This window comes from Dipodomys merriami, unplaced genomic scaffold, assembly GCF_024711535.1.
Source record: "Dipodomys merriami isolate MVZ:Mamm:240054 unplaced genomic scaffold, mDipMer1.0.p SCAF_558, whole genome shotgun sequence".
Taxonomy (NCBI): domain Eukaryota; kingdom Metazoa; phylum Chordata; class Mammalia; order Rodentia; family Heteromyidae; genus Dipodomys; species Dipodomys merriami.
This window is the reverse complement of record NW_027206133.1, coordinates 582,788-654,876: the sequence shown is the minus strand read 5'-3', so window position 1 is coordinate 654,876 and position 72,089 is coordinate 582,788. Positions and strand designations below refer to the sequence as shown.

At 38.8% G+C, this 72,089-nt stretch overlaps 2 long non-coding RNA genes across 2 annotated transcripts; one reads left to right on the top strand and one right to left on the bottom strand.

Annotated features, from left to right (window-relative positions):
- Nucleotides 1-20,444: 20,444 nt before the first annotated feature.
- On the bottom strand, nt 20,445-46,083 carry LOC138812022 (uncharacterized). Its single transcript, XR_011367542.1, has 3 exons — nt 45,820-46,083; nt 33,031-33,081; nt 20,445-20,515 (listed from the first exon to the last, which is right to left on the bottom strand). It is a non-coding gene; the product is annotated as an uncharacterized lncRNA (long non-coding RNA).
- A 2,120-nt stretch (nt 46,084-48,203) lies between these two features.
- Nucleotides 48,204-49,211, top strand: LOC138812021 (uncharacterized). The gene is made up of 3 exons (XR_011367541.1): nt 48,204-48,371; nt 48,555-48,758; nt 48,954-49,211. It is a non-coding gene; the product is annotated as an uncharacterized lncRNA (long non-coding RNA).
- The last annotated feature ends 22,878 nt before the right edge of the window (nt 49,212-72,089 follow it).

Genomic DNA, 72,089 nt, shown 5'->3' with positions numbered 1-72,089 from the left:
CAGCAGCAGCAGGGTCTCTCAGTGACTCCAAGGGACTGTTAACTCATGCTGGGCTGCAAATTCCTACACAGACTGGTTAAGGATGCAAGTAATACATAGGCTTGGCAGGCTGTGGACCCTTTGGTTTTTAAGAACTTTAGACAATAGCCCAGGACAATTTACCAAAATAACAACTTTTTTACTAACCAGATATTTTTGTAAATAGACACAGAAGGCTGACTCTTGTAATCATCTCTGACAGATGCAGTCTCCACACTTGCACACCTACAACTGTTAACACTAAAAAGGGGGTAGAAGGGCGAAGGTCTATCTTCTGTAACTTCTTCAAGCTGACTTCAGGGGCGTTGATCCTACCTAGCCAGGAACCTATAACCTTAGCCTATTTTGCAAAGTGGCTATCAGGGTTAGATGTCATTAAGAACAATATTTAAATTCTGACAACTGCACAGACCTTTTCTCCAGCTACATCAGTGTAGCTTGTTTAGCACTCCGGTTTGCAAAAGCATCTATCTAGATGGCTTAGGAATGTGATCTCTAGAGACCCTAACAATGCCTAAATTACCTTTCCAGCCCTTTAGACAGATGTTAATAGAAACACACTCTCAGGTTTACAAACTTTTTCCTGAGCAGATGAATTTCATGTAGCTGGTGTCAGCTGAATAGTTACTGCCAATTAGAGCTTTTGGCACATAAAGGGGTTAAGATTTAAACTATTCCCCACATTTTATAACATTAGGTTTTCACTATCACAGAAGACTGGCAAGTTCTTGTCCCTTACAAGGTAGTCATGAATATTAGGCATGCTTACAAACTATTCCCATGACCTCCCGGCTCTGACCAGTTTTGAAGGGCCACACAAATGATTTTAGGAACTGACATTTCTGCCATCCAAGCAGTGGCTTACTTCCTCTGGATGCTCCTCCATTGCTTTTGTCCCAGGAGTGCCTTCGCCACACTGGGATAAATGCCTCATTGGCATGTCCCTTAGCTGGTCGCTGGGCTTGAACTCTGGCCTGAGTGCTGTCCTTCAGCTCTCCAGCTCAAGGCTAGCACTCTGCCACTTTCTATTTTCCAAGTTAAAGAATCCTTAGTAAGTCATGTAAAAAAATATGAAGATTCTTTAAAAATTTTTTTGATGTCCAAACCTCATAACTTTTTGAATTTTAAATTTAAACTCACCCAATTGTTGCAGCATGCTGACAATTCTTATCTTTGAACACGTTCACAAACACACACAAAACAGTCACAGAGATCTTAAAGCGTGCAAAAATCAAAATCACTTGTACGTACACCTTCTAAAGTTTTCAACAAAAATTTAAGACAGTACTTCTTTTAAACTAGGTACCTTTGTTGGGCTTCATTTTCCCAGAGCTTGCTTGTTTAGCAAGGCAATTCACAAATCAGTCTTTTAAATCCCTTCTGTTGGAAGAGGGCTGGGGAGGGGGTCACCTAAAACTAAACTGGCCAGATTTTTTTATCCAATTTTAGACAAGAGCAATTTACAAATTGTAACATTGTCAGGATTAGCTGAAAAAGTCCAAACCAGGCATACAGCCTTCTACACTCTCCCTGCTGGCAGCCTCCACAAGGAGAAAATGCAGCCTGAGGCTTGAAAGGAACCAAACTAGCCCAGTAACCTTCCATGCCTCACAGGGAGGGTGGGAATAGCAGGTCTGTGACCGAGCCCAGCTGGAACTTTTATTCCCCCAGAGATGTTCAAATAAATAAATAAATAACAAAACACTGATAAACACAAAAACCAAGGATCCACATTCTAAAACAGAACTAGACAAGAACCAAAGGCTGAGTTGGGGACTAATGGGACCCAGTTTATCCCTACCGGAACTCTGTGCTGCTCCCACTCAGCAAGCTGAATCCAGAGTCTGTTGAATGAGCCTGCCATGCTCACCCAAAACTTCCCTACCTCTGGAAACAGAACAGAAAACACACCGAAGTAAAAAAGACAGACAAGTGGCCACAAAGACAATATCAGGTCTCTGTGAATGGGGCGACATCTCACCACCATTCACTTACCAAGGGACTCAACCCCCATACTCACCTCCTGCAAACGTTGACTCAGGGGCCTTCCAAGGTGGAGGAGAATTCCCAGTCATCTTGGGACAAGGGAAAAAAGTTCCTAGCGGCCATCCCCTCAGACTGACTGGTTCTCCCCCATGCTCAGACCCCCTGAGCCAAGGCCTGAGATTGAGATCTAATTGGGGTCACTTGCAGGTGGCCAGTGGCAGTTTCATAATTTACAAACAATCAAGTTACAAAACCAGAATCAGCAGTTTTTGTTTTTGTTTTTAAACGAACTAGGACAAGGTCTAGGGGTGTCCCGGGAATGGACTCACTTTGCCCCACATTTTTCCTGTAAGGTAAATCCAATTACAAACAAGACAAGCAAAAGCAAAAGCACAATGAGACACAGACAGACACGATTAAACCCAGAACTAGGAGGGATCCCAAAACCAAAAGTTACTTTTTTTCTCAACATATTTTCTCCACAAGCATGCCCCGCATCCAACAAGGAGCTGGGAGAGGGAAGGGATAGTGGGACAACAACAAGGAAGGAAGGGGTAATAATGATCAACAAGTAATATACTCATTGCCTTACTCATGTAACTGTAACCCCTCTGTACATCTTAACCATAAAATAAAATAAAGTAAAACCAATAAAGGACATGTTTGGCAAATAAAGTAAAATGATAACTTACAGAGAAATGAAAATAATAATATACATATATGTCTGTATATATATATATATATATATACACACACATATGTATATTCATAAATGTATACATATATAGGCATTTGTATGTATACACATATAAGCATGAATATATGCTCATGTATGCATAGTGTGTATACATATGCATTTACTTAAAACACTTGAATCAGAAATATATTAAGAGCATATTAATACCAATGAAAAGATTTAACCATCATGAATAAATTATCAAAAAATGGAAATACATTATCTCTATATTAATATAACAACCACCAAGGAACATATGGAAGTGTCATAACATACCTAGATACTGCATACATATAGAGGTTAGTGGAAATAGAAACAACAATGAGATTGCACTGCACAACCAGGATGTAGAAATTGGAATTCTTATACATTGGTGCTTGTCACTTAAAATGATATAGTCAGTTTGTTAAACATACTTCCAATCTTTAAGATATTGCACATAGAGTTGCCTCTATGATCCAGAGTAGTTTTTGTTTTCTTTTTGGTCCATCGTGGGGCTTGAACTCTGGGCTTGGGCACTGTCCCTGCACTCTTCAGCTCAAGGCGAGCACTCTCTGCCTTATTAGAGATAAGAGTCTCACGGACTTTGCTGCCTGGGCTGGCTTTGAACCGTAATCTTCAGATCTCAGCTTCCTGAGTAGCTAGGATTACAGGTATGAGCCATCGACACCCAGTTTGATCCAGCATTTTGAATCATAATTTTATATACAAAATATATTTCAACATATATCCAATGAGACACATGTACAGGAATATACAGAGCAAAACCTTATACAATAACATATAATAAAATATTGAAATGTCCATTGAGGATATGATATACTTATTCACATGCATACAAAACAATATACTCCATCCATGAGAAAAATTTACATGGTCTTAATTTGGAAACAGTAATATTACATGGGAGAAATGGATAGACTACATTTTATAATAATTTGAGCTTTTTAAAATTGGCACATCTGTAGAGGTAGAATATGAAATAATAGCTGCTCAAGAGGAGGTAGGTTGAAATGATGACAGGAAGTGACTACTAATAAATATTGGAGTATTTTGAGAGGGTAGTGATGATAAAATGTTCTAGAACTGAAGCTGATGTTCTTACTCCAACTATGTAACACTTTAAGAATCATTGTACTTTATTGAAGAATTACAGAGTGCATTTGCATTAACCTTAAGAAAAAATTTTATAATAGTAGTGTGTGAATCTGAATAGTAGTGTGTGATAATTTAGAATTTAAAATCCCAGAATTCTGCAATGCATAACTTTAGTATGTTGATGAATATAACTATCAATAAAGTATAATCAGTGATATATTCTCTGAGTGACTATATATGACATTGCAAGTCACTGAATATTCTACAAAATTATGTAAATTAAGGGATAAGATAGGATTGAGAAGGATGAGGGATAATGATCGTAAAGATGCTTTGTATTGGCCATGGAATGTGGCTTAGTGGTAGACTGCTTGCCTTGCATGTGTGAAGCCTTGGGTTTGATTCCTCAATACTACATAATTTTTTAAAAAACTGGAATTAACACTATGATACAAGTTGTAGATTGCTAGAGTGAGGAAAAGAAGCTCTTGGACATTGCCAAAGCCCTGAGTTCAAGCCCCAGGACTACCAAAAAAAAAAAAAACTTCATTGTATAAGCCAGGCACTAGCTGCTCACGCCTGTAATCCTCAATAATCAGGAGGCTGAGGATTGAGGTTTGAAGCCATCCCAGGCAAGGAAGTCTGTGAGATTCATATCTCTGCCACACCTACTCCAGTGGAGTCTGCTTAGCATGGGAAACCATCTATCAGACCTAAGATAGGGGCTTCAGAGACCTATCTCTGAGTTTTGGGACTTCACCGAAGTCTACCTCAGAGAATGGGGCTTTACAGAAACCTATCTCCAAGTTTTGGGACATCACCGAAGTCTACCTCGGAAAATAGGGCTTCTAAGAGGCCTACTCCTGGAAAAAGGCTGGCAAACCCCTGGGAAAGACGTGTTTCTGTCTTTCTTCTCCTCATAAGAGTGCCTATTAATCTTTTACTGTTTCTGCTGCTCATTGTGCTTACTCATTGTCAACGTTCCCTTATTCAAAGCTCTTTCTTAAGAGTGTTGACGACTCCAATATCTGATGAGTGTCTCAAAAATATGACTAACTCACCAGAGTAAAGTGCTACCCTGAAACCCCTTTTATGAAGGCTAGTAGACAAGTTATAAGTAAATATAAAAGTATTGGGGGTTTCACAAAGTCACTCCAGCAGAAGGAATTGTAAGAGATTTACAAGAAGCTGTAGGCACAGCTAGAACAGAAAGAATGTATGGCAATTGTGGAGATAACTACTTAGGAGAAAGAACTTCCTGGTACTCTCATTTACTAAGAGACTTGCTAGATCTAGGCCTCTGTGACCTTACTATTAAAAAAGGAACAGGAAAGATCTTATGGGACAATTAAGGCCTCTATAGAAATAAGGTAATGGTTAGTTGGTGACAAACGTCGAAACCCATTATATTTCTTAGAGATAAGCCGGAAACAAGTGCCTATCAGGCGACCAGCTGGACTGCCCAAGAATGAAGCTCTGCAGCAAGATTGTGTAAACTTTTGCCCTTTCAGGGGACCAGCTGGTGACCATCCAAGAATGAAGCCCTGTAGCAAGATTGTGTAACATTTGCCCCTTTCTTATGAAGACTTCTGTTATAAAAGTTTGTTATCCTCTGCATTAAATCGCACTCAGCACTCAGCACTCAGCATCCACTACTAATGTGTGTGAGTTGTCTGTTTGCCATCTCCCATCCTATTCCAGGTTCCTCCCCTAGGTATCCTCCATCGTCCCGACAGAACCCGGCATATCTCCAATTAAATCTCAGAAAAATATGAAAGTGCTGCTATGCCTCAAGTGATAGAGTTCTAATGATAGAGTTCTAATGTTCATGCAAAGGAGCTCAGGGATAGCGACCAGACCCAGAGTTCAAACCTCAGAAGACAAAAACGAAAAAAAAAACTCACTAAACACTATTCATAAACTGCTTTGTCAAACTCCCATACAATACTTAAAGTTAATTAAAAATATGATTAGAATAAAATACAAATCATTTTGGGAACCAGACATAGAGAGAATACAGGGGACAGAGTAAATTTTATATCACACAGATTGAGTTGAAATGTGTTCTTCAGTCTTCTTACATCATTTATGAAATTGACAATGCTTCCAAATATAGGTCAATTTCCTTGAGGAATAGATTGAATTCTATTGTCTTTTCATAGTAAACCATAGAGGTGATTTTTTGCCTCTTATTGAAGTATATCTGACACATTAAAGTAGATTTTTCCTATATAATATTAATTTAATCAATCATTTCATTAAGGTGATATTGGTCAGATTTTTTTCCAGTAAATCTTATCCCTTATAATAAGTGAGAGCATGCTGTGTCAGTCTCCTATCAATATGACAAAATACTTTATAAAATTAACTTAAATTGGGGAAAGATTAATCTTGGCTTCTGATTTTATACATTTCAGTTTATGTTTCTTATCTTCCTTGCTTTTGGTTGGTGGTGGCACAGTACCCCATGTCAGGAACATGTGATGGAATGTATGTATTCATGGAAGCCAGGCAGTAAAGAAGAGAAGGAATAGGAGTGGGAGAGGGAAAAAGAGCAGGAGGGGAAGAGAGGGAGCGAGATGGAAAAGGAGAAGGGGAAGGAGAAGGAAACAGAGTAGAAAAAGAAGGAAGAGGAGGAAAGGACTTTGATCTTAACATCCTCTTTGATCACAAGTTCTCAGTGACCAAATCTCTACAACTATGCCCACTTAAAAGGGTTCACTTCTTCAAGGCAACATAATGAAAGCTAATTATTAATCCCAATCCTTTATGACTTCAGATTTAATTTCTAGAGTGGTGGGTAGATATTTCTACACATTTCGATAACTTCTGTTCCTAATTATTGACTTGAATTAATCAGAAAAGCTATTTGGCATGGAGGTAGTTTGGTTATACCATTGCTGGAGAGATGAATGAAATATTGTTAGTGTCAATACATTTTATTTAACAGATAAGAATGTTTCAAGAGATTTCATTTTGTGACCTTCAAAAATCACTATTTCATCTAACTCATAATGACTTGTATTTTTCATAAACTTTTTGGCATCTCCATTCAAGTTTTTTGTCATCTAAACTGAGGTTCTTTCTTTCTACTTGAAGGAAAAATTAATATTATCATTTCTTAAATATAGTATAGAGACTAGATGTAATATTCATTTCTTACCATTCAAAAATAAGTTATATTCAAGTCTAAAGTGTAATGCCAAGGTCGCAGGACTCCCCACAAGACTACCGAGAGCCAGACTCTACAGCTGTTTTATTTAAACGGGCTGTAGCTTGGGCCTCATCCTACACTCCAACACAGAGGGGCCCAGGAGGAGAACACACAATCAACCATGTGTTTTGATTACCACCACGTGTTGCTTTGCTAAGCAAAGCAACACGTGGTGGTTACTGCCTCAAACTTTAACCTTTCCTCCCCCCCCCCCTTGACTTATGGTCCTGAGCCACAATCTTCTGGCTCTGGACCAAAACAAAACTCCAACAGCTCTTGATCTTGAACAAGTATACCAATAACAATCAGTCCATTTTTCTTTTCTTCCAGCGTATGTAGGGTGGTTGGGTAGGATGCTTGGAGACTTCCCATGTTTCCCCACGGTGGTCCAGGACAAACAGGTCAGCTGGTCTGGTGTGGGAACAGTGAATCCAAGCAGCAATGCCATCCACCTTAAGGGCACTAGGTGTAGCCAGTAGCACCATGTAAGGTCCCTTCTACCATGGTTCCAGAGATCGCAAGTAGTGCCATGAAACAAACACCCAGTCCCCAGGTTTAAACAAATGGGGGGTAGGAATAGAAGCAGAATCATATTATGCTCTATGCTGGGGCCACATACTGTTACGCAACAGCTGTAAATAGTCAAGCTTACACAGAAATTCAGTATCATCCAAATCAGCAAGCAATTCAGTCTGAAGGCTAGTGATAATGGGTGGAGGGTGTCCACACACTATTTCAGAAGGAGTAAAGCCAAGCTGATAGGGTGAATTTCTTATGCTAAACAAGGCACAAAGAAGGAGCGATACCCATTCTGCGCCACTCTCTAAGGCCAATTTAGTTAAGGTCTCTTTTAGAATTCGATTCATTCTTTCTACCTGCCCTGAACTCTAGGGTCTATAAGCACAGTGCAATTTCCAATCTGTCCCCAGTACTGTGGCTATTCCCTGACTTACTTTTGAGATAAAGGCCGGTCCATTAGCCGACCCGGAAGCCATACCTGGGTAGGATTTCTTCCAGGATCTTCTTAGTCATGACGTTCACGGTCTCATGCTTTGTTAGGTAGGCTTCAACCCATCCTGAAAAAGTGTCTACAAAAAGTAGCAAATATTTATATCCAAATTTTCCAGTTTTAATTTCTGTGAAGTCTACTTCCCAGTGCACACTTGGCCTATCTCCACGGAAGTGAGCTCTTTTGTAACTGGTTGATTGGTGGCATTGGTGAGCTGACAGGCTTTAAAATTTTTAACAATGTCCTCAATGAGTTGATTTCCTTGCCTAATTTTTACTTCTGAGTGTCAGAGCAAGTCATGCATTCTTCAGGTTCCCTCCCCAGTTTTCCACCTGTCTTTGTTTCCTTCTCTGCCTGGGAGTTTATAGGCCATGGGAATTTTCTTTATCCACTCCAAGTCTTCTTGGGAGTACTGAGGCTCAGGAGGCAACTCGTGGTGGTCACTGCCTCAAACTTTAACCTTTCAATAGGAATAATTGGATAAGTGCTGGAATATCTTGCTTTAGTTCAGATTTAAAGTTAAATTATCAAAGTGCCTTATAGTTCAATTTTGGCAATCAAAATGAAAAACAGGCATGTTTTATCCTCAAGAATGTCATTATTTTATGTGTGAAAAAAATAAAATAAACGTAATATTAATTCAGTGGAAATAAGAAATCAAATCCTTATGCAATGCATAGATTCCATAGATTATGAAATGTATTGGTAAAATTAATAAAACTTGTATTAAGTATGTTACTTAAGACATGACGCAAGTGATAATTTTGTTTTCTAGGTGACATTGATATAAAAATCAAAGCCCAAAGATTCCAGAGCTCTGTGTGATTGATATGTGTCAATTTACATATATGCTTGGCTCATTTCAATGTTATTTCAGCACAGCTGAGAACAGAACTAAATAAAAATATCACTCAAATGTTTAGCTTTATTTTGTTACTAAATATGTCATTTTATATCTTTTTTTTTTTTTTTGGGTCTGGTTGTGGGGCCTGAACTCTGGGCCTGCGCGCTGTCCTTCAGCTCTTCAGCTCAAGGCTAGCGCTCTACTACTTGAGCCACAGCACCACTTCCAGCTTTTTTCTTTTTGCTTATGTGGTGCTGAGGAATTGAACCCAGGGCCTCAGGCATGCAAGGCAAGTGCTCTACCACTGAGCCACTTTCCCAGCCCTATCTCTTTATTTTATTTGAAAATTCTGGTAAATTTATTTAAGTAATATCAACAATAATGAGAAATAAACCGGATCTAGCTCCTTAAAAGACAATGAATAAGAAAAAAAAAATGACTCTTGTTTTCTTCCAAGGCTGAATTAAGCCAGGCCCAAAGAAACATAGGTCCCATGCTTTCCCTTATTTGCAATAACTAGTATTTGTCTGAGACAAGCAGAAACGGTTAGATAAGTTTATGTTAAGCAAAATGGACCCCCAAATAAGGATTCAAATGCTTTTTCTTTCTTGCGATTGTTTCTAACATATTTATAAGATGATTTCTTTGTTCATTTGTATGTCTCTTCCCCACGGTATAACCCCTGTTTTCACTCTATTTGATGTTGGTATATTTTGTGGAGGGGGAGGAAAAAAAACTTATTGTTTAAATAGTGATAAAGGTGGACCCATTGGAATAAAGAGATGTACAAGACATTTTGTTGAAAAACGAACTTTACATCTTTGGCGGAGTGGGGCTGGGGTGGGCATGGGAAGGGATGCGAAGGGGAAACAAAGGAGGAGGCAACAATGCTGGTTAAGAAATCTACTCATTACCTTGCCCATGTAATGGAAACCCCTCTGTATGGTATTTTCACAATTAAAAAATTAAGGAAAAAAACAGAAAGAAAAAAGTGAAACAACAAAGAAAAAAATTGAACCTAATTTTGCATTTTGTCATTTTATATTGTGGTCCTTTGCAATTGTGTATTATGTGACTATCCCATAAATCTGGGCTCAAATCACTAGGGATACTGGAAGAAAATTTCAAAATCTAAAGCAGCTAACAAAGCTGTGCAGTTGTTTGTGGTTTTCACTACAGTAGCAGCATGGCTTTGTTATACCTGGACTGGAGACCCTCCAAATATCACCAGAGACAAAGATCAATGTAAGTGAAAAAAGAGTTGTTTATTTGCAAGTTCAAGCTTGGTCCTCCACTCACTCGGTAACCCGTGACACTAAGAAGCCCCGAGCATAGAATCAGTACAGTTTTTATGGTATTGAATAAACAACCTTAAGGGAGTGTTGCATGAGATGTTACATGATTGGCTAATATTTTAAGCAAATTAAGCTACACATACATGATTGGTTATTATTAATACTGACTTGTTATTGACGGATACCACCTGGGCACTGGGTCACCATGTCTCGTATAGCCACCCAGTGTTTGGTTGATGTATCCAGAGAAAATTCCTGTGGCTTGCCCAAGGATTATTTATGTTTCAGTTGTCTGGCAATTGTTTTATTTTCTGTGTCATTTCTGGGTCAAATTCGTGGTTCTTTTTATAATCCGTACCTCACAAGATGGTTGCTAGTTTGTAATGGAGTTACTTAGTTCTTTATTGTGCCTCTTTAGGTCTTAGATTCTTCATTCCCCCCTTTCTATTATGCACCTGAAAGGCTAATCATGGTCCTTACGAGCCTGCATTATGTCTTTCATCAGGGATTAATTGATATGGCGTTCTCAATACCATCAGTTGTACGGTATTGACTCGTTTCTTAACGCACATAACTAGTCAATTTACAACACAAGGCCCTATAGTGAACACAAGCACTAGAATGATAACGGGACCCAACAGAGTGGATATTAATGTAGTAATCCAAGGGGAATAGTTAAACCATGATTCAAACCATCCTTCTTGCTGTTTCCTTATTCTTTTACAACTCCAGAGTGGTTTGCATAGAAGCAACATTCTTCCCTAGGGCAACACATAGACCTCCTTGTTGTAAGAAAATTAAGTCCAGCCCTTGCTTATTTTGTAACTCCACCTCAGGTAAGGAATCATGAGCTTTTTGAAGGTAGGCTGTAGAACTTTCCAGGTTTTTGATATCCTCATTTATAGCAGCACAAAGGCTAGAGTAGGGTGTTCTCTGAGTAACTGGGATGCTACTCGAGTCCCTACTCCAGCTAAGCCCACCAGGGCTCTGATAGTCACGGCCGTTATTATTTCTATTTTAGTTCTTTGGGACCAGTAGCTTGCTGTGGACATTTTTATCATCTTGTCTTCCAGAAAATTGTAAACTAGTCGTGGGATGAGTTGCACCATGACACAAAAGCTGTGGGTCCTATTTAAAACTTCCAGTGCACAAAAGGGTTTAGGCCAGTTGAACATGTCTACCAAACATCTTGGGGAGGTAATCGATAACCTTCCTCTGGAGTCCATTCTTGGGTCTGATTACATAAGTGAGTAAAATTAGTTAGTACTCGTCCTACACATAACTCTTGTCCTATAACTGCCTGTAGGGTAAGTTTTGCCTCTTTTTATTCCCATCTGCGTGATTCACTTTTTTTAGTTACATTCTGTACCACTGCAATACCCTCATAAATTGGGGGTCTCATATCATAACACATCCAACATATACTGGTAATATAAGTGCGGGTCTGATTGATTACATTATAAGTTTGAACCAACAGCTGCCATAGAGAATTCTCCAGCAAGAGGATGTTCTCCCTGAGGGGTCTCCTCTTTTCGGAGGAGATGGGGTCACTACAGCCTGGGGCTTTTTCTTTTCACTTGTTTTGGCTTTGGTGGCAGAAGCCAGGCTTAAAACAGTGTTTAGTCCCATTACTGAAGGGAAATAGCTAGCTGTGGCAATTGCCTGTAGAGTTATAAATATGCCATTGTGAGTCTCTCCACATCGGTAAAATCTTAGTCCCCAAGTCTTTCCTAATTCCCATTCTAGGACTTAATTCCCATTCTAGGACTTGTTTGCCCTTGTCTGTGAACCGAACATCCACTCAGGCATCAGAATCCTGGGGAACCCTAATTTGTTGGTGCACAGGCATACCATTAAACTGGATGCCCGCTGGCCCTAATTTAGTAAAAATAACAAGGTCTCCTCCTTTTCCTTTCCATTTTCCTGAGGTACTTGTTTGCAGCCCCAGCTCTTACAGTAAAAGTCCTCTGGTACTCCACAATTACTAGTCCTTCCTTCCCCTGGGCAAACATACCAGTGTCTTCATCTACACTCAACAAGCCTAGTTCCTTCCCATACTCCCTCAGCGAGCTGGCACAAATTAAATGCAAGCCTGCCTCGAAACCATAGGGAGGGTCCCTCTTTTACAGCCAGAGGGAAACGTTTGTCCATTACCTGATTACTAATAATCCAAGTCCAATTATATGGATGATTAGGATTACAGGCACCTACTATTATGTCAATACAATTTCTAAGTAAGGTATATGTCAACAATCATTTCATGACTTAGTCTTTTTATGGCTCAATTTGAGCTTTAAGGATTGTCTTTGGAAAGTGAGACTTATCACTCTGGGTTCTCTCCGAAATCGGTTATGGGATCTGCAGGCTTCGTATCAAATGGTGGATCCAGGTAGCAATGTCGTCATCTATGAGGACAGTTGGATTCATCAAGATGACCACAAAGGTCCTTTCCACCGAGGTTCCAGGTTTTCCTGTCGGTGTCTTTTCACCAGGACCCAGTCCCGGAATGGAAGTGATGTGGGATTGGTGGAGGGCCTGACACATACAGCACATTCAGTCTAGGCCAGACATAAAGGCGGGTCCTCTACAGGACCCTGAGAGAGAACAAAAGTTCAGAGTCATCATCTTTCCTAAGAAACTGCTCTGAAAATTAGGAATTATGAGAGGGCCCATTTCGAATACAATTTCATAGGGGGAAAGACCAATTTTCAAAGGGGAGTTTCGTACTCTGTATAAGGCAAAGGGAAGGAGGTTACCAAGTCACCACCAGTTTCCATGGTCAATTTGGTCAGGGTCTCGTTTACAGTTCTATTTATCCTTTCTACCTATCCTGAGCTTTGGGGGTCTATAAGGGCAGTTCTGTCGGCCAGGTTATTGCCTTTACTCACAGCATCTTTAAGTTTTTGATGTGAAGGGAAATGAACAATGACCAACTTCTTAAGCAACCAAAGAGCAGCGATTAAGGCCAAAATTTCATCTTTATTTTTGATGGACTTTCCCTCTGATGTCAGTAATCCTCTTTCTTTGTAGATAGCTCTGTGTATATGAGTCATTGCAAATGAATACTGACTATCACTGTACAGAATTAGTCTTTTATTATTTCCTAGCGTTAGTGCTTGGGGTCAGGGCTATTAATTCGGCTCTCTAGGCTGACATGCCTATAGACAGAGGTTCGGCCCAAACCACATCAGTCTCAGTCACTACTGCTGCTCCTGCATACCTATGTCCTTGATGAACAAAGTTGCTCCCGTCTGTAAACCACTCGAATTCAGCATCTAGTAACGCTGATCTCTTAAGTCCTCTTGGATATTACAGACTTGCGCCAGGATCTCTGAGCAATCATGTAGTGGCATGTCTAGGTCTGGATCTGGTAGAAAAATAGCTGGGTTGACAGCCGAGGGAAATTGGAAATTAATACTGAGAGGACTGAGTAGCAGTCCTTGGTAATGGATTAGTTGGGCATTGCTGAGCCATCGATCTGGTGGCTGCTTTAACACACTCTCAATAACATGGGGGGTGGTCACATACAGTTCCTGCCCCATAGTTAATTTGCATCTTTTCCCATTAGAGGAGTAGCCACTATCATTCTCAGGCATGGTGGCCATCCTGCTGCCACCGGTCTAATTTCTTTGATAAGTAGGCTACTGGTTTCCAAGGGCCTAGATATTGTTTTAGGACTCCTTTCATAATCCCATTATGTTCATCCACATACAAATAAAAGTGTTCAGTTGCATCAGGGAGTCCTAATGTTGAGGCTAACAATAAGGCAGTTTTTATCTGTTCAAACGTTTGTTCAACCTACTCCATCCAAAAAAACAGCTGCTTTTCTTTGGTAGCCTCATAAAGAGGTTTAACCAACTCTACAAACCCAGGAATCCACAGACAGCAAAAGCCTGCTGAGACCCAAAGCTCCCTTATGTGGTGCTGAGACTGGGGTGTTGGAATTTTAATGACAGTTTCTTTTCTTCCTTTTGTAAGCCACTGCTGTCCCCTTTCAATAAATAGTCCAGATAAGTTTCCTCTGATTTTCAGATTTGAGCTTTCTTGGCCAACATTCAAGAAACTAAGGCTTCCCAAAGTCTGGAGTAAATCCTCCATTCCTCGGATGCATTCTCTTTCAGTTTTAGAAGCAATTAATAAGTCATCCACATATTGCAACAAAGTCAAGCCAGGGTGGCTTCCCTTAGGCTCACCTAAGTCCTCATGCAGGGTTACGTCAAAGAGTGTTGGTGAGGTTTTAAATCCTTGAGAAAGTCTTTTCCAGTTCAGCTCTCCATTAATATCTCTTTCTACATCTGTCCATTCAAAGGAGAAAAGATCTTAGCTTTTAGCTGCCGAGGGTAGGCTGAAAAAGGCATCTTTTAAATCTAATACTGTGTACCACTGCCTATCAGGAGGCAGGGTGCTCAGGAGTGTGTAGGGGTTGGGTACAGTCGGGTGAATTCCATTACCCATTTGTTGACCTCCCTTAAGTCCTCCACTGGCTTATATTCATTGGAGTGGGGCTTACAGACTGATAGCAGGGGAGTGTTCCATGCTGACTGACAGGGCCACAGTATACCCAGTTCTAGCAGTCACCTAATGTGGGGCGTTATTCCCACCCGTGCCTCCATGGATATAGGGTACTGCCAGGCTCTGACTGGGTTAGCTCCTGGCTTTACCTCGATGAAGAGAGCTGGTCTGTACTTCGCTAGTCCCACTCCTCCAGTCTCTGCCCATGCTTCTGGATACCTTTCCAGCCAGTAGGTGATTTCTTGGTGAGGAGCCTGGGTAATTGGTGCAACCGGTAATTGTCTTCCCGGCTCAGAGACAGACTTTGTATTTGTCTCCCTTGGGTATCTGTCACCTGGGAATCTTCTGGATAGAAGTGAATCTGTGCCCCGACCTTAGTCAACAAGTCTTTTCCTAATAAGGGATAAAGGCTCTCTGGGATAACTAAGAATGAGTGAGACACTCGTCCCATCACCAGATCCACTGTTCTTTGGGTGGTCCATGAGTATCGTTTAACTGCTTTGACCCCTTGCACCCAGGAAGTTTTGTTGGAAAGTTTTCCATGGGGCTTTATTACTCCTTGGGACATTTTGAGTTGTGGTCATATCCAAATTGCTGAAAGCACCTGCTATTCCATTTAGTGACAATTGTAATTACTTTTCTCCTTTACTCTGGTCTTATGTGTGGATTGATATACATTGAAATGGGTCAGAACCAGAATGCACCTCGCACCCCCCTTACCTTCCTAACAACTAATTTAAAGGATGTTAAGGACAGAGCTAACAATGTCCCAAGGTGTAAAGTGTGGACTAGCTGGTCTGTCTAAGATCCCAAAGGGGTAGACAGAGACACTTTGCGATATTCTAGCAGTGGCATCCGATAGATTACCTGACTCCAGCTTTGCTTCAAGCGGGCCAATCTTTCTGGGCCAGATTTCACCCTTCAAGGTGGAAAAATAAGGGGGTCTGAAAGAGAAAGTAGTTATTACTGGATGAAGAAACAGAGCGAAGACTAACAGCCTCAAACGGAGACAAACAGGGTCTCTGGGCATTCACCTCTGGATGAACCTGAGTGAGGAAATGTTTCATAATACTCACATTACAAACACACAGACATTTGGACAAGACACACATTTAACAGCATGCCCATGGTAGACTGTCAGAAAGAAAGTGAAGGATTACAGACAGGATAAATCCCAAATGTCCTCAATAGTGGACAGTCTACCTTGTAAAGTATCCGACAGAAAGTTTCTGACAACAAACAGGCCCAAGTGTCCACACTAGTGGATAGTTTACCTTCCCGGGGAACCGGGGGACCTCTCCCACTCGTCCAGTTGACTGCCTTATAGCACCATCTGCCAAGACTTCTTGCCAACACGAATACCAATCCTGCAGGACACACAGACCCCAGACAGTTACAAAGTGGCAATGCCTTAACTTACCGGCCATTCTTTGCTACTCTCTGATCAGGTGTCTAGGCGGGTTTATGAGTTTATCCCGGACGAAGCCCCACCTTTTATACCTCCTCCAAAGACCACCAGAAACCAAGATCAGCATAAGTGACAAGTGTGGTTTATTTGCAAATTCGAGCTTGGTCCTCCGTGCACTCGGTAACTGGTGACACTAAGAGGCCCCAAATATAGAATCAGTACAGTTTATATAGTATTGAATAAACAACCTTAAGGGTGTGTTACAGGAGAAATTACATGATTGGCTAATATTTTAAGCAAACTGAGCTACACATATATGATTGGTTATTATTAATACTGACTTGTTATTGACGGGTACCACCTGGGCACTGGGTCACTGTGTCTCGTATGGCCTCCCAGTGTTTGGTTGATGTATCCAGAGAAAATTCCTGTGGCTTGCCCAAGGATTATTTATGTTTCAGTTGCCTAGCAATTGTTTTCTTTTCTGTGTTATTTCTGGGCCAAATTCATGGTTCTTTTTATTATCCGTACCTCACAAGATGGTTGCTAGTCTGCAATGGAGTTACTGAGTTCTTTATTGTGCCTCTTTAAGTCATAGACTTTTCAGCACAAACTCTACAAAGGAAATAATTCTAGTTCTTTGCAGGCAAGAATGTGATGAAAAGCATACTTTTACCGTCCTACATGAAATAAGAAGACACACTTTAAAAGCTTACTATGTGATCAGTCCTTAAATAACAGTGCCAGTTTTAAGGCATTCTAGATAATTCAAGTCCTTTACCTCCCCACAACCCTAACTGCCATTCACAAATCATTGCTAAGGTGAATTTCCAGTTCTTTTTGATATTTCGAATGGCTTAGGAGTAACATAAACAATAATTCAACTGGTTGAGAAAATTTAATTTAGAATAAGCAAAAAATCAGAGTCAACTCCATAGCATAACCTTTAGGGAGAATGAATTAAGGAATATGGTATGTCCTTTGTAACTTACTATTAGACATTAGGGCAAAATGCCAGAAACAGGCTCTGAAAGAAGGACATAGAACTCTTTAAGATATATTAAAGATTACCTAGGGACAAGTAATTTTACCTACATTTTCTATTATATGATAGCACATTTGTGTCTGCTGATCAGAGAGATTCAAAAAGTTTTTAAATGTGATATGAAAAATGCATTGTCATGAATGAATGAAATCAGGGATTAGATGGCTCAGGAGCTGGGTGGTTCTGTTAAATAATCTCATTATTTTGAATGATCTAGTTTTTTTGTATGTGTGGAATTATGAATGTATTTTATGACTAAGCAAGGAAGTTTGATTATTAGATAGATCATTTTCTCATACCCAATGTCAGTAATCTAACCTAAGTTAGAGTGGTAATTATGTGAGTATGAGTGTGTGTGTGTGTGTGTGTGTGTGTGTGTGTGTGTGTGTGTGTGTGCCTGCAAGCATGTATTTAGAAGGAAGAATTTTCTTTCTCTCAGGGTATATTCTTAATTGTATTAGTTATAATACATTAATGACAGCAGATAAAGGTAATTTATATTTTGTGCCATATGTTTATGTTCCTAAGAATGCATGAACAAACTAAAAATTATGTATGGGATATGAGTTTTTTGGAAGGTCAGCTGAAATTATAAACATTTGGAATCTTGAGAAGGATATCAATGGCGATGATTTTAATGTAGATCAATTTTAGACAACACTTGCAAGGATATGTAATCCTATATGAAAATGCAATATTTATTGATTTTTCCATAGCTATACTATTCTATAAATTTGTGGGGAAACAAGTTAAATTATGGAAACATAAAATAATGTCATTATTTATTGCATACAGTTTTACACTTTAGTTTCTTCAAGTAGACATACCATTTGTTTCTACTATATAAGAAGTAAAACCCTAAATATTACATTGTGTGCCATATTTCACATTGGGAAGCTTTGTCTATATCAATTTATATATATATATATATATATCAATTATTTTTTTTTGTTTCTGCTTTCCTATTCATAACTCTATTTTTCATAGTATTCTTCTAAGAATTTTTTCATTCTCCCAGTTTGGGGCTTGAACATATCTCATGCTCTCAGTTTGTTTGCTAATAGTAGTCAATCTACAATAAGAACCATGTAGTTATTTGGAGATAGAACCTCATGAACTTTCCTACCAGCCTGAAAACCATTATCCCTCAAGTCTCATCCTTCTTAAACACTAGAATAATAGAGATGAGTCATGGACCCCAAGCATCAATGACTTTTCATGTCTTATAGATTCCTCATGTTTGCTAGTAATTGTAATAATAAACTACCACAGATTGGGTAGTGTTAATACTATAAATACTTTGCCTCTGAGTTGGTGGAACTAGAACTCAAAGATCAGAATTGGCTTCTTTTGAGTCCTCTTTCTTTTGTATATTCAACTCCTTCTACTTCTCTTGGAGGAGAATTCAACTTAAACGATACCTTTGAGATACTGATTCCACATGCAGTCAACGAGTTTTTGATTTTAATATGACTTCAGTGGGACAGTATCCATCACATAACATATTCCTTAATGGATAAAAGAAAATCTCTAATAGGAAATTATTTGGTTTGGCCATGGAAAATATGATTATACTTTAAAAATTAACAAAAGAGGTAAAGTTTTATTAGAGCTTGTAAAACCAGTATGAAGTCTTGTCCTTAGACATGCCGTTCTTACCCTTAAATTCCTAGTGGTACAGGAGGATTGAACCCCCAAACCCTGTACTTGTGAAACAACACCTCTACTACTGTCATTACAGCAGATTGTAATTGGATTACTTATTTAAGGTAGTATCACTATGCCTGGGCCTTATTGGACTGTGGTCCTCCTAGCACAGGCAAGAATACATTGCACCAAGCAAATGGTTAGAGTTTCTGTAACTTCTATTTTGTCTGGGCTTGCTTGGAACTGGAATTCTCTAATCTTTGTTTCCCAAGTAGATAAGATTATAGGTTTGAGCCACTTTATCTAGTAAAGGTATACAATTTCAAAATGTCTTGATATTGCCTGTATGTTTGCTTAACATATATACCTAACCTTAATTTTCTCCCTCTTATTTTTAGTACTCTGAGTTGAAAACATTGGCTTTCTTGATATACATGGCTTTGTTTGGAATGGAATCCCATAACCATCAAAAAAAGTCTCCTAAAAGTTTATGTCAAAAACCATGGAAAAGAAGGCTTCAAGCTGGAAAAAAACAGTAATCCTTAATTTATAAATGAAATATATTTATAGTGTTAGTCAGTACTTTCTTAAGTATGAGAAGAAAAGGAAGGCAGAAATGTGAAAAATGTCAGATATAATTTTGATAACTTTCTAGGTCTCCGTAGAAATTTTTTAGTTATCACTTCATGTTATCTTACTATCTTAAAGCTTGCTTTATTAAAACCCTCTGGGTAGATATTTTTTGGACTGACTGGTAACCTTCTTCAAGATATGAACCTGATTTTAGAATGCTTATGGTATAGTAAATAAAGGAATGTTGAGAAAGAGGACAGGTATTGTCAGAGAACCGCCCAACAGCAAAAACAAAGCAAAGTTTCAATTCTGATGATTCACTAGGGAAGATATTTGGATATCTATATATACATATGCATATGCATGCATGCATGCATGAAATCGTAATTCTCCAGTAGAATGTTGAGAAACTTGGCCTAACAATTATAAAACTATATCAAACTTGTTGCAAGAAATGTACAGTAAAATATTAGTATTTTAGCATAGATTTTGCATATATTTTGTGAAGAATGAAAATTCTTCCTTCATTTTATACTTTACAAATATCCTTAGTAGATTCTGTTTTTTTCATATTGTAGTAGGAGAATCTATACAATGCTGAGAATTGGAATTACACAAAATATGCAACATGGCTGGGCACTGGAATTTGAAGTATGTAATCTTAGCTAGTTAAGAGATTGAGATCTGAACATTACAGTGTGAAGCTAACCTAAGTGGGAAAGTTCATTAGATTCTTATCTCCAATTAACCACCAGGAGAAATGAAGTTCCAGTTCAACTTATATGTAGAGCACTGGCCTTGAACACAAAAGAACCATATAGGCCCTGAGTTTGAGCCCTAGGATCAACAGAAACAAAAACACAAAATATAACATGGAATTAGATATTTTATAATGGAGGATATTTTAATACAGTCTACATTGTTACAAAGACTAGACTTCTGTGTTAGCTTTATAACCTACCATAATAAGTGATATTATCCATTTATTAAGCAGAAAGGCTTACTCAGATTTACAAGTCTGAAGGTTTCAGTGTATGGTTTTATTGCTTTGGATGGCTGTGACAAGACATGTCAAGGTGGGAAGTACGTCAAAGAGAAATGTTTTTTACCTAGAATGATTTAAAGATAAAAGAAGAAAGTATGTGAGAGGCTATGTTTTCATTGGTTTCACTCTAAAGAACTTAATCTCCAGAAGAACTATTCAGGTATTCTCCACAATCTGGGAGGAAGTGGAAAGTAATTTTTCTTTAACACATAGGTCTTTCTGCGGCATTCTAAATTCAAATGGCAACATTTTCACCAATGATAATGATTTGTCCAGGGGTGGAAGCAATTAGATATTTCAAAAATTCTAAGCATATCTCAGCAGACTAAATATTTTATGGAATTCCTATTAAAATATTTTCTTGCAGACTGACTGGGTCTTCATAGTACACATGTGTATATCTGTGTGTTTGTATGTGTGTATGTGTTTGAATAAATTAATACAACAATGTAGCTGATAAAAATATTCCTATGGCCTTTTGTTTTTCTTCTCATACTATGAAAGCCTGTAAAAATTACCAAGCAAATAGCATCCAAGATTAAAACTTTAGTGCTGTCCAAAAGATTTGCATGCAAACCCAAGAACATCCACCTCATTTCAGACTGCCATGTTTTAGGAACATATTAAGTCTATCAATTATGTTGTCACCAAGGAAACAACATACAATATTTCTTTTAAAAATACCTAGATTGCAGAACACTTCAGACAGAAAATTGAAGGAATATAATTCATGGGATTTAATATAAATATTTAGTCACTTAAATTGATATTCTATTATTATTATTATCATTGTGAAAATATCTTACAGAGGGTTTACAATTACATGCGCAAATAGTGAGTACATTTTTTATCAAGCATTGTTTCCTCCTCCTTTATTTCCCCATACCATCCCTTCCCCTCTCCCCCTCATCCACACATCCCTCTACCACCACCCTCCCTACCACCCTCACCATACACCCCACCAAAGTTGTAAAGTTCGTTTATCGACATAACGTATTATACATCTCATTGTTGTAAAATGGGTCCACTTGTAAACCTATTTAAACAGTTTGTTTTTCCCATTCCCTCCAAAAATTATACCAACATCAAATACAGTGAAAGCACCGCTTATAGCCTGGGGGAAGTACATACAAAGCAACAAACAAATCATCTTATAAATATGTTGAAAACAATAACAAGAAAGAAAAGAAAACATTTGAATCCATATCTTGGTATTCATTTCTCCAAACAACGACCTGTCTGACAGTTTCTGTTTGTCTCAGTCATATATTAGTTATTGCAAATAAGGGAAGCCATAGGATCTATGTTTCTTTGGGCCTGGTTTACTTCACTTAATATAATTTTTTCCAATCTTTCCATTTCCTAACAAATGGGGCAATATCCATTGTGTATTTATACCACATATTTTTGATCCAATAAAGAATATGTCTAGATTGGTTCCATATCTTAGCTATGGTAAATAATGCTGCAATGAACATAGAGATGCTGGTAGCTTTAGTATGGTCTTGTTTGTGATCATTTGAGTAAATGCCCAAAAGTGGGATTGCTGGGTCATAGGGGAGCTCTATGTAGAGTCTTCTGTGGAACTGCCATAACAAATTCCAAAATGGTTGAACAAATTTCTACTCCCACCAACAATGCAGTAAGGTTCACTTCTGCTCACATCACATTCAGCATTTGTTGTTATTAGAGTTCTTGATTATTTTAACTGCGGTGAGGTGGTATCATAATGTGGTTTTCATTTGCATTTCTTTTCTGGCTAAGGAGCATTTCTTCATGTGTCTATTGTCCATCCTTCTTTCCTATTCAGAGAAGTTTCTCTTTAAGTCTTTAGTCCACTTATTTATTGGCCAGTTGTTACTTTGAGGATTTGTTGTTGGAGGATTTAATTTTTTGTGATCCAGGTATATTTTAGATATGAGACCCTTGTCCGATGTATGGCTAGTGAAATTTTCTCCCAATCAGTGGGCTTTCTATTGATTTTGCTAGCTATATCCATTGCCAAGTAGAAGGTCTGCAATTTCATGCAATCCCATTTGTTCCACCTTTCTTTGATTTGTTGTATTCCTGGGTCTCAATTAAGAAAATCCTGGTCTGTACAAAGGAGACCTAGGGTTTCTCTTACTCCATTCTGTAATGTTTTCACAGGGTCTGCTTTAACTCTGAGTTCTTTGATCCATTTGGAGTTGATTCTGGTGCAGGGTGATATATAAGGATCTAGCTTTAGTTTTCTACAAGTTATTAACCAATTTTGCCAGCACCATTTACTGAAGAGGCTGTCTTTCTTATATTCTAGATTTAGCACCCTTATTGAAGATTACACGGCTATAGGTCTGTAGGTTCATTTCTGGGTTTTCAATTCTATTCCATCTATCCTGAGGTCTTTTTCTTGTGTCAGAACCAAGCTGTTTTGATTACTATAGCTTTGTAGTAGAGTTCATAGTAGGTTATTAATATTCCTCCAGCACTGTTCGTTCTGTTAAGAATCATTTTGCTATTTGGGGTCTTTATTATTCTATATGAATTTTAGAATTGCCTCTTCTATTTCCTTGAAGAATGAGGTTGGAATATTGATAGGTATGGCATTGAATCTGTAGATAGCTTAGGGAAGTATTGCCATTTTCATGATATTGATAATTCCAATCCAGGAGCATGGGAGGTTTTGCCACATTCTAGTTTCTCTTTTGATTCCTTTTTCAAGTTTTTAAAGTTTTCATCATTGAGGTCCTTCAATTCTTTGGTTAAGTTAATTCCTAGGTATTTTATTTTTTGTGGGGCTATTACAAATAATCTCTTCTCGTTAATTTTAAATTGAAGTCTATTTCATCTGATATTTGGATTGAAACTCCTACATGTTTATAGGAGCCATTTGCTGGGTAGATTTTGTTTGAGCCTTTCACTTTCAAAAGTTGTTTGTTTGTATGAGCAAGGTGTTACTCCTGAAGGCAGTAGATAAAGGAATTTTGCTTGTTAATCCAACTAGACAGTCTATGTTGCTTAATCGGAGAGTTAAGTCCATTAATGTTGAGATTTAGGACTAAGCGGTATTTGGGGGTAGCAGGATACAACCCTAACATCATTATGGAGGTTGACACTGGCATGGAATTCATTTCCTTTTTTATCTGACAAATGAATACACAAAATAACATAACTTTAACTAAATATCAAGACCTAACTAAACATATTACCAGAAAAGTCATCATGCAAGCCATATTGCAACTAGGGTAAAAGAAAAATCCGTCATATTCATTCTGTATTTATTTTACATGTTGATTTTTTTCTTAAATTATGTACTTTAGCTCGCATTTTAAAAACATTGTGTTAAATGATGTATATTTTGGTAATTAATTTTGGATGCCTCCTTAAATTTTGTTTTGAGTATAATGTCTCAATTCAGTTACTAACTCATGAAATGATGCTGATTACAAAACAAATGCTAATAACCACTGCTTATAATACACAAAATCTCATAAGCAAGATTTCATGAAGCATTGGTTAACATTTTGATTTCATGGTCTCATGATGGTGAGGCCTATCTGCAGGATTACAGTTGTACCTAGATTCCTCAGCCTAAATTTAGCCACTGTTAAAAAATGTTTATATCTTTATCTATCATCCATCAGAGATTAAACTTGGGTATAAAACCTTAGAAAATGATAAGGCAAGAATTTGGCTTTTCTGGACATAAAGTAAACAATATGCCGCATAGAGTAACTCAATAGTTTAAAGTCAAGCTATTTCTGCAAAACATTCTAAACATTTCCTTACAGTGTATATTATTCTCAAGAAGGAAATGAGGCATGTGAGAAGAAGACTAACCAAGTATTGTCTTCAAATATACATAATTTGGATTTACCTCTTGTTTTTCATTATAAGCATTTTTGATAAAACTCTTTGAATAATTGTTTTCCTGGTCTGGTAAAAAATGTCTTAGTTGCATATACCAAACTACATTCAGAAAATGGTATATAGGAATTAAGTTAAGAAAACATATTCAATAAATTGTAAAAAGTATATACCTATAGGGATAATATTTTGAAGAGTACATTGGAAATATTCTAATATAATTATTAATTTGATTGAACAATTTCACATTGACAGTAATGAACTAGATTAATGTTAATTGGACAAGATTGTCTTTCTAAATGAGCAAAACCAATATCTCCTTCTACTTTATCAAGGAAACAACTGAGCAAAAAATGGAAATTAACATATGAATCTATGTCAACTTGAATGAATTTTTGTTTATTAACAAACACTAATTTCACAAAGTATTTTATTGTGTTATATTAATCTGTCCATATAATGTAGCTTGGTAAATTATATTCCTTTTTATTAATTTCATTATCCTATTTTTATACACATGTTTTATTCTGTCATCATACTAACATAAAATATTTGAATCTATTTACTCCACAATATTTCTCTTCATCTCCTCTCTTACTTTTTTCCAAATATGATCCTTTCCAACTTTTACACCTGAGTCATTCATTTTATTTTCTGAGTCTAGGGTATGCATATGAGAATCTAGTATTTGTTTTTTTTTTTAATTTTTATTTTTTGTGAAAACATTGTACAGAGGGGTTACAATTACATGGGCAGGTTAATGCGTACATTTCTTATCAAGCATTGCAGCCTCCTCCTTTGTTTAACCTTCACGGCATATTGCTTTAATATGAAGGTTTCCAGTTCTAACTATTTTCTTGAAGATGATATTATTTCATTATTATGTGCGGCTAAATAATATATCATTGTACATATATGCATACATATATTATAATTTCTTTAGTTAATGAGTGAATAAGGAACATGTAGGTTGATTCTGTAGTTATTTATGTTTTTTATATGGGAGAAGGAAGGATGGAAATACTGATGTTTGGACTGAGAAACATGCTCTTTAGGCAGACACTCAAGTATTTGAAACATCCTCTCAGCTGCTCTTTCATTAGTATTTCAATAATCCATAATATTCTAAAAGTAAAATTTAATTACATTTGCAAATGAGTTCTTTTTCAGTATCTATATTATTTTTATTACAGTTTTACATTTAGTATGTCATGTGAGTATGGGGGTGTATGTGAGCATGAACATGCATGCATGTTTGTACATGTAGCTGACTCTAAGGAAACAGATTTTGTGAGATACAGGATTCAAATAAAAGTTTGAGACCTGTAAGTTGCTAAATTAATGCATAAGTCCAGTTTGTGGAGTGTGATTTCAAGATCATATTTTTTTAGGTTTCATACCAACAAAGTAGATGTTTTTAATCTAAAATTATAAGGAATAAAAAGCTACTCTGTTTCATAATCATTGTCTTAGTAATCCAGACATGTTTTTATTAGTAGAAAATATGATTGAAAGTATGATGGGTCAGTAGTAAGCCTTTAGAAACTGTACATTTTACCCAAAATCTTCAGATGTACTATTTGGAAAAAATTACAAATGTATTTATAAACATACAAATAAATATGATTTTATATTTCTAAATATATGTATATAATATAAAAGTATCATATATTTAGTTATGATTTAAATGTGTATCTTAAATATTTATTTAATTTTAAACATATTTCATCATATATACAGATATATATATATATATATATATATATATATGTCCACATATTTTTTTGGTAAGTCATGTGGCTTGAACTCTGGGCTTAGGTGCTATCCCTGTGCTCTTCAGCTCAAAGTGAGACCTCTACTGCTTGAGACGTAGGTCTACTTCCAGTTTACTGGTGGTTTATTGGAGATAAGAATCTCAAGATAAAGAATCAAATGTTTCTTCCCCCCTTGGTATTATTTCTAACATATTTATAAGATGATATTTTTGTTGCTTTATATGTCTCTCCCCCATGGCATAACCCCTGTTTCATTATAGTTTATGTTGGTATAATTTGTGCAGGAGAAGGGAAAAAACAAATTGTTTAAATAGGGATACAGGTGGAATCATTGCAACAATGAGATATACAAGGTGTTATATCGAAAAATGAACTTTACAACTTTGGCCGGGAGGTGAGGGTAGTTGGGAAGGGATGGGAAGGTGAAACAAAGGAGCAAGCAACAACGCTTGATAAGAAATGCACTCATTACCTTGCCCATGTAACTGTAACCCCTCTGTATGGTATTTTCACTATTTAAAAACAAAACAAAACAAAAATAAATCCTGAGAGAGTCCAGGACAAAGACGCCAGAAGCAGCAGGAGAGCAGATTCTGCTCAACCCCAGCAAGAACGGACAAGGAGCAGATGTCTTAAAAATCCTGCAGATCACTGAACAGAGACGGCCCAGGAAACAAGACTGTGGTGTGAGTAGAACCCTGACATCTTTACACCTAGCAAGCAAAGGAGGGAAGGCCACCCTTCCCCCACCACCAGTGATCTCCACCTTTGATCCTGACAAAGCACCACTGAGCAACTACCTCCAACTCAGGCCTTGTTTGAAAACAAAAGAGTCATTTAACTGCTCATAGCAACCTGACCTGACCTGCCCGGCTCAACTCCACGCAGGGCAAAGTCACACATCCCAGGCAGAGATTGTGACTTTCTACATTGGGTAAACAGGGTCAGTGGCTACCACTCCCTACAGCAGCCTAGACAATCAATTGAAATTTAATAAACAAAAAACCTAAAAATGTCTCTAGGCTGAGTTCTGTGAGTGTCTCAGGAGCTAACCCCTCAGGGAAAACTACTGTTTCCTGAAAGGCCTCAACCCTACCCAGAACCTAGCCTCATCACAGCATATACAAACTAGAGGAAACAGCATCTCCCTCTTTTGAGATACTCAAAGCAGATTTCCCTCACACTGAACTAGCCTGGGAGGCAGATCACAAAATCCTGGGGAAGGAAGAGCATTTTTCTGCCTGTTCAAACAAACTGACTTAAGAAACCAATCATAAATTTTTAGGTGTGTGTGTGTGTGTGTGTGTATGCTTTTTTATTTTTAGACCTTTTAGTCATTTTTTGGTCTTTTCATTTTTTTTTCTATTTCTTCCTTTTTTACATGACTTAATTGCTATTCCGCTCATCCCCAGGTATATACCTGCCATTGATTATTTCACCTTATGCCCCATTGTGTACATACTTAATCCAGAAGTTTATGACTCAATTGACAACTCAGGCTTAACTTCTTTAATATCAGTATTATATCTTTATACCTATATAATTTTCAAGTAACTAATTTTAGGAAATTTTATTTTTTAGTTTTTCATACCTCTTTCTATCTCTCCCCTCTTCTCATTCTATCGTTTTCTTCTCTCAATATCACTTCTTTAAACTTATATAATTTTTACGTATTTCATTTTTAAATTTAAATTTTTGTTTTTCCATTTTTTTGTTTGTTTTAATCACTCCACTATCATTCTGCCCAATCCATTTCCCTCTTGGCGATTAGGATTTCGTTAAATTCACTCTATTTTCACCTCTCCACATCCCTCTAATCCTATTTTTCAACACATTTCTCCTTAAACCTAAAAATTTCTGATTTGCCAAATTTATCTTTGCTGTTTTTAGCCCATTAATCCATAGTTGTTTGATGTTGAATAGATTGTATCTGATGAACTAGTTTGTATCTGCAGCCATTTTGATTGGGCAACTACAGTACTTTGGTTGATGCTTGCCTTAAAATAGTGTTCCTGCACAATATTGGTGTTACTTTCATACAAAATGGGCAGAACAAGCCAGAAAAACACAAGAAAAATGGCAAGTCCGGGTATCTCAAGTCCCACTCATGACATCTGGTAACAGAACAATTCATGAATAATCCAGAGGAGAGTTCTTAAAATGATCTACAAATACTACTGATGAACATGGTGAATGAAAAGATTGAAAATCTGCAAAGGACTCAGTGTGAGCATGATAAGGAGAGAGAGGAGGCAAAGCAAAGGTTAATACAGGAATCTCGTGAACATGAGGAAACTACTCAAAGATTGATACAGGACTTGAGTGAACAGGTTTAGAACAGTCAAAGAGAAATTAAGGAATTGTGTAAACAGGCCGAGAACAGTCAAAGAGAAAGACAGGAATTGCATGAGGAGGCTGAGAACAGTTAAAGAGAACTACAGGAATTGTGTGAAGATGAGGAAGCTAATCAAAGCGTAATAGAGGATTAAAAGAGTGGGATGAGACTAGACAAAGATCAATAGAAGCATTCATGGAATCCATTAACAGCTGAAGGAATTCACGGACATCACAAATGGAATGCTGAATGGAGCCCAACAGAAGGAATGGGAATCCAGGGAAACCATAGCCAATCAACTAAGTGATTTAAGAATAAACTCTGAACACCAAATTAAGGAAGTAAAAAAGTTTATACAAGATCTAAAACAAAGCTCCAACAATGAATTTGAAGCCATCAAAAATGACCAATTAGAAGGAAAAGATATAAAAACCAAATTAGAAAGCCTTGACAGTAGATTTTATCATGCAGAAGATAGAATCACGGGGATTGAAGACAGCCTAGTTATTATAGTGAAAGAACATACAATTATCCAAGACAAATCCAATAATATAACAGATCTATTCAACATTTGGAAGATACCATCAAAAGGCCTAATCTGAGGATAATGGGTGTAGAGGAGCACACATGGACAGAAGTTAATGGTTTAGGAAATTCATTTAACAGGATCTTAGCAGAGAACTTCCCAACCATGCAAAAAGTTAGGCCTATTCAGATACAAGAAGATTTTAGAACCCCAAATAGACCAGACCATAACAGGACATGCCACCATGACATTAAAATCTGCAGAGGATCAATTCAGACCAAGGAAAAGATCCTTAAAGCTGTCAAGGAGAAAAGATCAACCACTTATAAAAGGAAACCAATTAGAATAATCTCTGATTTGTCAGCAGAGTCAATTAAAGCAAGAAGAGCCTAAAATGATGTATGCCATGCCCTAAAAACAAACAACTATCAAGATACTGTACCCAGCTATACTCTCCTTCATAACCGAAGGTCAAATAATAATTTTCCATAGCAAAGAAAAGCTGAAATAATATATCTCCACCAAGCCAGCCCTACAAAAAATACTTAAAGATTTCCTCACATAGAAAACCAACAAAACCACAATAAGAGCAAAAAAACCACACAAAAAGTGAGAATCCAAGAACCATAAGAAGAACCCAGTTGCCCCAGCGCCCAAGAAGTTGGATAACATGGCAGGAACTCCCAAAAACCTCAGTCATATCTTTCAACATTAATGGGCTTAACTCTCCAATTAAGCAACATAGATTATCTAGTTGGATTACAAAGCAAGATTATTCTATCTGCTACCTTCAGGAGTCACACCATGCCCATATAAACAAACATATTTTGAAAGTGAAAGACTAGAACAAAATGTACCAAGCATTCTCATTGTGGTGAGGTGGTATCACAATGTTGTTTTGATTTGCATTTCTTTTATGGCTAAGGAGGTTGAGCATTCCTTCAAGTGTCTACTGGTCCTCCTTCTTTCCTCTTCAGAGAAGTTTCTCTTTAAGTCTTTCACCCACTTATTTATTGGGCAGCTGTTTCTTTGAGGATTTGTTGGGGATTTAATTTTTTGAGTTCCAGGTATATTTTAGATATGAGACCCTTGTTCATTGTATGGATAGTAAATATCTTCTCTCAATCCGTGGGCTTTCTATTGATCTTGCTAGCTATATCCATTGCAGAGAAGAAGCTCTGCAATTTCCTGCAATCCAGTTTGTCCAACCTTTCATTGGTTTGTTGTGTTTCTGGGTCTCTATTAAGAAAATTTCGGCCTGTGCCAAGGAGACCTAGGGTTTCTCCTATTCCATCCTGTAATGTTTTCAGAGTATCTGCTTGACTCCGAGGTCTTTGATCCATTTGAAGTTGATTCTGGTTATGGTGATATATTAGATACCATATCAGGAACAGTGACGATATTCTTTGCAAAATTATTTCAATAGATTATTTTCCTCTTGGTCTTGTATTTGCTCAACAGGGTGTATGGAGAAGAATAGAGTTAAATCACCCATTCCTTGGATGACATTGTCTGTTACAAAGGACAATACTTCTATGTCCTCCTCTTAGCTCTTGCATGATTTCCAATTAATCACAGCTTCTTGGCTTCAAATCTAGTGAAGCTGAAGGACTAGCAGGCGTCCCCCACTACTACGTCTTCAAGGTTTCTCTTTGAAAACTCTTTTATTTGGAGTAGAATTAATTTTCATGTCTTCATTCAATTTGTTCTTCATTATACTGAGCCAAATAGGCTCTGTAAAATCACTTTAGGTAGCAAAAACATTAAAACAATCTATAGCAAAACGTTTTGGCCCCCTACACTGCTGAAACCAATATGCTTAGCTAGGGCTTCTAATAACGTGTTTTCTTACCTTTTCAATTTGGTCAATTCTTTTCTGATCCCCAACCTTTTTGGCTTATGTAATAACAGAAGTCTTCACTATCTCATGTTAATAAGGATATTATATTTTTGAGCTATTTAGAAATGAGAAATCATTGGTTTGAAGTATCCAATCAGGTTTTTTTTTTTTTTCTGTGTTTCAGTGCTTCACGTGCAAAGACATCGTGGAAAGTATTAAAACAGAAAAGTGTAAACACAACACGTTCTTTCATTGTGAAGGGCACTTTCTCCCTAAATATTTTGGCCCAAATTATGTTTTTAAGAGAATTACTGTTCAGTAATTAAAGGTCAATTCACAAATTTGATGTCTAATTTTAAAAAAAAAATTTCAATTTAAAATCCACTACAAACTTGTTTCACACAGTAAAAGTATATTTCCTGAGTAATGACAATTCTCATGGGAACCTACAGGATTTACAACAAGGTTTGTGAGGTTTGTTTGTTTACTGTGAAAATGAGCCATCTTACCCACATTGTTCCCTCTTGGCTAAGTCTCCATGGACTTCTTTGCATGAAAGCTTATTTTCCCAGGAAATTTTAAATTTTCTTAATAGGCTAAGTTAAAAAGTGTGAACAACCTTTCATAATTTTAAAACTCTTATGAAATTCCTTTATCAGAATAGCGAATTTACCAATCCTAATTCCACCTTTACCATCAAAAACTGCTTAAAATAAAATTTCACTGTATTGGTATAGTAAATATTGTTCTTTATGTAGTAACATTTTTAAAAATCAGTACTATTTGGCATCTAATTTGAATGAATTACCCCTTCTTTAGCAGAGGGCCATCAACTTGAATGTTATCCAACTAGACAATTTTTTCACAATATACTTGCCAATATTTTCAAAAAATAATTAACTAGTACTTTCTCAGACTGAAACCAAAAACCGTTTAATTCTATGGAAACCCATAACTTTTAAAAGTAAATAAGTTATGAAGACGACAGAATATGTGTGTTCTTCACAATTCCTATGACTAATAACTACTCACTTCAAATTCTGAACGTTCCATACCTGAGAGACTCAAAATAGTACCTGTTGGCATGTTATGTAATTCTGCAATAGATGCATTTTCCAATAGGGTGTTACAGATTAAGAAGTGAACAGAAAAATAGCCACATTCTAGTATAGGATAAAACTGTAAAGCATCGGTTATAATTAATTCTTCAAGAGTAAGCAATTGTTTATCAGATAAAGCTATTATTTCTATGAACATCAATCCAAAACTTTATGCCATAAAGTCCTCCTAGACCAACAGTTTCCAACTTGTAGGGTGCACCTCAAAATTCTCTTAATTCGCATCACAAAAAGCTTATCTCTATTGGGAAAAAATACTACACCTCTGCTAAGGTGATGCCCTCTGTGTTCTGGAAAGAACACCACAATAAACTGGGTTGCATCATTTTTCCTCCACTGGTATTCTTGCAAGTATTTATACTTATACTTTTTTTTAACTATCATAGATATTCAGTATGCTAAGATCAGAAGATTACAGTTCAAAGCCCACCCAGGTAGGAAAGTTCCCTAGATTCTTATCTCCAATAAACTTCTCAGCAAAAGCCAGACACAAGTGGTACTGAAGTTGAAGTGGTAAGGCACAAGCCTTGAGCTTAAGAGGCTCAGAGACAGTGTCCAGGTCCAGAGTTCAAGCCCTATAACAAAGCAATAAAACAAAACAAAAATAAAAACAAACCCCAAACCTAGCATTTTTCTCATTGTACTCAGAGGCACGTAATTAAAGATATTGCTTCCTGTGTTACACACAGGTAGAAGAAAGAAGATGGCACACAATTATTCTCTTCATACCATGTTATATTAATGCCTCAAAAAATTGCTTTTTCTAAATTTATAAATTAATATCATCAATTTGTTGTCAACTCAGTCTACATTATTCACATTATCATTTTCTACATGAACAGTTAGAATTATCTATTAACTGAGTTCTAATTATAACTCTCTTGAAACAATATGCTAGGCAAATAGAATGCAAGAAACATTTGTAAATATGTCAATTAAACCCTCTACTTAAAATAATTTTGTAGTATCCTATGGAATATGAAATTACAAACAAAACAAAAATATTTATTTGAAGTCTAAACTCTAATTTAGCAAGATCTATAAAGACCTACATTAGATGAACTTTGCTATTCCTCCAGGCTTATGCTTTTGTAATCCTTCATCTTTCCTTGGAATCTAACAGAATGATGATTACTTACTTTTTCAAATTTTGGATGGGAATCATGAACCATTTTGCATCTAGGAATATTCTGTAATGAAGAGAGCATTTAAAACAAAACTGAGGATTATATACCAGTTGCATTTCAACAGAAAACTTGGCTTCTCAAAACATAATGAAGAAATTAGCCCAAATTTCCAACTGTGTATTCCTTTCTTTTTTGGTCTGTTTTATTAAGAGAAAATTGTACTACCTGGTCTAGGGAAGGTATCAGTAGTAATTCCAGTCCCTAATCTCCTGTCAATCTGAGTGCTAGAATTCAAGGCTTGTATCACATTGCCCAACCATAGTTTCTTGGTTTATTTATTTGTTTATTTATTTATTTATTTATTTATTTATTTATTTATTTATTTATTTATTTATTTATTTTGGGGTCCGGTAATGGGGCCTGAACTCTGGGTCTGGGTACTGTCCCTCAGCTCTTCAGCTCAAAGCTAGCACTCTACCACTTGAGCCACAGAGCCACTTCCGTCTTTTTTCTTTTTGCTTATGTGGTGCTGAGGAATCGAACCCAGGGCTTCATGCATGCAACACAAGCACTCTACCATTGAGCCACCTTCCCAACCCCTTCTTGGTTTATTTAATCTAGATTCTGACTAGCAATTCTGAACTTCTCCAGTGATATTATCCACTAGAATTCTCAGAGTGTTCATGTATTATTTTCAAAGATGTTCTAACATTTGACACAGGGTATGAACATTTTCAAGTTCACCTGCGGGGTCTCTGATTCATTCCTCCATGGATCCAATCCTTTTAATATTGATTACTTGACTCTCTTACTATCTCTGGTCCTTACCTCTCTAATATGCTCAAACATTTTGAAGAAAGTTCACTTGAGAATTTTCTAATTTTAAAAATTAGCACTTGATTCTCGTCTTACTCAGGACATATTTTTCTATTGTTTTCTAACTTTTCTACATATTTTGAGAGTTGCTTCATTTTTGTATGTGTGTGTGCACATATAAGTGTCTCTGTGTGTATGTATATGTTTATATGTATGTATGCAAAAGCCTCAAGCTCTTATTTATCATTCTTGCTCATGACTGTTATTCAATCACCTGTGCCATTTTTCCAATCCAGATTTTGGGTGGTTAATTATAGATAGTGTCTCAAACACTCTTCTGCCCAGGCTGGATGCAAACTGAACCTCCAAGACTCCTTTACATTCTTAGGTTTCATTTATCCAGTAGAATCAACTTTTAAACTAAAAACATTTTTGTGAGTGCAAAGTGTAAGCTGTAGCCCAGATTTTTAACTCAAGAATTCATATAAAGATAAATGAACATACACATTATATATGCTGAGTGTACACGGTTAGAAATGTGATCATAAGCTGGGTGGTGGTGAGATCTGAGGATTGGGGTTCAAAGCCAACCCAGGTAGGAAAGTCCCGGAAACTCTTTTCTCCAATTTACTGCAAGAAAACTGGAAGTGGCACTGTTGGCTCAAGTGGTAGAGCATTAGCCTTGAGTGGAATAGCAGAGGGACAGTGCCTAGGCCCAGAGTTCAAGTGACAAGACCACCACCAACAAAAAATATATAAGTAAAGGAAAGAAAAAATGTGTTCTTACCCACCAGTTCATGGCTAGTATCATCCCTGCTCTCTCAAGATGGACTGTTTTTTTTCCAGACAAGTCCATGCTCATATATCTGCCTTGCATTGGAAACAGAATTATTTTCCATTCTACTTTCTACAAAGATGTGTCTTTAGCAAGCGTGATTTAGAAAGGGAGTGTCATCATACTTCATGTTCCACGTAGGAGTAATGCTTTCTCTATATCACTCTCATAAATCTACATACTGTACTTGGTATTATTGTTTCAACGGGGTCTTATTTGTAGAGTCTTCTATAGTGTATTGAAACCTTATACTTAAACACAGAATTTCTCTTTCTCTTATTATTGTTATAGTTAACAAATTCATGTAAACTTGGGAAATCATGTGTAGCATATAAACTCAGAAAAAAATGATCTGAGAACCATCTTCCCCTTTAAAATTCACCTTAATTTACAGAGAATTTACAAAGTTTGAACTCAATATTCTCATGGATAATGTATTTATAAGAAATATAAATTTCATATTTTCTCTATACTAAGTTGTCTCTGAAACACATGTTACCTCAGGTCCAAAGGTGTCCTTGGGTTATTTTGGTGAAGCCAGAAAACATTCATTATACCTCAAGCTGCACCATAGATTGTTCCTGGAAATAACTGTTACTGGATGTGGAAACTGATCCCAGGAGAAGAATGGAACATAGAGGATTGAAAAAGTTCAAGTTAAGTTGTGCTTTCCTTTATACTATAAAAGAAGAGAATCCGAAGGCTTGAAGGGAACTCTGTCCCTGAATTTTTTTAGTGTGTTTTTACTCATATATAATTTTTCTGTAAACTTCTAAGTTGAGAATATTACAAAAAGATTCAATGTGCCATTTGATGGCCAGCATAGAACAAAAGGAAATAACGTTGTGAAGGTGGTTCAGTGATAGAGCATTTGCCTTGCATGCTTGAGGCCCTGGGTTCGCTTCCTCAGCACCCCATAAGCAAAAAGAAGCCATAAGTGGTGCTGTGGCTCAAGTGGTAGAGCACTAGACTTGAGTTGAGGAGCTGAGGTAAAGTGCCCAGGCCCATAGTTCAGGCCCACGCCTTGACCCTCCCAAAAAAATCTACTGCAAAGAAACAAAGACATGGAGGTTTTAAAGTGTTTTATGGGTGGATATTTTACCCCTGAGATGATTCTTTTGTTGCAGGAGTCAGTTATCAATTCCTTTAGTTTGGTCATGAGTTCTCCAGAGCAATAAGGATTCCAAAAAAGCATCCAGTGCGTATGAACAGCAAAAGGAGCCATTTCTCACACCAATACTCCTTTAAGGAGGCTTCCAATGAAATATCTGGTTTTTTGTTTGCTTTTTTGTTTATCTGGTGTTGGTTCTGGGGCTTGAACCCAGAGGCTGGACCCTGTCCCTGAACAGTTTTCTTTCCTGCTCTACTAGTCCCAAAGCTAGTACTCTACTGCTTGAACCAAAACTCCACTTCTGGCTTTTTTCTTGTGTAATTACAGATAAGACTTTGACAGACTCTCCTGCCTCGTTTGGCTTTAAACTAAGATAGTAAGAAAGCCAAGTGACATCAACTGTATAGACTTCTCTTTTCAAACGAGAAATATAAGATGAAGTTTATTGTAAAGCTAATATTTGACAATTTTTACTTCCTTTTTTATTGTGAGCATACCGTACAGAGGAGTTACAATTACATGGGCAAGATAACGAGTGTATTTCTTATCAATCATTGTTGCCTCCTCTTTGTTTCCCCTTCCCGTCCCTTCCCATATACCCCCTCCCCCCAGCCGACCCTCTGCCCCCCACCAAAGTTGTAAAGTTCGTTTTTCGACACGACGACTTGTACATCTCATTGTTGCAATGGGTCCATCTGTATCACTAGTTAAACGATTTGTTTTTAGAGAATATGTCCAGCATAGAATCCATAATATAACTCAGCAAAAGTAGGTGCACTGAATCATTTTGGATTTTTTTTTTGCTTGGGAAGATTATTGATCTTGTCGTTCCTTTTGTGGAAACTTAAAGTCATATTTCACCTTTTTATAGGTTGTGGGGCTTGAACTCTGATACTGGTTGCTTAGCTACAGCACCACCACCGGTTTTCTGGTGGTTTATTGAAGGTTACGGTCTCATGGACTTTCCTGAACAACCTGGCTTTGAACCACAATCCTCTGGTCACAAACTCCTGAGTAGCTAGGATTACAAGTGTAAACCACCAGCACCTGGCTCATATTTGCATTTATATGCACTGAATGACACTGTGTAGACAAAGAATGGAAATTTTAACCGAATGATGACATTAAAATTGAAGTCCTCCTTTTCCATTTTCCTACATTAATGACTCATGAGCTATGGGACCCTTACATTAGCATCCTCTGCCATCTGTATAGGTGTATTTAGTATCAGGAAATGTTCATAGAGAAATAGAGAAAGAATGAGATTTTTAGAAAGTAAAGGAGATAAGGTATGAAAGAATAGCATAGGAGATACATTCATCACACAGAGATGAAGAGATAGCCTAAGAGATTTGGAATGAAGAAAAGCCTATTTGACAACTACTTCTACAATAACCAAAAATGGTTGTTAAGACCAGTTTCTGGTATACCTTAATTACTATCATTTATTCCTTCTATCTGGAGTTATTCCTTATTTTCTGTCACAACTATTAATTAGCCTTTGTCTTTTTGGTGCCATAACGGACCAAAAAAATTTCAAAATCACACTTAGCCTACCCTTCTCTTTGTGATTATCAGTGATGACACAAATCCTGGAATCGTTGAATTTCCAGAATTAAAATTTACCGGGCATCTAAGTACATTCCTAGTATTAATTGCTGTGATTTAATGAACAAAATTTTTTCAACACAGTATCCTCATATAAGTAAAGTACATGAATTAGGGACTGTTGTCAGGTGTCAGTATGAAAGGAGCAATTATATATTCCAAGTATGGGTTCTTTATTTTGCATTTACTAACTAAATGGTTTATTTGTTTTGTTCTGTTTAGTTTTTGTTCTTTTTGTCAGTCGAGGGGCAAAAACTCAGGAGTAGGGAATTTTCCTGAGCTTTTTTTTTCTTGCTCAATGCTAGCTCTCTATGACTTGAGGCACAGCACCACTTCCAGATTTTCTTTATGTGTTACTAAGGAATTGAACCCAGGTTTTTATGGATGCTAGGCAATCACCATACCATGAAGCCACATTCCCTGAGCCCTAAATAACTTTCTTAAGATGGCATTACTTTTTCATTCCGTAACTGCGTATCATAATTTTGGCCTGGTGCTAGAAAATGATGTAGAAAGCAATACAGTAAGTCTAGTAAGGCTGGAGCGACAATGAATAACTGTCACGGTCTAGCCAGAGGAGCTTATCCCATGGAGCTGTTTCAATAAGCTGAGTGAGACAGCTCCTGACCCACAGCCAACCTCCAGAATGAGAGGGCCACCTTGGGTTCCAGCCACATGGGGACCAGTACTTTTGAAAGAGAGAGAGAATAAAAGTCAGAATTACAATTAAGTCTGGTGCTAGTGGCTCAGAATTCTAATCCTAACTACACAGGATATGATATGAGGATCATGGTTCATAACCAGCCCAGGCTGAAACGTCTGTGAGACTCTTATTTCCAAAGAACCACCAGAAAATCAGAAGTAGTGGTTTGGGCTCAAGTGGTAGAGCACTAACTAGCCTTTTGCTGACGCTTTCAGGAACAGTGCCCATGCCTAGAGTTCCAGCTCCACAACTGACAAGAAGTGAACTTCCTAACAGAAGAAGTGGACTGAATAGCAACCATTGTCCTAGGAAGCATGGTAGTGAAGTCAGGCAGAGCTTCCTGTGAAGTTGAAGTCATAAGTAGGTCAACTGGCTTCTCTGTGCCTTGGTTTCACCAGCTGCAAAACTCAACATAGTGAAGGATTCTCTTCCTCATGGGGATAGGGTAATGATGAAAGAGAGCCATGTTTTGTTTCACAATCCCACATCTGTTGCACAATTAATAACAGGCCCCACCTGAGCCCTTTCTAGCTATCTTCCTGTCATTTGCTCACAGAATTGCAGAGAACCTTATCTGAAGGCTGCTCCCTCTGTGCCTAGCCATGCTCCAGAAATCCCTCTGTATAAATCCATTGTTTCCTCACAAGTTTCCTGAGAGGAGAATGAGGTCTGATGGTTGCGACCCTACCCAGAGCTTCACCTGTGGTCAAAAATCATCTGCTGTGATTTTTCTGCCTGCTGAAACTGACTTGAGAAAACATTCAAGCCACAGGAAAATCAAAAACCACAAACAGACCAGAGACTGCAACAAGAGACAGCTTAAGGACACAAGGGAGATACAGTATATTCCCATCCCCACCCAAAAATATCAAAGAACTCTGTTTTTGTAACTTTATAAAAAATGTTTTTAATTTTTAATTTTTTACTTTAATTTTTTTTTGTTTTTTATTAACTTTTTTTTTCTTCCTCTCAGAATTTGCATTTTAGGGGTATATGTGTGTGTACTTTTTTTCTCTTTTCTTCTTAAATTTTTTTTTGTGTAGCTCTACTGACCATTTGCCCTTTGTTTCTTTCCTTCTTACTCTTTTCATTTTTTCTTTTTTTCATCTTCTTTGCGTGACTTAATTGCTATTCTGCTCATCCTCAGATATGCCAATAGTCGATTATTTCACCTTAGCCCCATTGTGTACACAATTCATCCAGAAATTTATTACTCAATTTAAAACCTCTTAGCCTTAAATTCCTTAATAACAGTACTACCCTTTTTACCTATATAATATTTTAAGCATTTTTATTTTTAAGTTTTTCACATCTCCTTTCTATCCGTCTCTTTCTCTTATTCTATCCATGTTCTTCTCTGAATATTACGTTTTCATTTTGCATAATTTTTAAGTGTTGAACTTCTTAATTTTTATTTTTTGTTTTTCTATTTTTTCTTGTCTTTTTTCTTTCTTCTTATTTCTCTCTCTACTATCATTCTATCCAACCTATTTCCCGCTTTGAGATTAGGATTGAGTTAAGTCAACTATCCCACTGACTTCCACATCCCTATATGCCTATTTTTACCCATATCTCTCCCTAAACTTAATAATTTCTGTTTGCCAAATTCTTCTTTGCGGTTTGTAGCCCATTAATACATAGTTGTTTGATGTTGAATAGCTATATCTGTAGAACTAGGTTGTATCTGCAGATTTTTGACTGTGCAACTACAGACTTTGATTGATGCTTGCCTTAAAATAGTGTGCTAGCACAAAACTGGCATTACTTTCATCCTAAATTGGCAAAGCAACCTGGAAAAACACAAGAAAAATGACAAGTCCGGGTATCTCAACTCCCACTCACGATAATCAGGGGTCAGTAAAGATAATCAATAATCCAGAGGAGAGTTCTCACAAAGCTCTACAAACACTACTGGTAAATATAGTAAATGAAATGATTGAAAACCTGCAAAGGACTCTGAATGAGTGTGATAGGGAGAGAGAGGAGGCAAAACAAAGATTAATACAAGAATTTCATGAGCGTGAGGAAGCTAATCAAAGATTGATACAGGAATTGCGTGAGCAGATTGAGAGCACTCAAAGAGAAATAAAGGAATATCATGAGCAGGCTGAGATCAGTCAAAGAAAACTACAGGACCTGCGTGAACGTGAAGAAGGTAATCAAAAAGAAATACAGGAATTGAGAGAGTGGGATGAGAATGCAGAAAGATCACTAAAGACATTCATGGAATCCATAAACAGAGAACTGAAAGAATTCAGAGACCACAAAGGGAAGGCTGAATGGAACCCCAACAGAAAGATTGGGAATAACCAATCAACTAAGTGATTTGAGAATAAACACTGAAAACCAAATTAAGGAAGAAAAGAAGTTCATACAAGTTCGAAAACAATGCTGCAAAAAAGAATTTGAAGCAATCAAAGCTGACCAACAAGAAGAAAAAGAAATTTAAAAGAAAGTAGAAAGTCTCTATTGCAGGTTAGACCATGCAGAAGATCGAATCTTGGGGATTGAAGACAGCCTAGATATTATAGAGAAAGAACATACAACCATTTAAGACAAATCCACGAAATATGATAAATCTATCCAACATTTGGAAGACACCATCAGAAGGCCTAATCTGAGGTTAATGGGTGTAGAGGAGAAGCTAGAGACAGAAGTTAATGGTCTAGGAAATTTGTGTAACAGGATCCTAGCAGAGAACCTCCCAAACATGCAAAAAGATAGTCCTAACCAGATACAAGAAGCTGGTAGAACTCCAAATAGACCAGACCAGAATAGGACATCCCACAGTCACATTATAATCCACACAGGATCAATTCAGACCAAAGAAAAGATCCTTAAAGATGACAAGGAGAAAAGATCAATCACCTATACAGGGAAATCAATTGGAATCACCTCAGATTTCTCAGCGGAAACAATCATAGCAAGAAGAGCCTAGAATGATGGATTCCATGCCCTAAAAACAAACAACTATCAAACAAGAATTTTGTACCCAGCTAAACTCTCCTTCTTAACTGGAGGTGAAATAAAAACCTTCCATAGCAAAGAAAAATTGATACAATATATCTCCACAAAACCAGCCCTACAAAACATTCTTAAAGATGTCCTACACATAGAAAACCAACAAGATCACAGTAAAGGCCAAGAAATCGCACCCAAACTGAGAATCCAAGAACCATAAGAAGAACCCAGTTGACTCAGCACGCAAGAAGGTGGATAAAATGGCAGGTACTCCCAAATACCTCTCAATCCTAACTCTCAACATTAACGGACTTAACTCTCCAATTAAGCAGCATAGACTATCTAGTTGGATTAAAAGCAAGATCCTTCAATCTGCTACCACCAGGAGTCACATCTTGCCTATAAAAACAAACACATTTTGAATATGAATGGCTGCAACAAATCTACCAAGCAAATGGCCTCCATAAACAGGCAGGAGTTGCAATCCTAATATCAGATAAAAGATACTTCAAATTGAAATTCATGAGAAGAGATAAAGAAGGTCACTACATACTAATTAAGGGATCTATCCTTCAAGAGGATATTACAATTCTAAATATCTCTTCTCCAAGCAATGGAGCACCCAAATTTATCCAAGAAACACTACTTTCCCTCAAATCCGACGGAGATCCAAAGACATTAATTGTTGGGGTATTTAACACACCAGTTTCCCCACTAGACAAATCAACTCAGCAAAAACTCAACAGAGAAACCACATATCTAAACAACTGCATAGATCAACTAGATTTCACAGACATCTACTGAATATTTCACACAGCAGCATCAGAATACACGTTTTTCTCAGCAGCACATGGAACATTTTCCAAAATAGACCACATTTTAGTATACAAAGCAAACTTGTCCAAATTCAGAAATATTGAAGTTATACCTTACATTCTCTCAGACCACAAGGGAATAAAATTAAAACTTAACACCAAAAGCCACCAAAGAAAATCCTATAACACATGGAGGCTGAAAAACACACTGCAGAGTCACGAGTGGGTCATGGAAGACATTAGAAAGGAAATTCAAATATTCATGAACACACAAATTACCAGCTCCTCTGGGACACAGGAAAAGCAGTACTCAGGGGCAAGTTTATAGCTCTGAGTTCCTACATCAACGAATTCGAGAGGTCTGAAACCCACCATTTGATGAGAAATCTGAGCCTCCTTGAAAAAAGCAGCAAGATAATCCCCCATCCAATAGACGGTAAAAAATAATTAAAATTAAATCAGCATTAAATGAATTAGAATGCAAAAGAAATCATCGAAAGAATCAACAAAACAAAGATTTGTTACTTAAAAAAAATTAACAAAATTGAAAGACTCTTAGCAAATCTTATCAGAGAAAGAATAAAACACACCCAAATAAACTCAGAGATGAAAATGGAAACATCACCACAGAATCAACCAAGATTCAGAACATTATAAGGAATTATTTCTCAAAACTTTATGCTAATAAGTTTGAGAACGTGGCACAAATGGACTTTTTCCTAGCAAATATTGACATGCTGAAACTAAACCAGGATGAGTTAAACCATCTTAACAGGCCCATATCAAGCATTGAAATAGAAACTGCAATAACAGACCTCCCATATAAGTAAAGCCTAGGACCACATGTCTTTAGAGCAGAATTCTATAAGGCCTTCAAAACACAGCTCACACCAATACCCCTCCAAATCTTCAATGAAATTTAAAGAAAAATTTCACTACCGAACACATTCTATGAAGCCATCATAAGCCCAATCCCCAAACCAGGCAGGGACTCAACACAGAAATAGAACTATAGACATATTTCTTTGATGAACATTGATGCAAAACTTCTCAACAAAATTTTGGCCAATCGATTTTAACAATTCATCCAAAAAATCATACACCACGATCAAACAGGATTCATTTCAGGGAGGCAAAGCTGGCTCAATATACAAAAATCAAGTAATATAATTAATCACATCAACAGGAGCAAGGGTAAGAACCACATAGTTATCTCAATAGATGCAGAAAAAGCATTTGACAAGATCCAATTCCCCTTAATGATGAAGGTTCTGGAAAAACTAGGAATCCATAGAACTTTCCTCAATATAATAAAGACTACATATGACAAACCTACAGCCAGCATTAAACTTAATGGTGAAAAACTAAAGCCATTTCCTCTTAACTCAGGAATGAGACAAGAATGTCCACTCTCTCTTCTCTTCAATCTAGTATTAGCATGCCTAGCTACAGGAATAAGACAAGATGCAAACTTAAAGGAGATCCAAATATGGAAAGAAGAAGCAAAACTCTCCCTCTTTGCAGATGTCATGATCTTGTATTTAAAGAATCCCATAGACTCCATTACCAAATTACTCAAGCTGATTCACAACTTTGGCAAAGTAGCAGGGTATAAAATTAACCCTCAAAAACAATGGCTTTTCTGTATACCAACAATGGGAAAAGTGTGGCTGAAATTAGGAAAGCATCTCCATTCGTAATACCCCACAAAAAATAAAATACCTAGGAATTAACTTAATCAAAGAAGTTAAGGACCTCTATGATGAAAATTTTAAAAACCTGAAAAAGGAAATAAAAAACGGAACTTAGAAAGTGGAAAAACCTCCCATGCTCCTAGATTGGAAGAATCAACTTCGTGAAAATGGCAATACTTCCCTAGGCTATCTACAAATTCAATGTGATGTTTATCAATATTACAAACTCTTTCTTCAAGAAAATAGAATTGGCAATCCAAAAATTCATATGGAACAATAAAAGACTCAATAGCATAAAAGATCATTAACAGAAAGAACAGTCCTGGATGAATATTAATACCAAATTTCAAACTCCTCTACAAAGCAATAATAATCAAAAGAGCTTGGTACTGGCACAAGAACAGACCTCAGGACCAATGGAATAGAATTGAAAACCCAGAAATGAACCTACAGACCTATCGCCATCTAATATTCGATAAGGGAGCTAACAAAATAGAAACTACTTGTAGAAAACTAAAACTAGACCCTTATATATCACCCTGCACCAGAATCAAGTCCAAATGGATCAAAGATCTCGATGTCAAAGCAGACACTCTGAAAACATTACAGGATGGAATAGGAAAAATCCCAGGTCTACTTGGCAAAGGCTGAAATTTTCTTAATAGAGACCCAGAAACACAACAAATCAAAGAATGTTTGGACAATTAGGATTGTATGAAATTGGAGAGCTTCTGCATGGCAAAGGACATTGCTAGCAATATCAATAGAAAGACCACAAACTTGGAGAAAATCTTCACTAGCCATACAACTGACAAGGGTTTCATATCTAAAATAAATCCCCCAACAACAAATCTTCAAAGAAACAACTGCCCAATAAATAAGTGGGCTAAAACCTTAAAGAGAAACTTCTCTGAAGAAAAAAGAAGGATGGAAAATAGACACATGAACAAATGCTCAACCTCTCTTGCCATAAATGAAATTCAAATCAAAACAACTTTGAGATACCACCTCACCCCAGTTAGAATGGCTATAATCAAGAACTCTGATAACAACAGATTCTGGAGTGGATTTGGACAGAAGGGAGTTGGTGTGAGTGTAAATTTGTTGGTGGGAGTGTAAAATTGTTCAACCACTTTCAAAAGCAGTATGGAGGTTCCTCAAAAGACTCCATATAGAGCTCCCCTATGACCCAGGCAATCCCACTTTTGGACATTTACCCAAATGTGCACAATCAAGACCACATTAAAGCTACCAGGACAACTATGATTATTGCAGCATTATTTACCTTAGCTAAGATATGGAACCAACCCAGATGCCCCTGGGTAGATGAATGGATCAAGAAAATGTAGTATATATACACAATGGAATTCTATGCCTCCATCATAAAGAATGACAGTGCTCCATTTGTTAGGAAATGGAAAGACTTGGAAAAAATTATAAGTGATATAAGCCAGGCCCAAAGAAACATAGGTCCCATGGTTTGCCTTATTTGAAATAACTAGTATATGTCTGAGTCAAGAAAAACAGGTCAGATAAGTTGATGTTAGGGAAATGAACTTTAAGATATGTATTCAAATTTTTTCTTTCATACGATTGTTTCTGGTACATTTTTAAGATTATTTCTTTGTTGCTTTTTATGTCTCTCCCCCACAGTATAATCCCTGCTTTCACTGTATTTGATGTTGTTATAATTTATGGAGGGTAAGGGGAAAAACAAATCATTTAAATAGAGATTACAGGTGGACCCATTGCAACAATGAGACATAGAAGTCGTATGTCGAAAATGAACTTTACAACTTTGGTAGGGGGAGGTCTAGGGACAGGTAGGGAGGCGGGGAGACAATGGGATGGGAAGGGGAAACAAAGGAGGAAGCTATAATGCTTGATAAGAAATGTACTCATTATCTTGCCCATGTAATTTTAAACCCTCTGTACAGTATTTTCACAAAAAAAAAAAAAAAAGAATCGGCTGCTGTGGACTAAAAGTTTGGGATAATCCATCTAAATTGATGACTGCGCATGTTGCTACATGTCTACCATCCCAACTACAGAGGACCAGGCCTGGTGGAGCATACATGTTACAGATAGGAGGACCTCGATCCAGCCCAGCCAGAGCATATATTGAGGCTCTGTTTCAGAAATGCCCAAGACAGAAAGGTGGCTCCTCAGAGCCAGAGAGTGGACACAAGTAGGGGGTCACGGTGCCCCCAGAGGGGTGTCTGACCTGGGGTAGGGGTAGTTTTGGGCCAGCCACTCACATGTGCTGCTGTGAAAAGTTGCTTGAGGCTGCTCCAGGTGGGGCGAGCAGCGATGGCAGTTGCATTGCAGACACATGGACTCAGAGCCAGGGACCAGGTTGGGCTTTACACGGCCTGGCAGGGTTCCATTGACTGATGTCTGAAATTCTGAACCATGGGCAGGGAGGGCGCTGAGGCATGGGCAACCATCTCATTTTCGTTCTATATTCCAAAGTTGCCTTGAGTCTCTTCCTCACCACTAAGCCATCTCTACCTTCCTCAACTGCTGGTGTAAACTAACAGAGGGAATCCCGGTGCTACCTGGCAGCATGGAATGTGAGCATGGCCACCATTCTTGTATCTCATTGGTCAGAAAGAATCATGAAATAATGGGGGTGTGGCCAGAATTCTGTGATGCAAGCAGCATGGGCGGAGTCAAGAAGACAGCAGCTCCCCCAGTCCTTTTCCTGGGGAACAACGTCAAATTCAGTTGGAAACAAGAGGGTGACCTGCTTTAGCCGGATGGCTGCACAGATTGTTGTGTATGTCTGTTTGTTCCCAGTCCCAGACGTTGAACTGAGGATATGGGCACAGTCTGTGAGCTGCTTTGGCTCAAGGCTGGCCTTGCACACTGGATCCACAGGGATTCTGGCTTTGTTGGCACTGAAGTTGGACTATCCTGCCTAGGGTGACTTCGACCATGATCCTCCCATCACAGCCTTGTAAGTATCAAGGAAGACTGCTGAGAGCCACTGGTGAGTGCCTAATCATTGGTCTTACTGATGTTCTTGGACAGACTGGTGAGTTCCCTTGGGTTTAAGTGGTGGGAGCTGTAGCCCATAGTTTGAATCCTGGTTCTGCCACTTCCAAATGGAATAAGATCCTAAGAAACTTAATCCTGTCCATATGATTACCAATGGAATATAATGTATGTCATGATTGAAAGAGCAGTTCCTGAATGATTCTAGGATAAAATTATATACAATTATGTTATAGGAAAATGATCGATGTGAGTTAATGCTTTATGAAGCATTTAAACAATCACATTCATAAAACGGAATCATAATGCAATACCTAAGAATTACTATTATATTACATAATATAAAGGTGCCATTTTTCTGCCAGGACTGGTATTGGAACCTATGGACTTGGTAACTCTGTTGCACTGTGTGGGAAGGAAAAACTGGCCTCCTTGAAGTCAAGAAATTCAAGTCTGTTCCTTAGGCCTGAAATAGATCCCCACCACTAGAAAACATCCTATTCATGTACAATTTACCTATGATTTATATTTATATACATATGTTGACTCCATATTGCATTCAGTGCAGTTATTTTATTTTTTTTTGTTTTATTCATGTATTGACCATTTATTTTGACTATTGTGGCACATAAAAATTGATTACATTGATTACATAAGATATAGGTCTGCATATGTATTCCACTTCACACCTGACAACCAGTACTTTCACAGAAAAGGAAAACATGTGTCACCATCAACTTCTTATTCCATAATTCATTTTTGGGTATTGCTGGCATCTGAACTCACGGCCTACAAGCCTACAAGGCCCAATTCATGAATGGGTGAGGGTTAGCACGCCATCCTGGGGCAAACTGAGCTGACAGGCTGTTCCCAGGACCTGAGATCAAGCCACAGGTGTTAGTAAAATAAGGACAGATTGACATGCAGATGGCAGTACACTAATAAATATGTATTTTTATAGTTTTTAGAGATGTCTATATATTATTCAGTTATATAGACTACATTCCTTCCAATTCCTGAGTATTAATCATGCGTCAATGTAATTAATGTTATTGTTTTCATCCTTACACTCTTAAAGAAATCAGTGTCCTGAAATTATTGTGTTCCTTTAAGTAATAATATTTTTTATGCTTCTCAAATATTAAATAAAACCAATTAGCCTCCTGAAATAATGCTGTCTAAATTTATAGGAGCATCATTCAGGATCAACTCATTGAACCTTGACATTGATAACATTCCATTGTTCTTCCTGTTGATGGGAACCATTTTCTTAGTATCTCCTGCCATTGATTGGTGTTAGGAGGGGGATTTGAAATCAGGGCCTATGTTGCCACGTGGGCCTATGGATTCCCAGATAGTCTGTCAGCCCACAGCAATGCAAGGTGAAGTACCTTTGCAACAGTGTCATTCAGACCCATGAGGGTCACCGTGCAAAGGAAGAAAATATAAAAAGGCCACATTTTTTGTGTGCATTGCTTTCTCTGCAAGACCTGGGGGTCTAGGATCCCAGAAGCAGCTGTAGGTCTAGTGGCTGCACCCCAGCCTAGGGTGATCGAAGCTGAGGCACAGTTGCCACAACCTGACTTCAAGCCCATACTGAGAAAAGTAAAATAAAAAATTTAGCTCTCTCCCTTGCAATTCATGATGTATATTCTTCCAGACCTTGGATTTGAACTCAGGATTTGGGTAAATCTGCAGCAATGTGGATGAAGGGGAAGATCACTGTACTTGAAGATAAGAAAGTCAGGCCTGTTTACTAGCTCTGAATTCAAGCCCCACCCCTGGAAACATACTATTTATATACATTGTAAAGGTAGGATTTATACTTACCTATAGATGTTCAGTCCATACATGTGTGTGGTTGTTCCTTGAATTTTTTGTTTTATTCATTTATTTACCATTGATTGTACTATGATGATACCCATTCCGTTTATTACATTGATGACATCCTATTACAGAGGATGTAGATTTGTATAAATGTTCTCCATCTTATCAGTGTTCTCAGGATCACAAAGGATATTCAAAGAAAAGGAAGACAATTTCACACTTGGCTTCTTACTCCACAACCCACTTGTTGGTAGTGCTGGGATCTTAACTCAGGTCCTAGTAGGACCAATTGGCCAATAAGTCAAGGTGAACACACCAACCTGTGAGCAACTAAGGATGTAGGCCATTCCCAGGATCTGACATTTATCCCCAGGTTCGTCCAGTATAGTCATAAATTCATAATTTAAACATACAATCTATATTGATATCCATGTGTAAATAGCATCTTGTATTTAGTGAACTTCTCTTTATTTTGTCTCTATTTCATGGAGGTATTGTGTATTTTACTAAATATGGTGACAGGTATAACTTTGCTGACATGGATGACAACCTGTTCCTATGGTTATAGGGTTGCCTATGAATTCCTCTTCTTGGTGAGATTCAGGACTTTCACAGGAGAGGAAAACGTGTGCAACAACTGGCTTCTGACCCAGAATTTGCACAGCACAGGAAAACAGGTGCAACGACTGGCTTCTCACATCAGGGTGAATTTTTGGCAGTGCTGGGTTTTGAACTCGGGGCCTAGGAGGCCCAACTGCGCAATCGGTCCATGTGATCACACCAGACTTTGAGCCACTAAGGAGATGGGCTCTTCTCAGGAACTGAGATCGAGCCAGGGAGGCCAAAATAGTGCTCAATGCATCATTGAAACATGGGATATATATTCACATTCGTGTGTGGACTGCATCATTCATTGAGTGTACTTATTGTGTTTATTTTGTATGCTATTCATGGATGTATTGTGTATTTTCTTATGTATATGATGACAGGTATAACTGGGCTGACATGGATAACAATTTATTCCCATAACCACAGGGTGGCCCATGCATTCTCCATCCTAGCTGAGACCCAAGACTTGCACAAGAAAGGAAAACAGATGCAACAATTGGCTTCTGACATCAAGATGAATCTTTGGCAGGGCAGGGATCTGAACTCGGGGCCTAGCAGGCCCAATTGGTGAATGGGTCCACACGAGCACACCAGCTTTTGAGCGACGAAGGAGCTAGACATTCCCAGTACCTGAGTTTAAGCCCCCCTGGGGGGAGAGTGGGGAGCACAATAGTCATCCATTCATAAGCTGAAGGTAGAATGCAAATAAGTACATATTTGTATAGAGTAGGATTGAATGTGACCTGTGATGGAATCCAATCTGTGAGTACCTATATTTGGATCTTTTCTGATGCATCCATTTCATGTCTGTGATGATTATTATCATGCTTCACTAACTCTTCTCTACAAATAATCTATATCCAATGAGTCTTGCATATTATTTCCTATTGACATCATGCATGAACTACTCATTCAAGGATGAGATCAATCGCATGCCATGACACTTCCTAGGTCCAGAAACAAGAATCTCAGGATCTCCCGCCATTTCCTCCTCCTAGGGAGACTGAATTCAAGCCTTAGTCCTGGAAAACATACTCCTTATATACATTTTAACGATAGGATTTATATTTCCATTCAGATGTTCAGTCCATATTTTGTTGGGTGTGGTCATTCATTTTATTTCTTGTTTTATTCATTTATTCACCATTTATTTTATTGAATTTGATGACACCTATACCATTTATTACATTGTTTACATCCTATCACATAGGATCTAGATTTTAGATGTGTTCTCAATCATGCCTGACAGTGATGGAGAACACAGTGCCTAGCAGGCACAATTCATGAATGGGTGAATTTGAGCATGGGAGCCTCTAGCCAATGAAGCTGTCAAGTGGTTCCCAGGCGCTGAGATCGACCCTCACTTTTGGCCAAAACAGCGATATATGGATAGGCAGACAGTGGTATACAAATAAATATATATTGTTAAAGAGTGCCAGAGCCGTCTATCTATGATTGAAAGACACCTACTACGTTCCTACCAACTCTTAGGTATTTATTATACCACCATTGAAGGAATATTATTCTTTTCATGATTAATGAACTATACGTTAAGATCAATCAGTATTCTAGGACAATTGCATCCAATTTTAGACTAGACGGATGCATGAACAACTACTCATTCAATCGGTATTCCCATGAATAGGAATAAGTCTCTTGTGTTCTCCTGCCATTGGTGTCAGGACTGGGATTTGAACCCAGGGTTTATGTTGACAGGTTGGCCTATGGCTTCACTGATAGCCCACCAGCCATCAGCAATTGCAGGTCAGGTCCACTTTGCAACCATATCATTCAGATCCAGGATGGTGACCATGCTAAAAAAAAAATCATAAAGTGCCAACCCTCTGCAGCTCGCCACTTTTTGTGTTTTCCAGCTTCTTTTTTCTTCCTGCAAGCCCTTTGGGCCTAGGATCTCAGGATCAGCTATGGGTCTGGAGACTGCATCCCAGCCTAGGGAGATCCAAGCTGAGGAAATATTTCCAGGACCTGAGTTCAAGCCCCATGGATGGCCAAAAAAAATAAAAATATTAATTATTTAACTATATAAAAAATAAAGCTCCCTGGTTTGGAATTTCTGCCAGTTTTCTTTCATAGCCTGGGATTTGAACTCAGGGTGTTGGCAAATTTGTAGCAATGTGAGGGAACAGTTGCCACTACTTGAGTTCAAACCCCGTGCCAACCAAAATGAAAAACTAAGTCACTGAACTTGGCAGGGGGAGGTAGTTGTGGAGATAGGAGGGAAGGGATGGTAGGGGGAAAACAAAGGAGGAGTCAATAATGCTCAATAGGAAATGTACTCATTACCTTGCTCCTGTAACTGTAATCCCTCTGTAAAACACTTTTGCAATAAAAAAGTAGAAAAAAAGAGAAACAATGTCGTTCTCAGAGAAGCAATTTAGAAGTAAGGAAAGGATGTCTGAATACCTGTACAAATTCCACACTGCTTTTCTTTAATGTTCAGTATGGAACTGAGTAAACATAAATGCTTCCATTAAAAAAAAAAAAAGAAATCACTGTCTTGGAACTGGAGCCAGTATTTCTGCCATTGCTAGGATTTGAGATCATTGACCAGGTAACTCTTTTACACCATGGTTGAAGGCGAAGTTCACTGTCCTTGAGGAAAAGAAATTCAGGCTAGATTCCCAGGGCCTGAATGAAGGCTCTGCAATGCAAAAAATGTTTCTATACATGTTTAATATATGATATACACTTACATATGTATGTTAATTTCATATTATGATTTTTATTATTGATTTTGTATTTTATTTATCTTGTATTCAATTATTGATTGATTATTGTATTTAGTATTATTATACACAGAATATTTATTACAATTTGCACATCTATAATAAAATTCTATACAATAATTTAGGATATTTACTCATTTTTATTAATGTTTTATTAATTGTTGAAACATAATACATAATTAAATGGAAGCATTTGTCATAGTCTTCACATGTTTAGAGTCTCTCCCAAGTATGAGCTTTGTACAATCTTTGAATATCTTCCTATTGGGATTTCTTTTAATGATTTATAGTCAGAAATCTTTTCCTGAGGATAAACAAGTGAGGGATAAAATTGTAAGAGTGGGACTAGAAATGTGGCTTAGTGGTAAAGAGCTCGCCTAGCATGCAGGAATGCCAGGGTTTAAGCCTCAGTGCCACATACTCAGAAAAACAGAAGCTGTGGAGTGGCCTAAGTGGCTAACCTTGAGGAAAAGGAGCTCAGAGACAGTACCCATGCCCTAAGATCAATCCCAAGGACTGCCAAAAACAATAGATGAGATGTCAGTGGCTCACACATGGAACTCTACCTTCTCAGGAGGCTGAGAGCTGAAGATCACAGTTCAAAGACAGCCTAATCAAGGAAAGCCTGTTAGACGCTTATCTCCAGTGAACCACGAAAAGACCCTATGTGGCACTGTGGCTCAAGTGGTAGAGTGTTAGCCTTGACCTGAGGGGCTAAGGGACAGTGCCCAGTCTTGAGTTCAAGACACACTATTGGGAAACAAAGTGAAGGTTAATCCAGGTACTTTTCTTATTTGCTAATTATGAGATCATTCTTTGGAAAATGAACACTGATGTATACCAGAATTGGAGTCAGAGCTTAAGGTTCAAAACACATCCATATGCCCAGCCTCTCAGACTGTAGCATTGTAATCTTGTGTCCTACAGGGTTCTGAAAGGTCAATGTTGAAAGGCTTAATATGCTCCCCAAACCATTTGTGATAAGCAGTTGACTTGTATTGTCAAGGTCATTACAGTTCTGAACCTACCAGAACACCAGTAGTTCAAGCCCATCATCCTAGCTCAGGAGGCTGAGGATCACAGGGTGAAGCCAGCCAGGCAGAAAAGTCTATGACACTCTTACTTCCACTTCTGAAAGATCAGATATTCAAGAGTTTCCTGTGTTTCCTTTGGTAATGAGAAGTACTTGCACTCTAAATGTTCTTGGAGTTTTGAGCTATAGAAGCAAGAAAGAAACATTATTGACCCATCCTGGGTTCAGATGTAGTTCTCAGGATCCAAGCCCTAGCCCTGTTAGCAGGAAGAACTCCAGTGTAACACTGTATTTGAAGGACAGAAAACAGTTTCCAATTCAAGGCTATTTGCAGAAACCAGGCCTATAGGATTAGGAGGCAGAATGTACACATTCAACAGGTAAGTGAGCAGCAAAACAACTTCATTTATTCCAGGCACTGCCAGTAATGGGGAGAAACCTGAAAAATTTGTTAGAGTTACACCAGGGTCAGGCTTTCCTCAGCCTATTCAAACAATATCTAATTAACCTTCCTCCCACAGGTGAAGGGACTTTCAGGATATCTTTTGGTTAACAATAAAGAGCAAATTTAGTGGGGGAGAGGGGAGGAACAGAGTAGAAAAACCCTGCTCTCTGTTCTTAGGGAGTGGGTTTTTGACTCTCCATCTGTCAGATTTGAAGGCTGTTCTACTTCTGCCAGTCCTTTCTCCTTCCTTCATTCTCCATGTAATTAATGCAAATCCCCAGACCCACTAGAGTCAGGGTTGTTTCTCTTCTTTCTCCAAGCACCAGAGTTAGAACCTGGCTCTGAACAATTGTCTCTGGGGCCCTTGGCTACCTGAGAAGTGGGAAAGAGACAGTCTTCCTACTCTGTGGGTGTGTGAAGGCGATGCTGGTGTCCTGGCACACTGCATAAGGCCTAATGAGTGGGAAATGTTCCCTTCTTTCCTCCTGAAATCCAAGACCAGATTCATCTATCATCTTTCTATCTTTCCTTCTTTCTTTCTATCTTTCCTTTTCTTTCCTTCCTTCTTTCTTTCTTTCTTTCTTTCTTTCTTTCTTTCTTTCTTTCTTTCTTTCTTTCTTTCTTTCTTTCTATCTTTCTTTCTTCCTTCCTTCCTTCCTTCCTTCCTTTCTTTCTTTCTTTCTATCTTTCTTTCCTTCCTTCTTTCTTTCTTTCTTTTTTTCTTTCCTTCCTTCCTTCCTTCCTTCCTTCCTTCCTTCCTTCCTTCCTTCCTTCCTTCCTTCCTTCCTTCCTTCCTTCCTTCTTTCCTTTGTTCTGTCTGCCTACCTACCTACGAACCTACCTACCATTCAACCTAGGTACAGAGCACATGGGCAGCAAAGATGGCTCTGAGAGAGTAGAGTGGGCTGAGCCCCATTTGCCTTATGTTCAGTGGGGAACCAGCCCGTGAAAGCTTAGGTGCATGATAAGGTGTGACCTTGACAGTAATTGGTTCCTCTTCCTCCCCTGCCATGCCACCTGCCCTTTTTTGGCTTTAAAAAGGGCTGCTCTCTGTTAATAAATGAGTTTTTCTTCCTGCTTGACTTGGCTCCCGGCTTTGTCTGATTGTTCCCTGGGCTGAGGGAGACTAGGGAATGGTCGAGTGCCACACTGACCTTTCTTCAGACCCCATCCATCTTTCATGGGATGGACGAAGACCCAACATCTGGTGCCCAATGTGGGGCATGAAAGGAAAATGTACTGGCCGAGGCTAAGCGGTCTTTCAGGGTAAGTGAAACCCTAAGTATGGGTAATGCTTTATCACAGAAGAAGGAGAAGGAGGCAACATTAGGCCTAGAAGGAGTACAGAAGGACTTCAGAAGTGAGAAGGAAAAGGACCGGGTCAAATTCAACCAAGAATGCACTGAAACATGCACAGTGGAAGTCAAAATGAAGGTGAAAGTTAACCCCTCTGACTCGGGTGACCCTGTAGGTCTTAGGCCCCTTCCCTATTCCCCCGATTGGAGGGGAGGTACTGCACCCTACGAGACCTGCGAAAGGGAGGTGCAAGACCCAGACACCTACCCCATGGAGCGGCTGAGGGCTGGGGAAGTAACCTACTGGAAGACCTTCCCTGGAAAGGAAGGGCCACCTGAGGGCCTGGACTCTAGGCCACAGGATTTGCTTCCCCAAGCATATCCATTCAATCTGTCACCAGGGGCTAACAGGCCTTTGGAATGGTATCCATGGGAAGCTAAGCATCTTAAAGAGCTCCTCAAGGCTGTGGCAGAGGATCACCCAAACTCTCCTTGGGCCCAGACCCTATTACAGGTGTACCTAAGGACTGGCTGGATGTGGCCAAAGCTGTCCTTCCTAGTTCTCAGATTATTAAATGGTGTGCTTTCTTTGAGGAGGAATGCAGAGTGTGGGCAGAGAATAACTGGCAGGCTCAACCCATGATCCCTATTACTTATGCCATGTTAGCAGGGATAAGGGAAGGGCATTCCACTGACTTCCAACAGGCCACAATACCTGGCCTGTACTGTGACCAGGTGAGGCAGGCAGGACTTGCTGCGTGGTACAAACTGGATGATGGGCCTACCGAGTCCCCCATAGCAAGAGTGAGACAAAAAAACTGGGTGAGCCTCTACCGGATTTCATAGACTGAATCCAATTGAGCATTCACTGCAAGCTGCCAGCAGGGAACCTCCAAGATCAGTTTGTAAAACTGCTGGTCTGGGAAGGGATGAATGCAGATCACAGCATGGCCTGCAAGGGATTCAGAGAGAGTTCCCAGGGCAGATGGGTGGTGGCCTCCCAGGATGTGGGAATGCAACAGCACCAGTTACAATCTTTAGCTTTAACTTTACAGGCTCAGACATCTTCAATGACTGAGGCTATTACCCAGGCATTGGCAGCCCAGGGCCAAGGAACCCCAAGATCATCTGGGAGAAGGACTTGTTTTAAATGCAGGCAAGAGGAGCACTTTAAGAGGGACTGTTTACAACAATCCCCGCCAACCGACCTGGGGGCAACTGCCCCCTACACTATGCCCTAGGGGCAGGGAGCGATACATGTTTGATTTAGATGGGAAGCCTTTAAACCAGGGGAAGGGCATCCTCCAGCCCCACTAACTCAAGGAGGAAACCCCTCTGCTGTGAGGCCCAGGCAGCCTTGTGGCAGGGCGACCCAGGCCCATTGGACCGTCCACCTGGTGGAAGGACTCTGCTCTAAAATGAGTATTCACGTAGTCGGAAAGAGGTTTCACTGCTTAATTGACACTGGGGCAGATGGAACCATACTCAGGGAGGTGGAAGTGCCCTTGGACTGGAAGCTTGCACCTGGGCCCCTGATATTGGTGGTAGTGGGCAACTCCCAGTCCCAAGAGATGGTTGACCTTATGACATGGACTAGCCCAGATGGAGAACAGGAAAAGATATGTCCTTTAGTGGGAAAACCTCACTGCCAATTTACTAGAACAAGACATGCTATGACAAATGGATGCCATGGTCACTACAGACCATCAAGCATCCTATGATGATATCCTGGATGTGGATGAAGCACAAAGGCTTAAACAGGATCTAGAGGGAGATAAGGACAAGGATTTTTTAAACTTTCATAATTACAGAGAAGAGCATAGGGGACATGCTCAGGTGCACCCCCAGTCCTAAAAGGCCACTGCCCTGGGAGTACATCCCATTAGGGGGAAGCCTGGAAGCCCAATCTGGGTGGAGCAGTGGCCATTGACCAAACCTAACACCCGTATTTGTTATTCAAAAAGCCTCTGGGGTTTAGCATATGCTCCAAGATCTACATAAGGTACATGAAAGGATGGAGCTAGTAGGAACACCCCTAAGAGGCATGCCCTGGACTCCTTCTATACCTTCAGAATATACCTTGGTTGTGAAAGATTGTTTTTTTCTATCACCCTGACACAACAATGAAGAGGACCTGACCCCCTAGTTACTATGGGTAGGGTATTTGGATGCATTTTTCCCATAAGGGAGACAGCCCCCATTTGGATGCCTGCCAGGAACCTTAAGTTTTTACCCATCTCCTCTGAACAGGAGGATGCCCAAGATAAACTAACTAACAAGGAAAGAAAAACAGCCATGGGCGAGGCTTGTGTTTAAAAGAGAAAAGCCAGAAAGATAACTAAAAACCTTCCCCAAGGGCAACCAGCCCTTGAGAAGCTCTTGTGTTCTCTAATAACTGCAGATAGCGATACTCCAGCTGTTGGCTGTCCTGATCCTCCCAGTCCTGGCAATGGCCCTACGGAATCTGCATCAACCTCAACCAGTGACCTGGGCAGTGATCAGCGCTGGAAATGCAGAAATCATCAATAGCACCACAAGAGAAGCTGTCCCTTTGACCTGGTGGTCTAACATTCATTTTGATCACCACCCTATATCATTTTAATATTACCTGCTTTAATTGTTCTTTTACTAATTGCTTGTAGAGTGGCATTGAATCTAAACAACCACCTTTTGTTACAAGCCCCACCTCTGGACTCTGAAGTGGCAAAGACTGCTATTCCATCCTTCACTAATGTTAAAGGACTGGTAATGACATTTCCTGGCCTGGTAATGCTTTTGCTAATGGTTTTTCTATGTCTTCCTTGCATTATACTTGCACTGCAAAACTCTTATGAGCTTAGACAGCCTGTTACATAAGATCAAGCTCCAAGTGAATGAATTTCCCCCCAAGAGGAATCGCAGCCAGAGACGGGTAAGAGGGGGTGTCAGTCTAACCAAACTAAGACAGGGCCTTCAGCTTCCCTCTGAAGAAGTTTCCGATGACCAATAAGACAGACAAGGTGATCCACCCAACCTAAGACAGGCAGGTTAGCTTCTTTATACAAAGATGGGGGGAGATGATGTTGGGAGCCATTGACAGTAAAGCTCAAAGGTCATTTTGACCCCTGTGCTAGCTTAAAGGCATGTACAAGGAACTTGCTTACTTAAAAGACACCAGGTGCCCAGGATTGCTTTGCTATGTCTGCAGTTTGTTTTAAATTTTCCTTGTTTTTCTGGACTAGAACAGCCTGAGTATGGGGGCCCACAAGGATGTAACAGTGCCGCATGTGTGGAACTCCCAATATCCAGGCTATCCCATGTTCTAAATAGGATGACATTACGAGATACTGAAACTGACTTTTATATATGCCCAGGAAATAATGGAACTGCTTCAGACATTTCTAACTGTGGTGGGACTGATGTTTATTACTGTGCTAGGTGGGGATGTGAGGCAACTGGGACAGGCTCTTGGATCATGCACAAAGGCCCTCCCTATCTTTGTCTGGTGAATGTTGACCCCCAGACTTGCCTCAAAACCCTGCTTGGCAAATGCTATACTTACCAATGTAATCCTGTTAAAACAAACAAACAAAGAAAAGGTGAGGGGGAATCTGCAGGGCACATGGGAAGTAAAGATGGCACTGAGAGAGTAGAGTGGGCTGAGCCCAATTTGCCTTACGTTCAGTGTGGAACCAGCCCTTGAAAGCTTAGTTGCCTGATAGGGTGTGACCTTGAGAGTGGTTCATTCCTCTTCCTCCCCTGCCATGCCACCCGTCTTTTTTGGCTTTAAAAAAGGCGGCTCTCAGTTAATAAATGAGTTTTTCTTTCTGCTTGATTTGGCTCCCTGCTGTGTCTGATTGTCCCCCGAGCTGAGGCTAGGGAATGATTGAATGCTGCACTGACCTTTCTTCGGACCCCGTTCCTCATTCGTGGGACAGATGAAGACCCAACAACTAGGTATATTTTTGCCAGTTCTTGTTTTGAACTCAAGGCCTGGGCACTGTCTGTAGCACTCTACTACTTGAGCTACAGTCCAAATTCTGGCTTATTCTGTGTATGTGCTACCAAGAAATCGTACCCAGGGCTTCTTGCATGCAGACAAGCACTCTCTCAGTAATCCACATTCCCAGCCCCCTCATCTTTTCCTTAATGGTAGTTTGTTACATAAGTATGCTGCCATTTTACATCCCCAAGTTTAATTTTCTGAATATTGGTTACTTCTAAGAAACGTGATCTTCTCTTCCCCTGCCTGGTTTGTTACTTTTCCTGTATTGGCCTCATAATAAAATGCAAATAAAAGCTGCTGAGAGCGTCAGTGTATTATATAAGGACACAGGCCTGGAACCCTGGAAGAGACAAACCATGGGCCTGTAATAAAGAGAATGATGCAGTATGCACAAGGAGTCTATCTGAAAAATAAATAAGTAAATAAAAGGAGAAGCATTGCATAAGCTAGTTTACATTCAGGGAGGTAATATACAGACTAAGTAGGTAGAGCACTGAACATTTTTTGTGGCCATACTAGGGCTTAAACTCAGGGAGTTCCACAAGGAGTATATCTGAAAAATAAATCAGTAAATAAAAGGAGAAGCATTGCATAAGGTATGTTTACATTCAGGGAGGTAGTATACAGACTAAGTAGGTAGAGCACTGAAAAATTTTTGTGGCCATACTAGGGCTTAACTCAGGGTGTTCCTCAGCTGTTTTCCCTAAGGCTGAGGTTTTACCAGTGCCACAGCTCTATTTCCAGCCATCTGGTCATTAATTGGACATAAGTGCCTCCCAGGCTTTCCTTCCTGGTCAGGCCTGTGAATCCTGCTAGGCTTTCTCTCTTAAAGATGGGGCTCTATTCTCTGGACCACTGTACCACGTCTGGTTTTCTGGTGGTTTATTGGAGATAAGAGTCTCACAGAATTCCTGCTCAGGCTGAATTTGAACGGCAATCTTGCAAACAGGATTGAAGCGGCTTTCCTCAGGAATACACCAAGGAGCCCCTCCACACAAACCCGTAGTCTAAATCTCGAGAGGCACGAGAGAAAAAGAGATACATGAAGAAGCGTCAAGTGTGGTCAAGATAGTTAAGGTTGGAGACACACAACACTCATAATTATCAGATCATTTTATAGACAAAAGGAGCAATGAGAACAGCATGAGGATCACTCCAGCTTTTGGTCCTCTCATCTTGAGATGGCAAATTCACTGCAGCTCAATGCTAAGTGACAGAACTGGCGTGTCTTGTGGACATTTGCTTCCTAATCCTGTGACACTCACTTCTCATTTTTGGCTTCAAACCTGTGACTGAGAGGAGAAGATGAGGAGAGAAAATCCTTCTCAGAGAAAACAGCTATAAAGAACATTGGGTAGTTAATTTATAAATTCAAACCTTTGGAATGACCCTGTTAAGAAGTCAGATTGTCCAGATTAAAAAAGGAAGAAGAAAACAAAGAAGGTGCCAGTGGCTTCTCATTGTAATCCCAGCTTCTGAGGAGGCTGAGGAGGAGAGAATCTGAGTTTGAATCCAGCCAGTATAGCAAAATCCATGATAGTGTTATTTCTAAGAGATCACAGAAAAACCCAGAAGTAAGGTTGTGATTCAAAGTTAATGCACTACCCTTGAGCAAAAGGAGTTCAGGGACAATGCCTAGGCTCATAGTTAAACCCCAGGACCTGCCCCATCAAAAAGAGCCTGTACCTCCATATCTTTGGGTATGTATAGATGTATTCCTATACATGAAGCTGCAGAGTATTATGATGAACGGCACCAAGGTAGGAAATTTGTATTCAATAAAATGATTTCGTAACAGAGACTGTTTTCATGACAGTGCATAATCCAGAGCTCCCCTCACTGTTCGCAGAGTAGCCTGAGGGTTTTTCTGCATCCCAGGCCTGCTGGTATAAGTCTCTCTTATTGTCTGGACAGACAGACAAAAGCCCTCACTCCTGTACAGCTGTGTAACAAACAACTCCATCTGGGTCAGATAGTGAGGATGATTTTGGGCGGGCTCTGAAGGTCAGGAGAAAAAGGTCTCTTTGTTCCCCAAACTATCTCTCTCCCCAGTGCTCTGGTTTGACAGGAAGCCTTCATTTGTGCCACTTCCTGTGGCAGGCCAAGTCCTGTGCACTTATCCTGCCTTTGTGAGACTATATTCCGGTGCTCAGATACAGTGCTCAATATAAATCAAGATTCCTTCTGGCAGACAACTAGGGCCCTGAACTTAACGAAATGTTTCATTGCCAGTGATGATGGGCCTATGATGGTTCTCCTAGATTTCTGGAAGCTTGGGAAATCCAAGCACATATCTGATATTACAAAGCTTCCTGTCATCTAGGGCTGGTGAATCTCATCAGGTTTTGAAACATTTGACCTCTCCTAGTTTGGCCCTGGGTGGCTAGGCTTTGGGGTTGAACACAGGGCCAGGGTACTGACCATGAGCTCAGTGCAGAAGCCCGGTGTTTTATCATTTTGGGTAACAGCATCACTTCTAGTCTCTGTGTGTGTGTGTGTGTGTGTGTGTGTGTGTGTGTACACGTGGGCACACAGGGGCACGGGCACAGACATCATTCTTGGAGGTTGAACTCAGGTCCTGAGCATTGTACTTAATTTCTCTTGTACAATCATATCTTCTCCCACTTGAACCACAGAGCTACTTCAGGCTTTTTTTTTTTTTTTTACTGTTGTGTTCCTGAGAAATCAAACGCAGGGTTTCATATTTGCAAAGCACTCTACCCCTAAGGCACATTCCCAGCCCTCTACTTCAGGTTTGTTAGTTTGTTTCTCTCTCTTTTTCTATTGTAGGAGTTGATGTCTGGGTCTGGGTGCCGTCCTTGAGCTCTTCAGCTCAAGTCTTGTGCTCTACCACTTGAGCCAAACACCATTACAGCTTTTCTGGTGGCCCATTGGAGCTAAGTGTCTCAAGGACTTTCCTGCCCAGGCTGGCTTTGAACTGTGATCCTCAGATCTCATCCTCCTGAGTAGCTAGGATGACAGGCACCTAGCTTCCACTTCAGGTTTCTTAGTGGTGAACTGGAGATAATACGCTCATGGGACCTTTTGTGTCTGGGATAATTTGGAACCCAGATCCTCAGATCTCAGCTTCCTGGGAAAGCAGGATGAGAGACCTCAGCTATAGACCCCTAGGCTGTGGCATCTGCTACAAGGGGGTCCATGGCTCCAAGCAGTGGAGTGCTAACCATGAGCCCAAGAGATAAGGGTCAGAGCTTAGGCCCCTATTTCAAGGTTTATGACTGAGAAAAACCAAAACAAAACAATATTGTCTGTGGTAGACAACTCACTAGTCTTCAGTAATACAAAATTTTGTCCTTGCCATGGAGACATATCTGAGCCTCAATATTCTCGTCTGCATAATCATCTCAGTGGGGAGATCTTACAAGGACCCAATGAAAGAATGCACCTGGTGAAGGACACAGCACATGGCACTCTTTGCATGATTCAGCACACAGCATCCTGGGAAAGACTCAGAACCCGGCACCTAATGCAGGACTCAGCACACTGCACGCTGTGAAGGACTCAGCACATAGCACCATTTGCAGGACTCAGCACAGAGTACCCTATGCAGGACTCAGCACATAACTCTGTTCCAAAAGTTGTCATTAGACTTAGGGAGCTATAATCAATATCACCATCCTTTGAGGAACATTTCACAAACCACACAAGTTCACACCTAACAGTTTAGTGAGAATTTTTTTTTGGGGGGGGGCGGTTAGTCATGGAGCTTGAACTTAAAGCTTTGGGATATTATTGTTCTAATAACATTTGCAGAAGGCTAGAACTCTACCACTTTGAGCCATATTTCAAAGAGTCTAGCAGACTTCCTGCAAGGTTTTAAAGCCCCAGAGAGGCCAGGATATCGGGGGTAAGCCAGGGTAAGCCAGGATGATGGGGGTAACCCATGGAGCTGGGTTGCAGCAGTTTATATCTGGTTAAGTCAGGTTAGGTGGCAGCTGTCAGCATCAGACTCCCACCTTGCTCTGTCATGTGGTATTTGAAGTCCTGTCCTTCTACAGTTGTAGTTAGAACATTGTACCTCTTTTTGGCGGCAGTCCTGGGGCTTGAGTAAGGGTGTTGACACTGTCCCTAAGCATTTGTGCTCCAGGGTAGAACTCAATTGATTGAAAGACAGCAGAACTTCCAGTTTTTCTGTTTATGTGGCACTGAGGAATTGAGCCCAGGTCTTCATGCTCACTAGGTGAGCACTCAACAACCGAACCCCAGGAGTGAACGAGGTATAAATAGATAGAGATTGATGTATATAAGCATTATATACACAGAAAGATGTCTGTATACTATTAATTTATAGATATTACTACCAATTACTACTTATTAAATTATGTCTCCATTTAATGATATGTCCCAGTTAACAATTAATAAAGCATTAACTAAATTATTCAATATCCTGTTATTGTTTTTCACATATGTACATACATCCATACACATAATTTCATATTTTATAGAATGAGACAGATATCTATATATTATTAAATTATGCATCATGTGTTACTACAAATTATTAGTTATTTATGTTTCCATGTAATTTTTATTCTGGTAATACTTAATAAAATATTAAACTTAATACACATCCTATAATTTTTGTTTCTAATTTTATCCTAGAATGATTCACTACTAATTCAATCTGCTTTTAATTTATTGTAGTGACAATTCTTCCACTTATGATATTTTTTACATTTGTGACATCCTATTACATATAGATTTGCATATATAACATATAGATTTTCATCTGAATTATACATCCTACCTGTCACCAAGCACTTTCAAAGAAAAAGAAAACATGTGTCACGCTAGGCTTCTCACGCCAAGATTACATTTTTTGGCAGTGGTGGGATCTAACTCAGGGCCTAGAAGGCTCAATTCATGAATGGCTGACTTTCAGAACAGCAGCCTCTAGACAATTTAGCTGCCAGGCACTTCCCAGGCCCTGAAATTGAACCCCATATGTTTACCCCATATTGTGCTTAGTGTACTTATTCATTTTATTTTTGTTTTTATTCATTTACTTACCATTTATTTTATTGACGGTTATTACACATGAAATATTTATTACATTTATTACATAGGATATGGATTTGCCTATGTATGAAACTTCACACCTGATACCCAGGACTTTCACAGAAAAGGAAAACATGTGTCGCCATGGGCTTCTTACTGCACGATTCAATTTTTGTGAGTGCTGGCATCTGAACTCACAGCCTACAAGGACCAATTCATGAAAGGATGAGTGTCAGCATGCCACCTGAGTCATTTTGAGCTGACAAGCATTTCCAGAACTTGAGATATAGCTCTAGGAGTTGACAAAATTAGAACAGATTGACATGCAAATGGTTGTACAAAAATAATTATTGATTTTTTTAGAGTGCTAGAGATGTCTATACATTATTCAGTTATATAGGCTACATTCCTACCAATTTTGGGGTATTTAGTATACCTCCATGTAATTAATGTTATTGTTTTCATCCTTAATTATTAATTAAATCAACCACTGTCCTGAAACTATTATGTCCATGTAATTAATAGTATTCTTTGACTGTGTCAAAAATATTCATTAAAATCCATTGGCCTCCTAAAATCACTCTATTTATATAGTAGTATTCAGAAACAACTAATTCAACCTTGCCATTCATAATCTTCCATTGGTATCCCTATGAATAGGAACGAGAGTCTTAGGATCTCCTTCCATTGGTAGGGGTCAGGACCCGACTTCAAACACAGGGCCTATATTGCCATGTTGGCCTTTGGCTTCCCTGCAACCCTTCAGTAATGACAAGTTACCAACATTCTTTAACCCGGTCATTCAGAAGCGGAATGGTCACCTAGCAAAGAAAACAAATATAAAACCGGTAGCCATCTGCAAGTTGCCAGTTTTGTTTTTTTTTTTTTTATTTTCTGTTTTGCATTAATTTTTATTTTCTTGTCAGCCTTTGGGTCCCAGGAACCTAGGTTCAGCTGTGGGTCCAGTGGCTACACCCCAGCCTAGAGTGATCAAAGCTGAGGCAGAATTGCCATGAGCTGAGTTCAAGACCTGTGCTTGACAAAAGAAAAATACATACAGACATACATACATACATGCATGCATACATACATACATACATGCATACATATATACATACATAAATACCTTAAAAATATTTTAGAAATTATGAGGCTTAGAATTCATGCCAGGACTGGGATTTGAACTCAGAGTCTGGGTAAATCCTCAGCACTGTGGGGGATGGGGAAGATCACCATTCTGGAAGACAAGAAAGTCAGGCCTGTTTCTGGGGCCTCAATTCAAGTCCTAGCACTCGAAAAAATAATATTTGTATATATTTTAAATACATGAATTTTATTGACCTACACATTTTTACTGCATATTGCAGTTAGTGTATTCATTTTATTTTGTGTTTTGTTTCTTATATATTTTAGTGAATATGATTACACATATAATATTTTTTGCATCCTATTACATAAGACATAGATTTGCCTGTGTATTCTACATCATTCCTGAGTATCATTCCCCGATAATGAAACCAAGTGGGACAATGGGCTTTCTACCAGGATTAAGTTTTTGTCAGTTCTGTGACTTGAACTCAGGGCCTAGCAGGCCCACTTCATGAGTGGGTAAATGTTAGCACACCAGTCTGATGCAAGAGAAGTTGGTGGGCAAATCTGAGGACATGAGATCAAGCCCTAGGAATGGCCAATATATAAACAGATAGATGATTAGACTGCAGTTTGTGTGTGTGTGTGTGTGTGTGTGTGTGTGTGTGTATGTGTGTGTGTGTGTGTGTGTGTGTGTGTGTGTGTGTGTGTGTGTGTGTGTGTGTGTGTGTGTTGAGCTGCTTTTAATCAGGGCTATCCCTCTACCACTGGAGCTACACAGCTCTACTTCTGCCTTTGTTGGCACTGAAGTTGGACAGGGATCTCAAGGACTTTCCTGCCTAGTGTGAATTTGACTATGATCCTCCTATCACAGCCTTGAAAACATCAATAAGGAGTGCTGAGAACCACTGGTGCCTGCCTAATCATTGGTCTTGCTGATATTCTTAAACAGACCTGTGAGTTCCCTATCCTCGAGTTAAAATGGTGGGAGCTGGAGCCCACAGTTTGCATCCTGATCCTGCAACCTCCAAATGGAAAGAGATCCTTAGAAACTCATTCCTATCTATATGAATACCAATAGAACATGATGTATGTTTTGATTGAATGGGCAGCTCTTAAATAATTCTACGATAAAATTATACACAATTATATTATAGGACACTGATCGATTTTAATCAATACTTTATTAAGCATTTAAAAAATCACGTTCATTAAATGGAGGCATAATGAAATAACAAAGAATTGGCCGTCATACAGTGTAAAGGTGCCATTTTTTCTGCTACGACTGGGATTGGAACTCATGGTCTGGGTAACTCTGTTGCACTGTATTGAAAGGGGAAGCTAGCCTTCTTGAAGTCAAGTAATTCATGTCTGTTCCTTATGTCTGAAATCGATCCCCAGTACTAGAATACATTCTATTTGTGTACATTTTAAATATATGACTTATATTTACATACATACGTTGACTCCATATTGCATTCAGTGTAGTTATTCATTTTATTTTTTGTTTTATTCATGTGTTTGTGGGGCATATAGGTAGCAATGATGGTGCTGAGAGGAAGTTGAGTGGGAACAGCCCATTTTTTAACCTTAAAATCTGATTAAGTGTGTGATAGGGTGTGACCTTTACAGTGATTGGTTGGTTCCTTTCTCTCCCCCTCCCAGCCTCAATTTTTCTCTTTAAAAGGTGCTTGCTGTGTAATAATAAACGAGTTCTTGATTGACTTGACTCCCCACTGTCTCTGAATGTTTCCCCAGCTAAGGGAGACTGGGGAATGGGCAAATGGCGCACTTACATTTCCTTGGGCCCCATCCATCTTTCGCGGGCAAACAAAGACCCAACATGTATTGACTTTATTTTAATAATTAATATGGCACATAGAACATTGGTTACATTGATTAAATAGGATGTAGATCTGCATATGTATTCCACTTATTCCTGACACCCAGGACTTTCACAGAAAAGGAAAATATGTTTCACCATCAGTTTCTTACTCCATGATTCATTGTTTGGGAATGATGGCATCTGAACTCAAGGCCTACAGGGCCATATTCATGAATGCGTGTGTGTCAGCATGCCATCCTGGAACAATTTGAGCTGATAGGCAGTTTCCAGGATGTGAGATCGAGCACCAGAGGTTCACAAAATAAGTACAGATTGACACGCAGATTATAGTACACTAATAAATATATATTTCTTTACAGAGTGCCAGAGATGTGTATCCATTTTTCAGTTATATATACTACATTCCTACCAATTCTTGGGTATTTATTATGCCTCCATGTAATTAATAGTTTTTATGTTTTTTTAGTTTTTTTATTGTGAAAATAATGTACAGAGGGGTTACAATTACATGGGAAAGATAATGAGTACATTTTTTATCAAGCATTGTAGCCTCCTCCTTTGTTTCCTCTTCCCATCCCTTCCCATCCTCCCCTCTGCCCCCCACCTAATCCTCCCTGCTCCCTCACCCTCCACCAAAGTTGTAAAGTTCATTTTGAACATAACGACTTGTATATCTCTTTGTTGCAATGGGTCCACCTGTATCCCTATTTAAATGATTTGTTTTTCACATTCCCCTCCACAAATTATATTGACAAAAAATACAGTGAATGTAGGGGGTATACTGTGGGGGAAGGACATACAAAGCAACAAAAAACAATCTTATAAATGTGTTAGCAACAATCACATAAAAGAAAAAAAAACATTTGAGTACATATCTTAGGGTTCATTTCCCTAACATCACCTTATCTGACCTTTTCTGCTTGACTCAGACATATACTAGTTATTGCAAATAAGGGAAACCATGAGAAAGGGCACTAGCCTTGAGTTATACAGCACCCAGGCCCTGAGTTCAGGCCCCAGGATCCACAAAAATAAATAAATAAATGTTATTTTTATCTTTAATAAAGTATTAAGTAAATCAGTGTCCTGAAATTATTGAGTCCCTGTGAGAAATAATATTATTTTAATGTTTCATAAGATATTAAATAAAATCAATCAGCCGACTGAAATCATGAAGTCTAATTGTGTACAAGTATCATTCATGAGTATGTCATTCAACTGTGACATTGATAACATTCCATCATTATTCCTGTGGATGGGAACGAATTTCTTAGGATCTCCCACCATCTGGAAGTGGCATGACTGTATTCGAACTGTAGGCCTATGTTGCTGTGTGGGACTATGGCTTCTCCAATGGCCCTCAATTAAAAAAAAATATTTAGCTCCCTGGTTTGCAATTCATAACATTTTTTCTGCCAGGCCTGGGATTTGAACTCAAGGTCTGGGTACATATGCAGCACCGTGACGGTAGGGAATCTGAACATGCTTGAAGACAAGAAAGTCAGACCTATTCCCTAGGCCTGAATTCAAGCCTCAGGGTTGGAAAACATACTCCTTATATCGATTTTAAATATAGGATTTATACTTTCATATAGATAGTCAGGCCATATTTTGTTGGGTGTGGTTATTCATTTTATTTCTTGTTTTACTCATTTATTTACCATTTATTTCATTGACTCTGATGACCCCTCTACCATGTATTACATTGTTTACATCCTATCACAGCATCCAGATTTGTAAATAAGTTCTCCATCATGCCTGACACCCAGGACTCTCACAGAAAAGGAAAACATGTGTCACACTTGGCTTCTTACTCAACATTAAAATTTTGGCATGCTGGGATGTGAACTCAGGGTTTAGCAAGCCCAATTCGTGAATGGATGAGTGTGAGCATGGCAGCCTCTAGCCAATGAAGCTTTGAGGTGGTTCCCAGTTGCTGAGATCCAGCTCCAGGCTTGGCCAAAACAGTGATACATGGATAGGCAAAGGGTGGTATACAAATAAACATATATTAGTAAGGAACACCAGAGGCATCTATCTAGGATGGAATAACACTACTACATTACTACCAATTCTTAGGCATTTTTTATACCGCCATTGAAGGAATATTATTCTTTTCATGCATAATAACCTATTAATTAAGAACAATCAGCGTCATAGGATTATTGCATCCAATTTTAGACTAGACCAAAACATGAACTGCTCTCAATTGGTATTCCTATGCATACGAACGAGTCTCTTATGATCTCCTGCCATTGATAGGTGTCAGTACTGGGATTTGAACCCGGGACCTATGTTCACAGGTTGGCCTATGGATTCCCTGATAGCACGCCAGCCTTCAGATATGGTAGGTCAGGTCCACATTGCAGCCATGTTATTCAGACCTAGGATGGTCACTGTGCAAAGTAAAAAACATAAAACCCTCAGCCCTCGCTATGCTATGATGTTTTTTTCTTCCTGAAACCCCTCTGGGCCTAGGATCCCTAGTTTGGCTATGGGTCTGAGGATGCCCCACCCTAGGGCGATTGGAGCTGAGGCAGAATTGCCATGACCTGTGTTCAAGTCCCATGTTGGCAAAATAAAGAATAAATAAAAATATTAATTAATTATTTAACTAAATTAGAAAGAAATAAAGCTCCCTTGTTTTGAATTTATACCAGTTTTCTTTCCTAACCTGGGATTTGAACTCTGGGTCTTGGTAAATATGTACCAATGTGAGGGAAAGTGCAGATTTGCCACTACTTGAGTTCAAACCCCATGCAAATCCAAAAATAAAAGTTAAGTCACTGAGCTTGGCAGGGGGAGTAGTTGTGGAGATGGGATGGAAGGAATGGTAGGGGGAAAACAAGGAGGAGGCAACAATGCACAATAGGAACCGTACTCATTACCATGCTCATTTAACTGTAACCCCTCTGTACAACATTTTTACAATAAAAAAATGAAAAAAAGTAGTGCTCAGAAAAGCATTTTGTGGTTAATAGAAAGATGTCTGATAGATGTACACAATTCTATGCTGCTTTTTTTTTTATTATTTTCAGTATGTAACTGAATAAACATAACTACTTCCATTAAAAAAAAATTAAGTCCTGTCTTGGAACTAGGGCCAGTATTTCCATCATTGCTGGGATTTGATCTCACCATCCAAGTAACTCTTTTGTATCATGGGTAAAGGAAAAGCTCACTGTCCTTGAGGAAAAGAAATTCAGGCTAGAGTTCCCAGCTTCTGAATGAAGGGCCTGCAATGGAAAAAAACATTTCTATAAATGTGTAATATATGATATATATTTACATATGTATGTTTATTACACATTATAATGTTTATTATTGATTTTGTATTTATTTTGTTTTTTTACTTTTCATTTACTTATTGTTTATTGTATTTAGTATTATTATACACATAACATTTAGTAATGTTGTACATCTATTATAAACTTATACACAATACTTTAGGACATTGATTCATTTTTCATTAATATTTTATTAAGTGTTGAAACATGATACATAATTAAATGGAAGCATTTGTCACAGTCTTCATATGTTTACGGTCTTTCCCAATTATGAACTTTGCCTTCTTTATCTTTAGAACCTTCCTATAGGAATTACTTTAGATGATTTTTACTCAGAAGCCTTTTCTTGGGGATACTCAAGTTGAGAGATAAAATTGTAAGGGTGGAGCTAGAAATGTGGCTTAGTGGTATTGAGCTGAGTCAGCATGCATGAATGGTAAGGTTTGAATCCTCAGTGCCACATACTCAGAAAAAGCCAGAAGCTGTGGAGTGGCTCAAGTGGTTCAGTGCTAGGCTTGAGAAAAAGGAGCTCAGAGACAGTACCCAGGCCCTAGTTCAAGCCCCAGGTCTGGCAAAAACATCAGGCCAGATGCCTGTGGCTCACAACAGAAATCTTAGACTCTCAGGAGGCTGAGATCTGAAGATCACAGTTCAAAGACACCTAGGCAAGGAAAACCTATTAGACTCTTATCTCCAATGAACCACAAAAAGACCACATGTGCTGTGGGTCAAGTGGTAGAGTGTTCGCCTTGAGCTGAAGGGCTCAGGGACCATGCCCAGACTTGGGTTTGAGACACAAAACTGGAAAAAAGTGAGGGTTAAGCAAAGTACTTTTCCTATTTGCTAATTAGGAGAACCTTCTCTGGAAAAAAGAATGTTCATGCACACCAGAATTGGAGTTAGAGCTCAAGCTTCAAGTGTAGCCCATCCATATGCATTGCCTCTCAGACTCTAGCATTATAACCTTGCGTCTGAAAGGTCCAATGTTGAAAGGCCTAATATGCTGCCCAAGCCCTTTTTGATAAGCAGTTGACTTGTAATGCCAATGTTATTACAGTTCTGAAACTAGGAGATCACCAGTAGCTCATGCCCATCACCCTAGCTCAGGAGGCTGAAGTCTGAGGCTCATAGGATAAAGCCAGCCAGGGCTGGAACGTCTATGACACTCTGACTTCTACTGCTGAAAGGTCAGATGTTCAAGAGCTTCCTGTGTTTCCCTTGGTAATAAGAAGTTACTTGCACTCTAAATGTTCTTAGAGTTCTTGAGTTATAAAAGCAGGAAAGAAACATCGTTGACCAATCCTGGGTTCACATAAAGTTCTCAGCTTCCAAGCCCTAGCCCTGTTAGTGGGAAGAACTCCAGTGTAACAATATTTGAAGGCAGAAAACAGTTTAAAAAGCCAAACTAGGCAAAGAGACCTAGTCGTACAGGATTAGGAGGCAGAATGTACACACGCAACAGGTAAGTGAGCTGCAAAACCACTTCATTCATTCCATACATGGCCACCAATGAGGGGAAACCTGAAACATTTGTCAGAGTTACACAAGAATCAGGCTTTTCTCAGCCTCTTCAAACAATGACTAATTAATGTTCCTCCCTCAGGTGAAGGGAACCTCAGTCTATCTTTAGGTTAACAATAGAGAGCCTTGCTCTTTGGTCTTAGGTAGTGGGTTTTTGACTCTCCATCTGTCAGATTTGAAGGCCCTTCTTCTACCAATGCCAGTTCATTCTCCTTCCTTCATTCTCCACATTATTAATGCAAATCCCCAGTCAAAGGAGAGGCAGAGCCCTTTCTCTTCTGGCTCCAAGCATCTGAGTTAGAACCTGGCTCTGCCCTCTTGACTCTGGGGCCCTCAGCTGCCTGAGAAGTGGGAAAGAGACAGTCTTCCTGTTCTGTGGTTGTTTGAAGTCCATGTTGGTGTCCTGGCACACTGCAGAAGACCTCATGACTGGAAAGTGTTTCCGTCTTTCCTCCTGACTTCCAAGTCTAATTCTGTCTTTCTCTTGAATGTGCATGCTAGACAATCACTTTCTCACTAATTCACATTCTAAGCCCCCTCATCTTTTTCTTAATGGTAGTTTGTTACATAAGTATGCTGCCATTTTACATCCCCAATTTTAAATTTCTGAATACTGGTTACTTCTAAGAAACCTGATTTTCTCTTCTCCTGCCTGGTTTGTGACTGTTCCTGCATTGGCCTCATAATAAAATGTAAATAAAGGTTGCTGAGGGTGACCTGCTTTAGGCAGATGGCTGCACAGATTGTTGTGTATGTCTGTTTGTTGCCACTCCTGGACCTTCACCTCAGGATCTGGTCACAGTACGTGAGCTGCTTTACTTAAGGATA